The sequence below is a fragment of the Haliotis asinina genome, chromosome 7 (assembly GCF_037392515.1).
Source record: "Haliotis asinina isolate JCU_RB_2024 chromosome 7, JCU_Hal_asi_v2, whole genome shotgun sequence".
Classification (NCBI taxonomy): Eukaryota; Metazoa; Mollusca; class Gastropoda; order Lepetellida; family Haliotidae; genus Haliotis; species Haliotis asinina.
This window is the reverse complement of record NC_090286.1, coordinates 44567759-44624370: the sequence shown is the minus strand read 5'-3', so window position 1 is coordinate 44624370 and position 56612 is coordinate 44567759. Positions and strand designations below refer to the sequence as shown.

The window sequence follows — 56612 nt, the reverse complement described above, 5'->3', positions numbered from 1 at the left end:
ACTAATGGAATCGGATGGTCAAGTTCGGTTACTTGTTTGATCGAATCTCATTTGCGTAGGGCGATGCTCATTATTTCTATCACTAGGAGACAGATTATTACAGACCGTCGTCATTTAGACGTGTAGATGGAAAAAAACGCTGAATGTCGCACTCTGCATCGTATGAAGTAACCAACAAAAACGTATGGGAGAACCAGAGAGAACTTTTAGTGCATCTCACCGACCTCCGATTCACGGCTACAGGGGTGTTGAAAGCAACTAACTAGAACTAAACTGATCTGGACACGAACTAAACTGACCTTGCCACAACACCAATTCAACCCTTGTTCAGATGATATAAAACAGTGTGAGCATTGTTTGCTTCTTTTGCAATCTTATTGCTTTATTTAAACATTTTGTACAGGCAGAATCAGGTTGAATGTCATCCCTTAGTATCCATCCTACGAAACCTCTATTTTCCTGTAAATAAAAAAAACCAAATATTAAACTCTGTATGACAGTGATCACATCATGGGTCAAAATAGAAAGAAATTTGATATCGATATATTATTCTTGCTATGCCAAATGTAATGTTTCCTCACTTGTGGATGAAGAGATATTTGGCGAGTCAAGTATTCAGGCACCTACTATTGTCAAAAGGCGTTCTAGATTTCAGTACCTCTTTCGACCAGCAGTGAAATACGTGGTAATTACAGTGACGACTTGTATCACAAATTAACCTAAGTAAAGACAACTCAGTAGATGAATTTCAGAATGGTGGCATTTACCTGGTTCGTAAGCTTCCTCTCCCCTCCAGTTACCCCTGGAACATGAAGTGAAGAGCATTATGTCTTAGACGGGATGGTTTTGATGGAAAGCATCATTGAAGGGTGCATGAAGTGAGATACACCAAAGGCATGCAATTGAAGAACTAAAGATATGAATATTGCTTTTGTTGAGTGGTGCATTATCAAAGCCATGGCCTTCAGTCTGAATACAACATTTAATATTCTACATCACATAACACAGTGCGTATGACAGATATGGAGATTGAATGTGAATTCGGTGTACTTCAACCATCGAAATCATAAAAATATGATAAGATATAATAAGAACATGATTTCGAATCAGATGCTTCCATCACTTTCTGTAAGCTGTGGCATTAAATTGACTGTTTTGTAATGTCAAGGTAACCTATTGAGAGTATGCTTGCAAAACACAAACACCGCAATTTGTGAACCGTGAGTGAGCACACACGGACAGGCAGATTAAACTACTCACCTGGACTGGTAGTAACACACCATGTACCGTATGTCATTGTATCCTTGGAACTGAGACATGTAGGGACAGTTATTCATTGCACAGCCAAATTCCCTGTACTCCTCCCAGTTCATCTGGATGATAAATAAAGAGATTGTAAGTACAAAACTGAAATAAACATCAAATCTGCTTAATTTCAGTGATCTGTGTATTTCTATAAATGGAAACGAACAAGAAACTAAGGTCTTTGGTTTCTTGTCTGTTTCCATAACTGGAATTTGCAGTTGAAGATTTCAGTAAAAGGAAACCAACATCAAACCAGAACCAGTACTGTTTTGAACTAAGTACGAGTTAAAAGTTAAAATTTGCATTTATTTGGCACATAGCTGATCATCCTGATATTCAGGTGGTATCCATTCAGTGAAACTGGGTGACCTAATTTCCAAACAGAATCCGTAATGGATACTTCAAACGTATAGTACCGGAAGCGGAAACCAACATAAAACTATGGTCATATGCTGTTGGTTTCCCTTCCTGAAACTTAGTCTCGAAGATTTACTGTAGAATGATTAGGTCAGGACATGGTTAGTGTGTGCCTCTGGCATTGCACATCCGCTGACTTCATGAGAGGGGACACATGATTCCGGGTTGTCCGCCTGGAAAAATAAATTAAGGTAAATTATCGACCGCGTGTTAGCTGATTTTGTAGGTAGCTGCTAGTCACAACAGTGTCTGGTCCAGACTGTATTATTTACGGAGTTGTTGAACAAAAGCAGAATATATTTGCTGAAAAGTATATATCGACAAGAGGAAAATTATCAATAATTTTCACTTCTAATCAAATTTGTAATTCGTATTTTTCCACTAATGTGCATGTATTTATGAATGCATTAATTCCCCTTATCAGTGTATCATTCCGATCTTCAATAACGACGATTCTTGTCCATGATTTCAGTTGCTGCTACGGCTTTGTGCGCATCAGTTACGTAGAGGTAGATGCTGCAGTAATATTGATGAAGAAACTGAGTCCGTACTGTTCAGGGACCGTCAGTCACTCACTCTCACAGCAGTAAATGATAGTCACTCTCAGGTATAGCATGGGGAGTCAGATTACTCCTGTAAACTACTTGCACTCTCAGGACATTTGTATTCCCGACTAAAGTAAACACAAACAGGACAGGTTAACTGATCTAATAATGAACGTATGTATATCACTGGGATTCATGGGTGTAGCTACTGTATACAATATATAAAGTCTTTTCGAGGTTTTAATTTGATTGGACTGTTCTTGTAAACTATTACTCGTGTCACGTGTTCAGAGAATGCTGCATTCTTCATTCAGAGTTCATCTTAGTCTGTTTAGTGCTTGCCATATTATTTGACATGTTCAAATCTATAAAGCCATTGACGATATTTCAGTCACCATGTCATTGGTGAAAGACATTGCTGTATGGCAATCGGCATCCGGTCATACAATGTGCTCTACAGTTCAGTCAAAACGGTATAACGTTATTTCAAATTTAAATCCTCATATGTACTTCTACACATTTTAAATTTACATTATCGAAGGTTAGATACGATGTTTTTGAGAACCTATGTATGCCGGAACTACACAGGTATCTAATTCTCTAAAGATCTCTTTGTATCCCTTAGCCTGCTGGTTCGATTCTGCAAACCTATAACCATAGGCTGACACATTTCTTGTTAAATTAGCATCTTAGACCTGGATCTTTCAGTAATTCTCTCCATCCGTGAAGGTCCGGGTTAGAATTGACCTTGATTCTTGTCAGGTTTGAACTGGCCTTAATTCTTCCCGTAAAAAGCGACTAATGGGAACACATGGTCGAGACTGCTTACTTGGTTGATGCAGACCATCGAATCTCATCTGCGTAGTTCAGAGGTTATTACTTATTACTTCTATCACTAGATAGTCTCGAGGAGACAGATTATTTACAGACCGTCGTCATGTAGATGGACAACTGACGAATGAGGCATTCTGAATTGTACAAACTAACCAACAGAAAACGTGTGAGAGATCCAAAGAGTTCTTGCAGTGGTTCATCAGCTACCTCCGATTAACGGTAAGAGTAGTTGTAAGCAACTAACTAAAAATATGCTGACCTGGGCACGAACTAAACTGACCTTTGGACAAACCCAATTCAACCGTGGTGCAGATAACGTAAAATAAAACAGACTCGGCATTCTTTGTGTTTGCTACTTTTGCAATCACTTTGCTTTATTTAAACAGTTCAAACAAGAAACATCCGGTCGAAAGTCGTCCATTAGTATCCATCGTACTAAGCCTCTATTTGCCTGTCAATAAAAGAAACCTATATTAAGCCATGTATGACTTCAATCACATCAAGGGTTGGGGGTTAAAATAGAAATAGAAAGAAGCATGATGCCGGTACATTATTCCTTTTGCTATGCCTATGTTTCCTCACATGAGGATGGAGAGATATTTGACGAAGAAAGTCTTCAAGGAGCTGGTACAGTCAAGACGCGTTCTAGATTTCAACACGCCTTACGACCAGCAGTGAAATACCTGATAATTACAGTGACAACTTGTATCACAAATTGGCCTAAGTAAAGACAACCCAGTTCATGAATTTCAGAATGGTGACATTTACCTGGTTCGTAAGCATCCTCACCCATCCAATTACCCCTGGAACATGAAGTAAAGTACGTTATGTCTTAGACGGGCATTTTTTTTGATTTGATGGAATGTATCATTGAAGGGTCCCTGAAGTGAAATAGATCAAAGGCATGAAACATAAAAAAGAACTAATGATATGAGTATCGCTTTTATTGAGTTGTATATGAAAAATGCCATGACATTCAATCTGAATGCAACATCTAATATTTTACATTGCATAACACAGTGCGTATTACAGATATACAGATAGAATCTGAAGTCTCTGTACTTCCAGCATCGAAATCATTTGATCAGTTCCCTTCTGATGCACCCTGAAAACATGACCTCTATTACATGAGCCAATCACTTTCTGTAGACTGTGGCGTTAAACTCACTATGTAGACAAATTATGGTAACCCAGTGAGTCGATGCATGCAAAAAAGAAACACTGAAACCGTGAGTGAGCACACACGGACACGCAGATAAAAGTACAATTACTTACCTGGGCTGGTAGTAACACACCATGTACCATATGTCATTGTATCCTTGGAATTGAGACATGTAAGGGCAGTTATTCATTGCACAGCCAAATTCCCTGTACTCCTCCCAGTTCATCTATATGAAAAATACAGAAAGGGATTGCAAGAACAAAAATTAAAACAATCTGAAATCTGTTTAATTTGATTGTGTTTATGAATGAACAAGGGCTGGGACGGGTTGAAATTTTGTACCCGGGTACCCAACCCTCCATTACTCTACTCTACCCTACCCGGATACCCGTAATGTTAATTCATGACATCATATTTGTAAGAAACGTCAACATAATCTTCAGCTCAGAGGCTAAACCATTTTCAACATCCTAACCATATATTTCGAAAATTACCTGTGAGTAATAGCAGCCCTCGTAAGGAGAGCATTCCCTGTCATTGAAGCGGTAGGAGTCGACTCCGTTCCTCCAAGCTTGAAAGCCTCTTCTCATGATCTCTTCCTCCGATCGGGACGACTGCTCAATGTAGAAGTTCCAACCGTACCCAGGTCTTGATGAGTATCTGTACTGACATCCGTTTGCATATCTCTGGGCTTCTCTTGCTAAATCTTCGTTCCATCTCTGCAAAAGAGAGCATTTATGCTTCAGAAGCAACTTGAAGTATCTGAGAGACTAGCACCAATATGTCTAAATGTTCACTAGACTGTACTTGGGTTACAGCTTCGTACAACGATATACATTTGAGTTTGACTTGAAATATAACAAATGTGAAGCCAATGCACTGGAATTAATATGTTTTTGTATTGACAAACTTAAAAAGAAACAGCCATTTTGTTTGACAACCACAAATGTTTCGGTTGTGTGTATAGGGCAAAATGCAAAAAGGCATCAACACCAATCCATCCGTGCACGCACAAAAATACGCACGCAGTAGTACATCCATACAGTCATGCATACATGCACGCACACACGCACGCACGCACGCACGCACGCACGCACGCACGCACACACACAGTGCAGTGACATGAAAAGGAACATGTTTTCAACTACTCACGAAAAAGGGATAGTTTCCATCTCCGTACTCATTGGAAAAATCTCCCTCGTACATCATCTGGCGTCCCTCGTTGTGTAGTCGAAGCATGAAGTTCTGATATTCTGGCCTCATTTCAAACGCCATGGAGACGCCCAAGACGGCCAGAAACACTACGGTCCACATCATTGTGATACTGGAGGATCTGTCAACGTCATGAAACCAAATCATTTCTTAACTTTTACTGTTCCTGATTGACAGCCTTAATACATTAGTTGTCAGTATTTTAGCTCGGAAATTGAATCAGTCGATGCTGACCTAGAACAACTGGTTGAAACTGCACACATTATATTTGAGAAAACATGGGTTTCTCTGAGATGTCAGTTTTACAATATGGGACCTCCGAAATGACTACCAAACTGAACGACAATGTACATTTGTGGTACACTGTCCATAGGTAGGTGCATCAACCAGTTTGATCTAAAAGCGAATTATATATATTCAAAATAAATAAATTCACTTTTGTAGACAGTTCAGTTGTTATATTAAATAATGCGAATAAAGTTAATATTTCGTAAAAGCTCCAATTTGTGTCCAGTCCAAATAAGCAATGTCAAAATGAAAGTCGGACATCACACATGCTCTTACCTCAAGGGAGCTGATTTCACTGTTCAGATTTCAGTGGGTCTGCCTATTGAAGCCCCTCTAATATATTTGAATAATTAATTAAACAGTACAGATATTACTGATAAACACTTGATCATATTATGACATGCTTTAGTGCTTAGATTGCAGATTCCAATAGCATCACCTATTACGTGCAGAAGTATGATGTCTGAGAACATTACGGGCAATCACTGTCAGTGTTTAAATAATTAGAGCGATGTCCAGTTAGAACATTTTGTGACAGAACTGTAAACATAATTGTATAATGGATTAAGTTCATTGTATCTAGAAAAAAAGTACAAAATGCACCAAAGAGCCCTTGTTAGGAACGATCTTTGCACAATGTGTACTGGCTTCTATTAGTCCCTCATATGCATGGAAGAAAGTATAATATTCATTGCACAATGTTTGATTATAATAAAAATGTGATTTACATCCTAGAAAAGGTGGGTAGTATTTCAGAATGGAGCACCATATCATACCCGAGATAGAAACTCAAGAAATATCGCTCAGATTGAATTAAAATTAACTAAAAGAAGGTGACACCACCCCTCTTGTCGTTTGGGCCATATTATGTCTCTGTGAATCCGCATGTAAAGATGTAAATTTTGAAACAGACGAGGCTGCTTCAATTGCTTATCCGACTGGCCAAATCATTGGACATTGTGCGATTTCACCTACGACTTAAGAGCATAACCGAGAAGATTCATACCAGGCATGATAAAGTAATTGCCAAGAGAGCATCTAAATGCATTAATGTGATGCAGTTATGATAAAATAATTTGAAAAATATTTCTTCTCTTAAATCCTACCAGTTGGAAAGTTGGAAGGCAAAACGCACATCTCATCCTTGCGCAAGGGTTCGGTGCTGTTGGTAAGTCAGTATATGTTATAGATGAGGATGATGATGAACTATTGTGAGCATGTCTTGACAGTTCCAACTGTTGCCGTTTAACAGTATTCATGTTCATGGTTCTCTCAAACACATATATATGATCGATTTGATGAATCAATCACATGACGCTTATTTCATACCCGGGGAACTGTGGTCAGACGGTTTTAGGGACTACAAACTGCATTGCAAAATTTCCAAGGATCAACTAATCGTGGGTTCAAACTCCAGTTTTCGATTTGTCCACAAGCTCCATGCTTCTGCTCATGTATGGACCGAGGCGTATTTTATAATTTCGCTGAAGTGACGTAATTAATCACTTTTAAAGTGACGTGGTGTTAAACCTAACGTGCCGAATACATGCACCTTTTCTAATTGACGCTATTATTTGTCAGATAATGGTGCGCGCACTCACTGGATGGCAGTTCAGTGATGTATTAGATTACAAGAAGCACAGACTAGAGTAGAGATAAAGAATATTATAAGTTAAGACAAGCACCGTCATCATTATACAAATACCGCTACTTAAATTCAACATTGGTTCGAGGGAGTTACAAATATTCACTATGACGATGTTTATTTAACTGATTAAACTTAACTTTAGGAAACCTCAAATAATGTGTTTGATAGTTTTGATAGATTTGTGTTCGTATGACTGCATTCTCAATGTATTCACTGTAAGTCATCTTTCTCGGTGGTGTCAACCTTTCTCAACGCTTGAGGTACTTACTGGGCATGATCTTTCTTCAGAGATTTCAAACAGCCATTTACAACATTCAAGGCTTCAGTACAGCTTCTAAACACGTTAAGGTAAAACATTACAAGAACCTTTGCAAATTAACAAAATGACAGGTTCCGATTCCAGTTCCATGTTTGATATTCACCACGCATATTCAATGTTTTAGAATTGAACAAGTGACGTGTGGGAAAAGTGAGTGAGTGAGTACGGGTTTATGCTTTTAGGAATATTCCAGCAATATCGTGGCGGGGCACACAAGAAATGGGCTTCTCACATTGTACCCATATATGGAATGGAACCTAGGGTTTCGGCGCGATGAACGGGCGCTTTAACACCTCTAGGCTACCCCAACGGTGCCATGTCTATTGTGAACGGATGCGTCGGCTCGATGTGGTTCTTCGTCCTGATGTCAGTTGTTGTTGCTGCTGCTGCTTGACGACGCCCTAATATTGATGGAGAAACTGTGTCTGTGTCTTCACTCACTCACCCACACACTTACTCACTCACACACTCACTTTTACAGTAATGTTAACTCTCATGTGTAGCATATCGTGTCAGAGTACTCTTCTCTTTACGGCATTTACATTGTCAGGACATTTGTGTTCCCGTGTAGAGCAAACACAACAGGACAGGCTACCTGACCTATCAGTGAACGTAAATATGTCACTGGGATTCATTAGTACAGGTACTGTGTACAATATATACGTTAATCTTGAGGTTGTTTCGACTGTTATTGTAACCAATTAATTGCCTCAAGTCGTCGGGGAATACGTCTAGCTTCACTCACAGTCATCAGCTCGGTCTCTTTTGGAAGTTCTTCCATTGGAGATGTTCACAGCTTCAAAATACTCACACCCATGAAGGTCCCGGGGTAGAATAGGCCTTCAGCAACCCATGCTTGCCATGAAAGGCGACTATGCTTGCCGTAAGAGGCGACTAACGGGATTGTGTGGTCAGACAAGCTGACTTGGTTGACACATGGCATCGGTTCCCAAACAAGTGCGGCTTAAAAACAAAACTCACTCACTCACTCAAAATACTCACGCTATTTCAGTCATCACGAGGTGATGATATCATTACATATTCCCACTAATACAGGGCTTGAATTTGACCAGTGTATGATGGAATGTGCTCTACTATTCCGTTACTATTTACGTTATTGCAAGGTATATACATTGCTTATGACTACCTGTGTACATCGGAACTAAACTGTTCGTGAACAAGGCTCCTTTTGTATCCCTCAGATGGCTGGTTTGATTCTGCAAACCCGTAACTGCTGGGTTAATATATTTCGTGTGAAATGTGCAACTTTGACATGTAATTTGTCAACCCGTAGATCCGAGCAACAATAGGCCTTCATGTTTGGGAAACTAATGGAATCGGATGGTCAAGTTCGGTTACTTGTTTGATCGAATCTCATTTGCGTAGGGCGATGCTCATTATTTCTATCACTAGGAGACAGATTATTACAGACCGTCGTCATTTAGACGTGTAGATGGAAAAAAACGCTGAATGTCGCACTCTGCATCGTATGAAGTAACCAACAAAAACGTATGAGAGAACCAGAGAGAACTTTTAGTGCATCTCACCGACCTCCGATTCACGGCTACAGGGGTGTTGAAAGCAACTAACTAGAACTAAACTGATCTGGACACGAACTAAACTGACCTTGCCACAACACCAATTCAACCCTTGTTCAGATGATATAAAACAGTGTGAGCATTGTTTGCTTCTTTTGCAATCTCATTGCTTTATTTAAACATTTTGTACAGGCAGAATCAGGTTGAATGTCATCCCTTAGTATCCATCCTACGAAACCTCTATTTTCCTGTAAATAAAAAAAAAACAAATATTAAACTCTGTATGACAGTGATCACATCATGGGTCAAAATAGAAAGAAATTTGATATCGATATATTATTCTTGCTATGCCAAATGTAATGTTTCCTCACTTGTAAATGAAGAGATATTTGGCGAGTCAAGTATTCAGGCACCTACTATTGTCAAAAGGCGTTCTAGATTTCAGTACCTCTTTCGACCAGCAGTGAAATACGTGGTAATTACAGTGACGACTTGTATCACAAATTAACCTAAGTAAAGACAACTCAGTAGATGAATTTCAGAATGGTGGCATTTACCTGGTTCGTAAGCTTCCTCTCCCCTCCAGTTACCCCTGGAACATGAAGTGAAGAGCATTATGTCTTAGACGGGATGGTTTTGATGGAAAGCATCATTGAAGGGTGCATGAAGTGAGATACACCAAAGGCATGCAATTGAAGAACTAAAGATATGAATATTGCTTTTGTTGAGTGGTGCACTAACAATGCCATGGCCTTCAGTCTGAATACAACATTTAATATTCTATATCACATAACACAGTGCGTATTACAGATATGGAGATTGAATGTGAATTCGGTGTACTTTCACCATCGAAGTCATAAAAATATGATAAGATATAATAAGAACATGATTTCGAATCAGATGATTCCATCACTTTCTGTAAGCTGTGGCATTAAATTGACTGTTTTGTAATGTCAAGGTAACCTATTGAGAGTATGCTTGCAAAACACAAACACCGCAATTTGTGAACCGTGAGTGAGCACACACGGACAGGCAGATTAAACTACTCACCTGGACTGGTAGTAACACACCATGTACCGTATGTCATTGTATCCTTGGAACTGAGACATGTAGGGACAGTTATTCATTGCACAGCCAAATTCCCTGTACTCATCCCAGTTCATCTGGATGATAAATAAAGAGATTGTAAGTACAAAACTGAAATAAACATCAAATCTGCTTAATTTGATATTGTTTATGAATCAGTTTGGGACGGTTCCAAATTGTGTACCCGAGTACCCAACCCTCTATTACCCTACCCTACCAGGATACCCCTTATGTTAAATCGTGACTTCAAATTTGTAAAAAGTGGCAAATGAATGTATTCGTCAGCTGGGAGGCTACAATTTCGATTTTTTTCAATATGTAAACAGTATGCTATACTCAAAATAGGTGATTGTAATTATGTTTAAATCTTCACGAACATTAAAATCTTGTAATATCGAGAGAAGAATACATAATACTGTTTAGTATATTAGTCACATGACCACAACTGGTACGGGAATTGAGAAGGGTATCCGGGTACAACTCATTACCTGTTCGACCCGGGTATCCGTGTTACCTGCCCCAGCCCTAGAATCAGCATCAGACAGTGTTAACAAAAGTTCGCCAAACACTTAAAATCAGTCCTGCCCCACGTTTCACGTAAGACCATTTTGCATTATATGTGTCTACAGTTTCTGAAAAAGTATGAAACGTTAGAAGGGATATTGGATTCCCAACATTACCTGTGAGTAATAGCAGCCCTCGTAAGGAGAGCATTCCCTGTCATTGAAGCGGTAGGAGTCGACTCCGTTCCTCCAAGCTTGAAAGCCTCTTCTCATGAACTCTTCCTCCGATCGGGACGACTGCTCAATGTAGAAGTTCCAACCGTACCCAGGTCTTGATGAGTATCTGTACTGACATCCGTTTGCATATCTCTGGGCTTCTCTTGCTAATTCTTCGTTCCAACTCTGCAACAAAGAGTATTTACATGCTTAAGATACTGTTATACTAGGAACTACGATGTTCTCGTATTGACTAAAGTCAAAAAGTGCTATTTTCTTCTCCACATGTTTCCAGCGCGTGTTTTATGCATAAAATATGAATAAGCAATTCTTTCAATCCAATATACACCTAGGAAAAGGTTTGTGGAATACATTTTATGAATTTCCTTTCAGGAATTTCGTATAAATTCAATCTCATTGTTTAATGCAAACACTCGGTATGTATCTTCTCAATAACATAACGTGAACGTTATAACCTCTTATCTACCCGTCCAGCACTCTGTACGTTCAAGCAGCGTCTAGATCAATCCATCTACGCACAGACATACACATACATATACAAACACGCATACCTACACGCATACCAACATGCTTACATACATCTTGAAAGCGACCTTAGTCTCCATTACTCTTCACATCAAACATTTTAATGATTCAAGGCGGCAGATTGTCGACAGATTTGTAAAGCTGAGAATGACAATAGTTAAAGGGAATGAACATCTACGTAATCCAGTCAGCATTATTTTGATATGCAATGTGCAATGCCATGAAAAGGAACATGTTTTCAACTACTCACGAAAAAGGGATAGTTTCCATCTCCGTACTCATTGGGGAAATCTCCCTCGTACATCATTTGGCGTCCCTCGTTGTGTAGTCGAAGCATGTAGTTCTGATATTCTGGCCTCATTACAAACGCCGTGGAGACGCCCAAGACGCCCAGAAACACTACGGTCCACATCATTGTGATACTGGAAGATCTGTCAACGTCATGAAACCAGATCATTTCTTCACTTTTACTGTTCCTGAATTACAGTCGAATAAATGAACTACTCTACCAATTAGCAATATTTTAGCTCGGATAGAACGAAACCGAACGGATAATCCTGGCTCAGTAAAATACCTTGTTGAAACTGAACACATTAAACCTGAGAAAATAAGTGTGTCTCTGTGAAGTTCCATTTACAATATGAGAGCCTCGAACTCAACTGAATGAAAATGTACACAGGTACGTGTATCAATCAAATTCATCTAGAAAAGATTTAAAGATATTTAAAGCAAATACATTCTGAAATGCTTTGTTTGTACACAGTTCAGTTGGTATGTAATGATAATATTACTATTTTGTAAATGTGACCAAATTTATGCTCAGTCCTAATAAACATCGTGGAAATGAATGTCGGCCATCACATGTGTTCTTACCTCAAGGGAACTTATTCCACTGCTGGGAGACTTGGGTGGGCCTGCCTGTTGAAGCCCTTCTTATATAATGGTACCGTTAATTAAAGTGTATGCATGTCCTTTAGTTATACAGATATTACTTATAAACACTTGATCGTATCACACCATGCTTTGATGTTTGGGGTGTTGATTATTATAATGTTACGAATTATGAGCATATGAATCGTATTAGTCTATATTACTTGCAATCACTTTCAGTATTTAAAATCATTATTGTCATGTTCACTGAGTACACTGATCATTTGACATAAGTACATACGTAATTGTAGAATGGGTTACTTTAATACATCTAGAAAAAAATATAAAAAAATACAAAATTCACCAAAGGGCATTTGTTTGGAACGACCCTTGCTCTTGCTATCATTAGCCTATGTTTCTTTGTCTTTTCCTCGAAGAAATTATTAGCACTATTGTTATTATTAAATGCATAATAAATTACAACAACGATGGGAGTTACCTGCTAGAGAGAGTGAGTTGATTGACAACATGAAGGCTTCTAACATTGTCAAAGCGACCCAGCCTTTTAACTTTATCCGTTTAGCTATTGCACATGTTATGGAGTCGACAGGGGATATTCCCACATACTACATACGGTCACTACATATCTTTGAATCCATCAAAATGAGGATAAAGATCGTTTAAGGCTTCTAACATTGTCAAAGTCACCCAGCCTTTTAACTTTATTCGTTTAGCTATTGCACATGTTATCGGTTCTAAGATGGGTATGGGACACGGGATATGCCCACATACGATCACTACATATCTTTGAATCCATTAAAATGGAGATAAAGATCGTTTAAGACATACGAATGGCCTTCTGGAGCACAAATATACGCCGTAAACCCCAATTTATGTGTCAACTCTTTGCTATATGTTGGGGAATAAAGACTATTGAATACACACCGATATGCATTAAACAACAATCATAATCAAAATTGTAGCCCAAAAGATTCCAAATAGTTGCACGAAACACTCCGTCACTTTTATACTGAATTTAAATATTCATTAAAAATCACTATTACAATCAGAATGGGACGGTCTGGTAGCCTTGTGGTTACAGCATCCCCTCGTAACGTCAAAAACCTGGGATCGAGTCTGCACATGGATAGAATGTGTGAAGTGCTAAGTTATCCTGATATTGCTGTTACATTTCTACAGGCTACATAAAAATAACTCCTTTATTCACGAAAAAGAGAACCCATTCTATGATTCAGATTATTGTGTTTGCGAACCACGATCAAACAGGGATTATGCCAGATGTTTGTGTAAAATGTCTATACAGTGCTCCTTCTAACAACACATGGAAAGTCAAGGGAATATTTTATTTTAAAAAATAACAAGAAGACAAAGTCATCAATATCCCCCGCAACGGCAAACTATTCTTCATGAATATGTTTACTAATTATGATTACAGGATGTCAGTGTTTTGGTGTGCATATAGCGGAGTGGAAGGAGAGGATTGTAAGGTTCTGCTCCAAGCACCCATGTTGTGTTCCCTGTAATAACATATGAACATTCAAGGAAATATTTTAGATCAAAAAATGGCAAGTAGAAAAAGTCAACAATATCTCCCAAAAAATATTCTTCATGAATATACTGTAAACATGTTGTCAAAGAAACCACAAAAAAAAACAAATTCCACACACTGTTGTAACCCCCAAAAGGCACATCTAGGCATCATGGTGAACGGATCCTCGTCCATGATTTCAGTTGTTGCTGCTGCTTTGTCAGCATCAGTGATGTTGACGCTGCCCTAATATTGTTGGAGAAACTGTGTCCGTAGCCATCAACAACCTTCACTCACTCACAAAAAAACCTCACTCACCCACTCTTACAGCATAAGGTGTCAGAGTTCTCTTCTCTGTACGCTATTTACATTGTCAGGACATTTGTGTTCCCGTGTAGAGCAAACACAATAGGACAGGTTACATGATCTGATAATGAACGTAAATATGTCACTGGGATTCATTAGTACAGTTACTGTGTACAATATATGCGTTAATCTTGAGGTTTTCATTTGTTCGGACTGTTATTGTAACCAATTAATTGCCTCAAGTCGTCGGGGAATACGTCTAGCATCACTCACAGTCATCTGCCCTGTGTCTTTTGGGAGTTCTTCTACTGGTATTTGACATGTTCATAGATTCAAAACGCTCACTAATACGGGGTTTGAATTTGAACAGCTGCGTGTATGATGGAATGTGCTCTACAATTCCGCCGTCAAAGTATAAAATTGTTTCAAATTATAATCCCCATATGTATTTTAAATTTACATTATTGCAAGGTATTTACATTGCTTATGACGACCTGTGTACATCGGAACTAAACTGTTCGTGAACAAGGAATATAATTCTCCAAAGCTCCTTTTGTATCCCTCAGATGACTGGTTCGATTCTGCTAGCCTGTAACCACTGGGTTAACATATTTCCTGTGAAATATGCACCTAACAAGAACTAAACTGACCTGGCCACAAACCCAATTCAACACTTGTTCAGATAACATAAAACAGTGTGAGCATTGTTTGCTTCTTTTGCAATCTCATTGCTTTATTTAAACACTTTGTACAGGCAGAATCAGGTTGAATGTCATCCCTTAGTATCCATCCTACGAAACCTCTATTTACCTGAAAAATAAAAGAAACAAACTCTGAATTAAACTCTGCATGACAATGATCACATCATGGGTTGGATCTCAAAATAGAAAGAAATTTGATATCCATATATTATTCTTGCTATGCCAAATGTAATGTTTCCTCACTTGTGGATGAAGAGATATTTGGCGAGTCAAGTATTCAGGCACCTAGTATCGTCAAAAGGCGTTCTAGATTTCAGTACCTCTTTCGACCAGCAGTGAAATACGTGATAATTACAGTGACGACTTGTATCACAAATTAACCTTAGTAAAGACAACTCAGTAGATGAATTTCAGAATGGTGGCATTTACCTGGTTCGTAAGCTTCCTCTCCCCTCCAGTTACCCCTGGAACATGAAGTGAAGAGCATTATGTCTTAGACGGGATGGTTTTGATGGAATGCATCATTGAAGGGTGCATGAAGTGAGATACACTAAAGGCATGCAATTAAAGAAGTAAAGATATGAATATTGCTTTTGTTGAGCAGTGCACTAACAATGCCATGGCCTTCAGTCTGAATACAACATTTAATATTCTACATCACATAACACAGTGCGTATTACAGATATGGAGATTGAATGTGAATTCGGTGTACTTTCACCATCGAAATAAAAAAAATATGATAAGATATAATAAGAACATGATTTCGAATCAGATGATTCCATCACTTTCTGTAAGCTGTGGCATTAAACTGACTGTTTTGTCATGTCAAAGTAACTTATTGAGAGTATGCTTGCAAAACACAAACACCGCAATTTGTGAACCGTGAGTGAGCACACACGGACAGGCAGATTAAACTACTCACCTGGACTGGTAGTAACACACCATGTACCGTATGTCATTGTATCCTTGGAACTGAGACATGTAGGGACAGTTATTCATTGCACAGCCAAATTCCCTGTACTCATCCCAGTTCATCTGGATGATAAATAAAGAGATTGTAAGTACAAAACTGAAATAAACATCAAATCTGCTTAATTTGATATTGTTTATGAATCAGTTTGGGACGGTTCCAAATTGTGTACCCGAGTACCCAACCCTCTATTACCCTACCCTACCAGGATACCCCTTATGTTAAATCGTGACTTCAAATTTGTAAAAAGTGGCAAATGAATGTATTCGTCAGCTGGGAGGCTACAATTTCGATTTTTTTCAATATGTAAACAGTATGCTATACTCAAAATAGGTGATTGTAATTATGTTTAAATCTTCACAAACAATAGAACCTTGTAACATCGAGAGAAGAATACATAATACTGTTTAGTATATTAGTCACATGACCACAACTGGTACGGGAATTGAGAAGGGTATCCGGGTACAACTCATTACCTGTTCGACCCGAGTATCCGTGTTACCTGCCCCAGCCCTAGAATCAGCATCAGACAGTGTTAACAAAAGTTCGCCAAACACTTAAAATCAGTCCTGCCCCACGTTTCACGTAAGACCATTTTGCATTTTATGTGTCTACAGTTTCTGAAAAAGTATGAAACGTTAGAAGGGATATTGGATTCCCAACATTACCTGTGAGTAATAGCAGCCCTCGTAAGGAGAGCATTCCCTGTCATTGAAGCGGTAGGAGTCGACTCCGTTCCTCCAAGCTTGAAAGCCTCTTCTCATGAACTCTTCCTCCGATCGGGACGACTGCTCAATGTAGAAGTTCCAACCGTACCCAGGTCTTGATGAGTATCTGTACTGACATCCGTTTGCATATCTCTGGGCTTCTCTTGCTAATTCTTCGTTCCAACTCTGCAACAAAGAGTATTTACATGCTTAAGATACTGTTATACTAGGAACTACGATGTTCTCGTATTGACTAAAGTCAAAAAGTGCTATTTTCTTCTCCAAATGTTTCCAGCGCGTGTTTTATGCATAAAATATGAATAAGCAATTCTTTCAATCCAATATACACCTAGGAAAAGGTTTGTGGAATACATTTTATGAATTTCCTTTCAGGAATTTCGCATAAATTCAATCTCATTGTTTAATGCAAACATTCGGTATGTATCTTCTCAATAACATAACGTGAACGTTATAACCTCTTATCTACCCGTCCAGCACTCTGTACGTTCAAGCAGCGTCTGGATCAATCCATCTACGCACAGACATGCGGACGCACACATACACATACAAACACGCATACCTACACGCATACCAACATGCTTACATACATCTTGAAATCGACCTTAGTCTCCATTACTCTTCACATCAAACATTTTAATGAGTCAAGGCGGCAGATTGTCGACAGATTTGTAAAGCTGAGAATGACAATAGTTAAAGGGAATGAACATCTACGTAATCCAGTCAGCATTATTTTGATATGCTTTGTGCAATGCCATGAAAAGGAACATGTTTTCAACTACTCACGAAAAAGGGATAGTTTCCATCTCCGTACTCATTGGGGAAATCTCCCTCGTACATCATTTGGCGTCCCTCGTTGTGTAGTCGAAGCATGAAGTTCTGATATTCTGGCCTCATTACAAACGCCGTGGAGACGCCCAAGACGCCCAGAAACACTACGGTCCACATCATTGTGATACTGGAAGATCTGTCAACGTCATGAAACCAGATCATTTCTTCACTTTTACTGTTCCTGAATTACAGTCGAATAAATGAACTACTCTATCAATTATCAATATTTTAGCTCGGATAGAACGAAACCGAACGGATAATCCTGGCTTAGTAGAATACCTTGTTGAAACTGAACACATTAAACCTGAGAAAACAAGTGTGTCTCTGAGAAGTTCCATTTACAATATGAGAGCCTTGAACTCAACTGAATGAAAATGTACACAGGTACGTGTATCAATCAAATTGATCTAGAAAAGATTTTAAAGATATCTAAAGTAAATACATTCTGAAATGCCTTGTTTGTACACAGTTCAGTTGGTATGTAATGATAATATTACCATTTTGTAAATGTGGCCAACTTTATGCTCAGTCCTAATAAACATTGTGGAAATAAAAGTCGGACATCACATGTGTTCTTACCTCAAGGGAACTTATTCCACTGCTGGGAGACTTGGTTGGGCCTGCCTGTTGAAGCCCTTCTTATATAATGGTACCGTTAATTAAAGTGTATGCATGTCCTTTAGTTATACAGATATTACTTATAAACACTTGATCGTATCACACCATGCTTTGATGTTTGGGGTGTTGATTATTATAATGTTACGAATTATGAGCATATGAATCGTATTAGTGGATATTACTTGCAATCACTTTCAGTATTTAAAATTATTATAGTCATGTTCACTGAGTACACTGATCATTTGACATAAGTACATACGTAATTGTAGAATGGGTTACTTTAATACATCTAGAAAAAAATATAAAAAAATACAAAATTCACCAAAGGGCATTTGTTTGGAACGACCCTTGCTCTTGCTATCATTAGCCTATGTTTCTTTGTCTTTTCCTCGAAGGAATTATTATCACTATTAGTATTATTAAATGCATAATAAATTATAACAACAATGGGAGTTACCTGCCAGAGAGAGTGAGTTGATTGACAACATGAAGGCTTCTAACATAGTCAATGTCACCCAGCCTTTTAACTTTATCCGTTTAGCTGTTGCACATGTTATCGGTTCTAAGATGGGTATGGGACACGGGATATGCCCACATACGTTCACTACATATCTTTGAATCCATTAAAATGAAGATAAAGATCGTTTAAGACATACAAATGGCATTCAGGGGCAGAAATATACGCCGTAAACCCCAATTTATGTGTCAACTCTTTGCTATATGTTAGGGAATAAAGACGATTGAATACACACCGATATGCATTAAACAACAATAATCATAATAACAATTGTAGCCAAAAACACTGCGTCACTTTTATATTGCATTTAGATATTCATTAAAAATCACTATTACAAACAGAATGGGGCGGTGGGGTAGCCTTGTGGTTACAACATCCCCTCGTAACGTCGAAAACCTGGGATCGAGTCTGCACATGGATAGAATGTGTGAAGTGCAAAGTTATCCTGATATTGCTGTTACATTTCTACAGGCTGCATAAAAAAACTCCATAACTAACTGAAAAAAGAACCCATTCTATGATTCAGATTATTGTGTTTGTGAACCACGATCAAACAGGGATTATGCCAGATGTTTGTGTAAAATGTCTATACAGTGCTCCTTCTAACAACACATGGAAAGTCAAGGGAATATTTTATTTTAAAAAATAACAAGAAGACAAAGTCATCAATATCACCCGCAACGTCAAAATATTCTTCATGAATATGTTTACTAATTATGATTACAGGATGTCAGTGTTTTGGTGTGCATATAGCGGAGTGAAAGGAGAGGATTGTACGGTTCTGCTCCAAGCGCCCATGTTGTGTTCCCTGTAATAACATATGAACATTCAAGGAAATATATGTGATAAAAAAATAGCAAGTAGAAAAAGTCAACAATATCCCCCACAACGGCAAAATATTCTTCATGAATATACTGTAAACATGTTGTCATAGAAACCACAAAAAATAAATTCCACACACTGGTGTAACCCCAAAAAAGGCACATCTAGGCATCATGGTGAACGGATCCTCGTCCATGATTTCAGTTGTTGTTGGTGCTTAGTCAGCATCAGTGATGTTGACGCTGCCCTAATATTGATGGAGAAACTGTGTCCGTAGCCATCAACAACCTTCACTCACTCACCCACACACTCACCCACTCCTACAGTAATACATAATGTTCACTCTCATGTATAGCATAAGGTGTCAGAGTTCTCTTCTCTGTACGCTATTTACATTGTCAGGACATTTGTGTTCCCGTGTAGAGCAAACACAACAGGACAGGTTACATGATCTGATAATGAACGTAAATATGTCACTGGGATTCATTAGTACAGTCACTGTGTACAATATATGCGTTAATCTTGAGGTTTTCATTTGTTCGGACTGTTATTGTAACCAATTAATTGCCTCAAGTCGTCGGGGAATACGTCTAGCATCACTCACAGTCATCTGCCCTGTGTCTTTTGGGAGTTCTTCTACTGGTATTTGACATGTTCATAGATTCAAAACGCTCACTAATACGGGGTTTGAATTTGAACAGCTGCGTGTATGATGGAATGTGCTCTACAATTCCGCCGTCAAAGTATAAAATTGTTTCAAATTGTAATCCCCATATGTATTTTAAATTTACATTATTGCAAGGTATTTACATTGCTTATGACGACCTGTGTACATCGGAACTAAACTGTTCGTGAACAAGGAATATAATTCTCCAAAGCTCCTTTTGTATCCCTCAGATGACTGGTTCGATTCTGCTAGCCTGTAACCACTGGGTTAACATATTTCCTGTGAAATATGCACCTAACAAGAACTAAACTGACCTGGCCACAAACCCAATTCAACACTTGTTCAGATAACATAAAACAGTGTGAGCATTGTTTGCTTCTTTTGCAATCTCATTGCTTTATTTAAACACTTTGTACAGGCAGAATCAGGTTGAATGTCATCCCTTAGTATCCATCCTACGAAACCTCTATTTACCTGAAAAATAAAAGAAACAAACTCTGAATTAAACTCTGCATGACAATGATCACATCATGGGTTGGATCTCAAAATAGAAAGAAATTTGATATCCATATATTATTCTTGCTATGCCAAATGTAATGTTTCCTCACTTGGGGATGAAGAGATATTTGGCGAGTCAAGTATTCAGGCACCTAGTATCGTCAAAAGGCGTTCTAGATTTCAGTACCTCTTTCGACCAGCAGTGAAATACGTGATAATTACAGTGACGACTTGTATCACAAATTAACCTAAGTAAAGACAACTCAGTAGATGCATTTCAGAATGGTGGCATTTACCTGGTTCGTAAGCTTCCTCTCCCCTCCAGTTACCCCTGGAACATGAAGTGAAGAGCATTATGTCTTAGACGGGATTGTTTTGATGGAATGCATCATTGAAGGGTGCATGAAGTGAGATACACTAAAGGCATGCAATTAAAGAAGTAAAGATATGAATATTGCTTTTGTTGAGCAGTGCACTAACAATGCCATGGCCTTCAGTCTGAATACAACATTTAATATTCTACATCACATAACACAGTGCGTATTACAGATATGGAGATTGAATGTGAATTCGGTGTACTTTCACCATCGAAATCATAAAAATATGATAAGATATAATAAGAACGTGATTTCGAATCAGATGATTCCATCACTTTCTGTAAGCTGTGGCATTAAACTGACTGTTTTGTCATGTCAAAGTAACCTATTGAGAGTATGCTTGCAAAACAGAAACGCCGCAATTTGTGAACCGTGAGTGAGCACACACGGACAGGCAGATTAAACTACTCACCTGGACTGGTAGTAACACACCATGTACCGTATGTCATTGTATCCTTGGAACTGAGACATGTAGGGACAGTTATTCATTGCACAGCCAAATTCCCTGTACTCATCCCAGTTCATCTGGATGATAAATAAAGAGGTTGTAAGTGCAAAACTGAAATAAACATCAAATCTGCTTAATTTGATATTGTTTATGAATCAGTTTGGGACGGTTCCAAATTTTGTACCCGAGTACCCAACCCTCTATTACCCTACCCTACCAGGATACCCCTTATGTTAAATCGTGACTTCAAATTTGTAAAAAGTGGCAAATGAATGTATTCGTCAGCTGGGAGGCTACAATTTCGATTTTTTTCAATATGTAAACAGTATGCTATACTCAAAATAGGTGATTGTAATTATGTTTAAATCTTCACGAACAATAGAACCTTGTAACATCGAGAGAAGAATACATAATACTGTTTAGTATATTAGTCACATGACCACAACGGGTCCGTGAATTGAGAAGGGTATCCGGATACAACTCATTACCTGTTCGTCCCGGGTATCCGTGTTACCTGCCCCAGCCCTAGAATCAGCATCAGACAGTGTTAACAAAAGTTCGCCAAACACTTAAAATCAGTCCTGCCCCACGTTTCACGTAAGACCATTTTGCATTATATGTGTCTACAGTTTCTGAAAAAGTATGAAACGTTAGAAGGGATATTGGATTCCCAACATTACCTGTGAGTAATAGCAGCCCTCGTAAGGAGAGCATTCCCTGTCATTGAAGCGGTAGGAGTCGACTCCGTTCCTCCAAGCTTGAAAGCCTCTTCTCATGAACTCTTCCTCCGATCGGGACGACTGCTCAATGTAGAAGTTCCAACCGTACCCAGGTCTTGATGGGTATCTGTACTGACATCCGTTTGCATATCTCTGGGCTTCTCTTGCTAATTCTTCGTTCCAACTCTGCAACAAAGAGTATTTACATGCTTAAGATACTGTTATACTAGGAACTACGATGTTCTCGTATTGACTAAAATCAAAAAGTGCTATTTTCTTCTCCACATGTTTCCAGCGTGTGTTTTATGCATAAAATATGAATAAGCAATTCTTTCACTCCAATGTACACCTAGGAAAAGGTTTGTGGAATACATTTTATGAATTTCCTTTCAGGAATTTCGTATAAATTCAATCTCATTGTTTAATGCAAACATTCGGTATGTATTTTCTCAATAACATAACGTGAACGTTATAACCTCTTATCTACCCGTCCAGCACTCTGTACGTTCAAGCAGCGTCTAGATCAATCCATCTACGCACAGACATGCGGACGCACACATACACATACAAACACGCATACCTACACGCATACCAACATGCTTACATACATCTTGAAATCGACCTTAGTCTCCATTACTCTTCACATCAAACATTTTAATGAGTCAAGGCGGCAGATTGTCGACAGATTTGTAAAGCTGAGAATGACAATAGTTAAAGGGAATGAACATCTACGTAATCCAGTCAGCATTATTTTGATATGCTTTGTGCAATGCCATGAAAAGGAACATGTTTTCAACTACTCACGAAAAAGGGATAGTTTCCATCTCCGTACTCATTGGGGAAATCTCCCTCGTACATCATTTGGCGTCCCTCGTTGTGTAGTCGAAGCATGAAGTTCTGATATTCTGGCCTCATTACAAACGCCGTGGAGACGCCCAAGACGCCCAGAAACACTACGGTCCACATCATTGTGATACTGGAAGATCTGTCAACGTCATGAAACCAGATCATTTCTTCACTTTTACTGTTCCTGAATTACAGTCGAATAAATGAACTACTCTATCAATTATCAATATTTTAGCTCGGATAGAACGAAACCGAACGGATAATCCTGGCTTAGTAGAATACCTTGTTGAAACTGAACACATTAAACCTGAGAAAACAAGTGTGTCTCTGTGAAGTTCCATTTACAATATGAGAGCCTCGAACTCAACTGAATGAAAATGTACACAGGTACGTGTATCAATCAAATTGATCTAGAAAAGATTTAAAGATATTTAAAGCAAATACATTCTGAAATGCCTTGTTTGTACACAGTTCAGTTGGTATGTAATGATAATATTACTATTTTGTAAATGTGGCCAACTTTATGCTCAGTCCTAATAAACATTGTGGAAATGAAAGTCGGCCATCACATGTGTTCTTACCTCAAGACAACTTATTCCACAGCTAGGAGACTTGGTTGGGCCTGCCTGTTGAAGCCCTTCTTATATAATAGTACCGTTAATTAAAGTGTATGCATGTCCTTTAGTTATACAGATATTACTTATAAACACTTGATCGTATCACACCATGCTTTGATGTTTGGGGTGTTGATTATTATAATGTTACGAATTATGAGCATATGAATCGTATTAGTGGATATTACTTGCAATCACTTTCAGTATTTAAAATCATTATAGTCATGTTCACTGAGTACACTGATCATCTGACATAAATACGTACATGCGTAATTGTAGAATGGAATACTTTAATACATGTAGAAGAAAAATGCACGAAAGGGCATTTGTTTGGAACGACCCTTGCTCTTGCTATCATTAGCCTATGTTTCTTTGTCTTTTCCTCGAAGAAATTATTAGCACTATTGTTATTATTAAATGCATAATAAATTACAACAACGATGGGAGTTACCTGCTAGAGAGAGTGAGTTGATTCACATCATGAAGGCTTCTAACATTGTCAAAGCGACCCAGCCTTTTAACTTTATCCGTTTAGCTATTGCACATGTTATGGAGTCGACAGGGGATATTCCCACATACTACATACGGTCACTACATATCTTTGAATCCATCAAAATGAGGATAAAGATCGTTTAAGGCTTCTAACATTGTCAAAGTCACCCAGCCTTTTAACTTTATCCGTTTAGCTATTGCACATGTTATCGGTTCTAAGATGGGTATGGGACACGGGATATGCCCACATTCGATCACTACATATCTTTGAATCCATTAAAATGAAGATAAAGATCGTTTAAGACATGCAAATGGCATTCAGGGGCACAGATATACGCCGTAAACCCCAGTTTATGTGTCAACTCTTTGCTATATGTTAGGGAATAAAGACGATTGAATACACACCGATATGCATTAAACAACAATAATCATAATAACAATTGTAGCTAAAAACACTCCGTCACTTTTCTATTGCATTTAGATATTCATTAAAAATCACTATTACAAACAGAATGGGGCGGTGGGGTAGCCTTGTGGTTACAGCGTCTCCTCGTAACGTCGAAAACCTGGGATCGAGCCTGCACATGGATAGAATGTGTGAAGTGCTAAGTTATCCTGATATTGCTATTATATTTCTACAGACTGCATAAAAATAGGTCCTTTATTCACGAAAAAGAGAACCCATTCTACGATTCAGATTATTGTGTTTGCGAACCACGATCAAACAGGGATTATGCCAGATGTTTGTGTAAAATGTCTATACAGTGCTCCCTCTAACAACACATGGAAAGTCAAGGGAATATTTTATTTTAAAAAAGTAACAAGAAAACAGAGTCCTCAATATCCCCTGCAACGTCAAAATGTTCTTCATGAATATGTTTACTAATTATGATTACAGGATGTCAGTGTTTTGGTGTGCATATAGCGGAGTGGAAGGAGAGGATTGTCAGGTTCTGCTCCTGAAAAAAAAAACACTACCACCAAATTCAGTGGTGGTCGAATTTGTTGTCATGGAAATGCAAAGATATTTGATTCAGAAGTTCAAACATACCAAGACGCACCAATATACGACCAGAACCATCTACATGCCAAGTTTGCTGAAGGCATAGTGTACGGTTTTAAAGTACTGCTCCGGAAAATGACACAACCACCAATTTCAAAGTCAAGTTTGTTGTCATGGAAACCACAAAATAAAATTCACACACTGGTGTAACCCCCAAAAGACATGTAGACATCTAGGGATCATGGTGAACATGGCGCACATGTGTACCAATTTTGATTTGGGATATCTGCTCCGGACACGATAAGACCTTCAAAGTCACAGGCTAAGCCATTGTTCCATGGAAAACGCAAAAAATAAAATTCATATCTTGGTCTTATCCCCGAAAGGCAGATCCAGGGACCAGGCTTAATTTATGTACCAAGCTGTTTGAAGCTAGCATGTATAGTTCGGGACATCTGCTCCTGACAACGTTTCTGCGTGTACGTGTGACACGTGTGACAACTTTAAAACCAAAAACAAATCCTATTACGACAGTGATTTGAAACAGCTTACCACTGGTCAAGCTATACGTGTCCAGTCGTGGCAGTGGAAGGTGAAAACTAGGAACATGTATACAAGACTCAATGAGATCCTGCATCGTCAACATTGCTGGGAAGCAGTACTGTCGTAATCTCAAATGCCTAAAGGGAATAGAACGACAGTTAAACATTCCAAAGACTCCAAAAACTTCCGAAAATGCAATCGGACTATTCTACACTTGGTCCAGAGATGCCCTGTGTTAACAACACCACAGATGGTTGTTAAAATATAGCCACGCAGAGCTTGGTATCTGAGGTATGAAGTCACCATACATATTTACATAAGATCATGTTCTAGAATAACTTTTAATAGCGCTTTGATTAAACTAAAGTTCCAGATTTAAATGTAATCAAATTTTATCATTGAAGATTACAAGCTACTAGCAAAGTGCTAAAATCATCATTTTGCAGTTTCATTGAACTGAGGAGTCTAAATTAAAATTGAATTTTTCAAAACCTCTTTGGGTGAATTCTGTAATAACATTTTCATTTTTAAGTACATATTCAAAGATGCTCTATCACAGCAAAATGTTTCATTAGCAGTTATAATCATGCAAGTTCTGAAGTTGATAGTTCCAATTTTTTTAATGTTATGTTGTTATAGAACTATGTTGTATGAAAAAGGGGATATTACGGGATCAATCCTATTCCGCGGTAGATAACGATCCGATCTTTCTATATGTCTGGATGACAGGATGTATGTTTAGTTGTATGTATGTATAAATGGGTCCTGCACATGCGGCCATTATGAATAACCGTCTTGGACAGAACAATGGTCAGAGTGTTGTCTCGCCCTGTCCTTTATTTACGGAGTTTTTCAAGAAAGGTACATTATGTTTTTCGGAAAGTAACGTAGATACAAGCGATGTAAAGGCAACGGGAAAATGATCAAATAAAACTCTTTGCCTTGGCATTTCTGTTCACAAAAAATGATCGTTATGTTCCTACTAATGTCTATAACGTAGATGTATTTATGGATAAATATTATATATATTGCACGTATTCTGATTTTCGTTAAAAAGTATAATCTATGACAGAATGTATTTCCTTAAAATCCGTTCTACCACGAACTAACTCCTGGCTCAGCATATATTATGCCAACAGGGAACCTTAGTGGAACACGTGTGCCCAATGTGTCATGTCCATTATGAACACCAAATAAAGGATGCGTCGTCTCGATGACATCATGCTCTGACGTTGTCCATGAGTTCAGTTGCTGCAGTTGCTTTGCCTGCATGAGATGCCGGAGACGCATTGGTGGAGAAAGTGTGCCCGAAGCGTTAAAAACCGTAACTCACTCACTATCACAGTGGTATTTGCCGCAGTATACCATAGTGTGTCAGATCCGATTAAGCTTCGCTGTACGCTGTTTGTACCTTCAGGGCATTTGTATTCCCCTGTAGAGCAAACACTAACAGGGGAGGTTAGTCAATCTCTTTATGAACGTAAATATGCCATTGGGATTATCGATTGTCGTGACTTTGTACAGAGTATATATTATTTTCGAGATTATCGTTTGTTTGTATTGTAACTTTAAACAATTAATCTGCTCACTTCGTCAGAGAACATTGTCTGACAGTCGTCTGCTCAGCCTCTTTCAAGCGTACTTGCAATACTGCAGTTCAACGCTTCGAAATACTGACTCAGAGTCTATTTTAGTAAACATGCGGCGGTAATATCAGTAAATAGATCGCTAATGTATTTGTGCAGCAAAGTGTATAACAATCGGCATTCGATACTGGAAAGTGCTCGACAGTTCTTCCATCATGATACGACATTGTTACAAATTCAAATGATCTTATGAACTTATATACATTATTGCAAGTTGTGGACGGTGCTTATGACTACTTATGTTTGTCAGAACTAACCTGCGTCGTGAACAAGGAATCAAATTCTCTAAAATTCTCTTTGTATCCCTTAGACTGCATTAATCTCGAGTTCCGTTCTGCATATTCCTAGACATTTGAGTAATATTATTCTTGTGGAATACCGATCTTTGACATGCATCCGTTAGTAAGTCTCTCGAAACGTGAAGATTCGGGTTAGACACAGTGCGGTCTTAACGGTTGTCGTAAGAAGCATCAAACTGGTGGTCAGACTCGCTCACTTGGTTTACGCAAATCCCATCTGTGTCTATCGATGTTTATTATGTCTGTCACTGGGTGGCTTGACCCAGACTGGATCTACATATAGTAGATGGAAAACCGAGTGCGGCGGTAAACAAACTAACAAACGAAAAGTAAAACCCCGACATTTGGGAAATGGTAACAACGATGTTAAAGCAGTCACAGGCTTTACAGGTGAAATACACCAAATTTTATTTAATTTTTTCTAACAATGACTTCACTGGAGATAACCACGTTCAATGCCAGGTTTCACGGTTGCCTTTACTTAACACTACTTGAAAGAATATACATACTCAAATATTCCATTCCAAATCAGTCAATGTTGGTTCGCTTTCGCACACCAGATAAAAGCAATAACACAGTCCCAAAATGTGATTAGGTAACAAAGAAGGTTTCTTTAATGGCAGGGGAATGAGATGTGTACATAGTTTGCAAAGACCATTCGCTCTGTATCAGTAGATATTCGTGATTGATGTGGTGTGGATGACCAATGATGAAGCTCAGCCCTTCACGTCCAGTATGGGAGGTTTCATGCTGCAACAAAAGAACAAACATTAAGTTGGCCACACGTGCATCCGACGATAGACTAACGACTAGTCTCTGAAATGAACATATTTTACTGAAAAGTGTTCATAGTAAAAGCAAAGTAATATAGTGAAATGGAGCCCTGAGACTTCCTTCATTTTTAGAAGCTTAGGAAAGCTTGGGCAATCTAGACTTGCCACATTTTCTATACTTGCATGGGCTTTCCTGCATGCATTTGCTTCAGGCCGAGGGTCTGTATGACAGACCGATCCGACGGTGGGGAAGCCTGGTGAGTGTGTGTGTGTGCGCGCGCACGTCCGTGTGTGTGTGCGCGCGCGTGCGTGCGTGCGTGAGTGAGTGTGTGTGAGTGAATGAGTGTGTGTGTGAGTGAATGAGTGAGTGTGTGTGTGTCGGGGAGGGGGAGGAGAAAGGGGAAATTGAATACTCTTATGTCTGTGACCTTGAAATACACACATTGTTTATTCCTCATTTGACTTTATTTAGCTATGAATGTATATATCCCCTATATCATCTTTGTAGAATATGAGAAATGAAATGACAATAAAATACCACATATGATCAAAACAAATATCTAAGAAAGGGAAACAGTGTTGTATCTGGCCTGCTTCGTATGGATTCTCCCCCATCCAGTTGCCCCTGTAAATCAACAGAGATCGTTATGACATATTTAGACATCACAGAACGTTTGTCATCAACGATTTTAGTGAACCTGTCACCACTCTAACGTTTGCCATCAATTATTTTGGTGAACCTTTCACCACCATAACGTTTGTCATCAACGATTTTAGTGAACCTGTCACCACTCTAACGTTTGCCATCAATTATTTTGGTGAACCTTTCACCACCATAACGTTTGTCATCAACGATTTTAGTGAACCTGTCACCACTCTAACGTTTGTCATCAATTATTTTAGTGAACCTTTCACCGCTCTAACGTTTTTCACCAATTATTTAGGTAACCTTTCACCCCGATAACGTATGTCATCAATTACTTACTGAACCTTTCACCTTATAATCTGGAGTGATCAATGAACATGTCATATTCAACCCGTCCCAGAATGGATTCTGACATAAATGAGCTTGCAACGTTTCTAGTGCACTGGAAAACTATATTGTCATCCCCAGTCTGTATGATCACTTTCAGGAATACCGGAAGGGTCTTTGTTTCAGATCTCAGAGGCCTGCAGAATAATGACCAGACGACTCATGTCCATCCACATTACAAGAGTAACATTCAAATATCTGATCTTCCTTAAACCCCAAAAAGATGATATATGGCAAACATGCGAATGGTAGTACTAGTTCTGATTTGTTGCTTCGTAGCCACGTCAGGCCTTAATTACTCCCTAACTAAACTGTTCTGAAACTAACAAACAAACAAATTAATTGCTCTTCAGTGGGATATTCAGATGTAAACATGAAATATTCAGAAAATTGTTGTTTACACATTCTCATTTATAAATATGTAACAGGCATGGTAGAACATGTAACACTGTGCCACGTTTCCATAGCTAATGCTGTCAAATGCAAGAAATTTACTCATGGTATTTGAGTGATTTAACTCCCATAATGTACATGCTTCATGGTTCTATGTGCAGTTGATAATTTAGGAAAATTGAATACAGATTTGTGGTTCGCATTGCGGTTATTACAGAAATCATTGTACTCACTTGGGATCGTAAAAACATACGAGGTAGTGAATGTTCTTTGCCCCAGGCATCTGGGGGATTGTACGGCACTTCCTTAGAGCACAGCCAACCTTCCTTGTTTCGGCCCAGACCACCTGAAATGTGTCAGAAACATAAACCAGATAAACGGTATGTTCATTCGGTCCATTTCATGTAACTAATGACGTGGGTATTGATGTAAAACACATCAAGTAGCAATCTGTGTTGATGTTTAACGCCTTCGAGCTAAGATAAATGGTTGACTTGATAACAGTGATGAATATTGAGCCGGTGTCACGATTATGGTTAGTGACAGAAAGGAAGGGCAAATGTTTGAATGGCATTCTTGATGAAATATCCAGCTGAAAATTGAAGTAACACGGCAATTAGATAAATTATCATTTGCAAACTATTGCATAAATGTTTCAGCTCTCAAACGTAAAAAATTCAGCGTATTCACTAATAAGGTAAATATTGGTACCAAAATTAGGTACTAAGATTAGGTACTAAGATTAGGTACAAATTATTGGTACTAAGATGTTGGTTACAGAACAGGAAAGGCAATCCCTGCTGATATGGAAGTCCAGTCACCTGGGGCCTCGTAAGTTAGACCAGGATGGGTATCATGCCATCATCACCCAACCAAAGTATATATATTTAGTCTCCTCAACGTCCATACAAGGCTGTTTGACTGTATGCATACTGAACACCAAAAGAAGCACAACTCTTTTTTTAAGTTTGTACATTGTTATATTATAGATGACATACACACGAACGCTTGTTTCTATGAGATTTCAGTTTTCTGAAACCTTTCTTTTGTTGTTCGGTATAGAATGCTGTTGCATGTTGTGAAATGGCGTCTTTGCAATTAATTGACAGGGACTGTCAAACACCTTGTCCGTGGATGTCATTCCTTGGCACAAACGGGATGTCGTAAACGACATGATGGCATGAGTCGTTGCGTTTACTACATGACATGTTCAGGGCAACATGGAAAATGGTGCTTTTAAACTTCTATAGAAAGGGCCAATACCAGTCTGAAAAGAGTTCCAGCCAACAAACCGCATCATATTCTTTTCGATAAGGCTAATGAATTTATTTATATCTTTGAATTTTCTGTCCCTTTTGACAGCAACGGAATTGGCAAGATTCAGGAAAAGCATGAAAAATATGCGGACCATGTCGTTGAATTTTTTTGTTTGCATTCGAAGTCGTCAGACTCCTCATTGCCCATGATTTGGTACCTCCTGATCTCTTGGCTCAAAATCAGGAGAGTGTCCAGGCTCTCCACCTGGGGCACAGCCCTTCTGACAATCTGAGTAATACAGAATGCTGCAGTGTTGGGAGTCTCCATACTCTTCCATATGTTCTTGGTGGGTTCGACTAGGCAGCGTTTCCTGGGAGAAGTTTCATTCGCTGTCTGGGCTGCGTATAGAGGAGGCAAGGGCCCAATGATAAGTCTTACCAGCCTCACTGTGCCAGGATCACTGGAACCCTCTCTGCTGCACATCTATCTTAATTTGTAAAACATAATTATAATAATTATAATAAAAACAGTTTAGGAAAACCAACCTGGGAGTAGTGGCAGCTGCCAGTGCTCATGCAGGAACCACTCCCGTAGTTAAACAGATCCACTTCATCCCACCATCCTTGAAAGCCATTCACCACGATCTCCTCCTCCGATTTCTGAGACATCTCTATGTACAGGTTTTCGCCAAACTCGGCAGTGGTGGTGTGTTTGAACTGACAGCGATCGGCCCATGCCTTCGCCTTCCTGGCAAGACGCTCGTCCCAAGTCTGTAGGCAGAAGGAATGAACAGTGAGAGAATAGTTTTTGCTTAATTTAGCAATATTCCAGCAGGGACACCAGATATGGTCTTCACACATTGTACCCATGTGGAGAATCCAACCTGTGTCTTCGGCGTGGCGAGCGATGGTTTCAGCCATGAGACTATTCTACCGAAGGTATGACGAAATGGTACCACCATTTATTGTGTGTTTATGTTAGCTACGTGACACACGAAATAAGGACACCAGTGACATGTGTAGGAGCATTATGCATTGTCAAGAATTAAGAATATTTCCCATGGATGCATGTCATCGACATAACTCAGAAAACAGGCCTAACTGAACATTGAACTTGGAAAACATTAAAACAGTAGATGCATATGTGTCTTGACATGAGCATGTGAGCGAGTGTTGCTTTTAGCAACACGAGAAATGGAGTTGATACATGTAAGGAATCAAGCCGGGAAATGAAGCGTGATCAGCTGGTGTTCTCAGCTCCAGGCTTCCTCAGTGCATGTTCGTGAAACAGTGAGTTGGTGAGCTTAGTGTATAGCTGCTGAAAACAGTAATTCCGTTATATGGCGACCTCTGAGGTTAATGAGGTAGGAACTCAAGAAATGGGGAAAACACCAAGGTACCTTCCCTCGCCCCTGGAGGATTGGTCTTCAGAAAAATGAAAGGTATATTGAAACCTGACTTGATAAAGTATCAAAACTTTCCCATCATTACCAACTTTTAGATCATGTTTGAAGAGTGGCCCCTATACATGTCATTTATACACTGGAATGGCAAATATGTTATACCAAGTTTGGAATTCCGTCAGCTCTTGGTTGCCCGGGGACACGACCATCGTTGAGTAGATGTCGCCCTTGGTTGTGTATCCTCACTATGAGGTTCTGTAGATTTGGTTTCATGACCCCACCTTGACATGCCACCGTCAAAACCGTGAGAACAGCCACTCCCAGGAAGCTCATCTGAGAGAGTATGTTAATACCATATAATAAATCAAGTGGCACACAGGCCCTACTAACCGTTTGATCACAGTTCAACATTCGATGCATTTTTTGTACTTTCAAAACGTTGTTTGACGAACATTACAAATTAGCAAATTTACCAATGACCTATTTTGACTTGCACAATGTCTGCCTGTGTTTTCCTTTAGTGAATGATTGACTTGCCTTTGCAAGTGTTTGGGACAGGTTCCACGCTCAGGACACGCTCACCTATTCGCGAACAGTTGTAACATTACATCACTACATGTTGTGATGAACACTTGAATAGACTGTGAGGTACATTTTAACGACAAAGGTAGTTGTCAAGCAACACAAGATTGTGTTTGTCAACAGACCAACACAATCGTCAAGCAACTTAAATAATCCTCAAGCAGCAAACACAACCCTTCAAACAACATATACAATCATCATTCAACAAACAAACACTCATGCGCCAAAATCGTTTCAATTTTTACCAATCAATGGAGTGTATATGAAGACTTATATTTCGCGTCTCGTCTCGTGGTAGCGTCAGTATTTCCCCGTCTTTAACAGGTAATATCACTTCCCGCCATCCGGTTTCGTGTACCGAATCCCGGAAGTTGATCGTTCATCTGTTTCGCCGTGAGACATAAACAACAACAGCCATGTCTAGACACGGAAATGAGATGGGGAATGACACAAAACAGGTCATTATCAAAATGATCAATGATGGTTATAGATCAGCCCATGGCAAAAGTATTATGCATCTATTCTTCTATTATTTGCAATTTTTTAAGAGATAATATATGAAACAGATGTCATTCTGGTAGACCTGTAAAGGTCACAGCAGAGGGCAGTAATCAAATTTCTAGGATCGTTAAATTTAATCGCCGGAAATCTTTGGAGGATACAACACATTTTAATTAGTCTGTGCCACAACATGTTTCCAAAAGAACTGTACATATTCACAGAAATGTTCATTCATTCGGATTTGTTCGACGGATCGTTTGCAAAAGGCTCGGAATACGTGAAGCCAACTGGAAAAAATGTGTGGCATGGTGTAGAGGAAAAATTCGTTGGACTGTTGAAAGGGAATGGAAAAGGTTCTACTTTACTGATGAAATGACTATTGCTGTTAAACCAGATGGAAGAGTTAAAGTGTGGCCAAAGCGATCAGAAAGATGGAGTGTCCTCCCTAGTCAGGGAATAGGGCGGTCTATGAAGTTGATGATGTGGGCTGTTTGGTGTTCGACGATGGAAATATGAACAGTGATAAGAATATCGATACACTTGACAATGTTTTGTGGCCTGTTGTGGTAAAGCATTTCCTTGACAAACCATGGTTGTTTCAAGATGATAATGCACCGATGCGTCGGTTCTGTGAGACTGAAACATATAAACGCAGGAATGACATTCATCAGCTACCGTGGTCAGCAAAGAGCCCAGATTTGAATCCAGTCGAAAATATTAACAATTTTCTACGAGGGAACTGGGAAACTTGAAGGAGTGTCCCCAGTCCGCGTGGGACGATCTGCCTCTTTTTTCACATTCAGAGACTAAAACACATGCAATCGTCACGCAATGAACACAATCATCAAGCAAACACAACCGTCTAGCCACAAACACATTGATCAAACGAAGTAGACACAATCGTGAAGCGACAAACACAAAATTCAGGCAACAGACGTAAACGTCAAGCAACAAACATGTTCAACACAAACACACACATCGTCAAGCAACAAAAACAATCGCCAAGCATCAAACACAATTGTCAAGCAACACACAATCTTCAAGCAGCAAACAATCACCAAGCAATACACACAATCGTCAAGCAACAAACACAATCATGTGAGTTGCGAATGATTCCTCTTGTCATAATTTTAAGTGTTTCTTGCATAAGCGTTTATCACTACAGTGGAATCTGTCAAGTACGGACTCTGTGTTATCCGGTTTTCTCCATAATCAGGTCCTGGCAGAACTGTTCTTAGTTTATCATTAAAGGTTGCTTTACAATCCCTGATCCTGTCCCAGGCCTCTCCGTAAAAGACTGATTGTACTTGATATTATATTTGTCCGCCCAGTCGGATCGGTTTCGGAAAATAATCACGATTTTTCTGCTTGCGTCTGTTTTTATTTATGCCAATAGCTTTCGTCAAACGCTTCAGAAGCTTTTGTACTGGTTTCCATATTCGCTATTTAGAAAACGTTATTTTGTTAAGATTGCATTCACAATACATGAAATCAGTTCCAATGCGGATTCTCCAACTGCAATGTTTACAGGGTCACGTTTCTCTATGAGCAACCATTCTGAGCTACAAAGAAACGGAAAAGGAGTAATACTTTCTTTTGATCTGTCTATCAAATGAATACATCCGAGAATTAGTAACTTTGTTTCATGTAAGTTCTTAATATGTACGGCTCAATGTAAAGAGCCGTTATCTTCGACAAATAAATATACGTGTACTCCGAAACAATAAGCGTTGCTTGATCATCATCCCATATTAGAACGACAACTTCGAAATTCTGTTCTGATATTCAGGTTCCTGATCGTCAATAGCCAGTTTCTTACTGGTATTAAATGCAATTAGAGAAACAAGGATTCGTTTTCTTAATGGAGAGAAACGTATTTTTAACGTATGTTAAGAAATACTTTGCGATATATTTTATTTTCAGAAGTGTTAAATTTGCTGTTGTCCCAGTATGGCAAGGTCATACCAATGACATTTTTCATTTTCGGACCAGAGTTTTAGAAGTAACGAGCGAATACCGTAACCACCGTACCAATCAAAAGAAAATACACGTACTTTCTTACCTTGATGACAGTCGTTTCTACGTCACCAACACAGACAGTAACGTGGAGATAAATGAAGTCGCTATTTAAACACACTGCTTAATTGAATAATTAGAAAAAATGTCTTCTAAACATCCAACGATTATCCAGATAACAGCTGTTATAATGTGGGCAATTACAAACGGCTATCGCAATTCTACGTGTTTGATATTAACGTATACGAATTCGCTCCAATTTTAAGTGACTCTGCGGACACCATTGCCCACAAGTTGTGACAGCGCGTTGTCCCTAATGAGTATATGGAATGTGTGCGAGGGGGATATATGAATATCTGCATAATAATAACGACTTCAGCTTTAGGAAGGTAACACTGGCTCAGGAAACAGTCACGTTACAGTTAACTGTTACAATGTAGGTGTGTGAAATGAAGCTTTATCACAACTGTGAATACCGTAGATGTTTGTAGTTTAGGGGCGCGCTCTTCTTTAGTACCAGGCGGTGGAGTAACTTTTTCATTAAAGTGTTCGCTCGTCCTACGTTCGGTTACATAGGTACAATGTGTGAATCACATTTCTCCTCTTCACCTTCGTGATTTTTGTGGATTATTTCAAAATGCGGAATAAAACTAAACTCATTTTCTCGTCCATGTTCCAGCTTCACCACTTCAGTCTGCAAATAATCGTATCTGGACCAGACGATGAAGTGATTCACATAATCCATCTATGAAAATACTAATTTGGAAAGGGTGGAGGTTATATATAGTACTATAGGTTTTTACATCATAAAGTCGACATGGCGATTTTGGGGTTACGACTGCAGAGTCAATCGTTGTTAACATGTATGACTCACCTCATGAACAAGTCAACCCTTTGTAAGTCAAGGCCAAAGACGTTGACATGAACATTGACAACAACGAATGGAAAATTGCTCCCAACTTATATATTATTCAAAACGGGAACACCTGTTTAGCAGCTCAGTCAATGTCGGATTAACCACAGGATTAAACAACAGCTCTCCACAGAGAAATACCTGCATAGTCACACATACAACCTGAGCAGCTTGTCGAGATTTTGGGGGGAGTTCCTATACACATGCATGCATGCATACATGCATACATACATACATACATACATACATACATACATACATACATACATACATACATACATACATACATACATGTGTACTGACTGAAAGAGTTATGCCATTACTTACAGAAGGACTCAGTGAATGGTGTGTGTTGTTTCTTCTTTTTTGTTGTTTTGTATCTGTGTAGTGTAATGATTTCCTTCCATGTTTCAATGTTTAAGTGTCTGCAGAATCGTAGACAATGATTTTGTGTCGCCGCCGTGATATTGCTCAAAGAGCGGCGTGGAACCATCCTCACTCATTTGCGAGAATGAGTCCCTTCAGCAGTATGTCGGATATACACCTGTTACTTCACTCCATAATCGCAGGCTGAATTAATCCGATAATGTACAGATTTCATGTAAACACTTCATTTGTTGAGATCGGGAGTGCTGAGTGAGTGAGTGTGGTTCAACGCCGCTTTGAACGCTATATTCCTGTTACGTCAGCATACCTAGTGTAAGAGAAAAGTGATGTAGGTCTTGATCATTCACGTGCATGATGTAACCCAAGATCACAGTTTCTGTGATGACAAAACTGGAACATAACTGGCGCGAACTGGGACCCGAACCAACCATTGGACAGTCATGGGCTGACCAAGGGAAGCAACCCTGTACATGTGTCAAACGTGTCCCTGAGTGGACACATGAGTTGGGTTTGATTAACATAACAGTCAGCATTGTTTGTGTTTGCTACTTTTGCAATCACTTTGCTTTATTTAAACACTTCGAACAGGCAACATCCGGTTGAAAGTCGTTCATTAGTATCCATCCTACGAAGCCGTTATTTCGCTGTAAATAAAAAAACACACAACCATTACCCGATGCCAATACACACACATATAAAATTAGAATTAAACATGATGTGGATGCAGTATTTTCTTTGTGCGTTACCTCACTTTTGGGCGAACGATAACCAAAGGTATTTAACTGGGCATGCATTCAACCACTTTGTATAGTCAGCTTTTCCAGAATTCAACACGACTTTCGCCAAGCCGAGAAATGTGTCGTTTATCACAAATAACTTTTGTGAAGGTATCACAGTTGTCGAATTTCAAAATGTTGGCATTTACCTGGTTCGTAAGCTTCCTCGCCGATCCAGTTACCCCTGGAGCATGAAGTAAAATACAGCATTACCGTGCGTGACTACAATGCAGGGGCCCTTTTAAGGTGCAACATGTCAAACTCTGTTTTGGATTGACCGATTTTCATAAAATAGTAGGTTTAGAATGCTTTGATCACGATTTAAAATTTGTGACCAATAATATTACGTATATGCTCATCACAAAAAATATTTTGGGAAGGTCAAAGGTCAGATTTTAAGAGAATGGGCATTTGATGAGAAATTTACCAAAATTATGTTTTTGTCTGATTCAGCTTTGTCATATATATGTTGAAGATCACATACATATATATATATATATAATTTGTCGATCGCTCAGAAGTGTGAAGAATGCTTTGAAGATTAGCGGAACGTGTATTAACAACACAGTGGATTGTGGTTAATATCATTCTCAGGTTAAAAAGTTCGCTAAATCGGTACGCTCGTTATACCGGCATATTTTACCGATCACAACTCATGCCGGTTTAATGCGCTTCCACTGTATACCTTTGGTTGGTGCTATGTGCATGAAACTCATTATAAGGAAACAAAAATTTTTACTTTGTATTTTGATCAGCAAAAGTAAAGTTCCATGCTGTACACAGAGTCAACGATACCAAATCTGTCGAAATTACAGTGGGACTATCGTTAAATCACTCCACATAACAGAAACGTACTAAACGTTAAAGTTTATTCCAGATATCTTTTGTTGCTTATCACACAAGTAAGCAAAAATGATCACCTGATCACATGCAGTGGAGGCTGTCTAAACCCGCACTCATCGGGACTGAAGATATAATCCGGTCTAGACAACATATCGGATTGTAGAGCTGGTGATAAATGTACATGCCACGGGCGGGACTGATATTTTATGCTGGTGTTGACAATGTGCCGGATTGCACAAATGCCGGTTTTGACAGCTTCCACTGTACATATGATCCCTAATAAGACCGCACTGGTTCCTGAAGATCAATTTTGATCTGACATTTGTCAACCTGTTGGAATGATTAATGAATAAATGCATAGTCAGTCTCATGATATGGATTGTTGCAGGGCTGGGACGGGTAACCAGGACACCCAAGACGGGTGGATAATAAGTAGCAACCGAGTACCTGTCTAAAACCCTGACCCGTTATGCTAATGTGGCTAATAGATTAAATAATGTAATATGTTAAATTTCCTTTCATGAATAAAATGTTGCATTATGATTGAAGATGTACGCCCTTTTGACCAATGTGTCATATCTTTTACAATGTACTAATGATTGCCAATGTAAAATATATCGGGAAAACAAAGTCGTAATATTTTACATTAAAAACAGAAAGAATCGCGCCAGATAATAATAGAAATAAGTAGGTTTCTGTTATGTAGTGTGATTTTCATGACAATCCAACTGTATCTTCTTTATTTGGTATCGTTGACACTATGTAAAGCATGGAGCACTTGCTGTTGAACAGACATTATATTATGTTGCTGCCTTAAATACAAAATACAAACTTCTGTTGTCATTTCATGGGTTTTCATGAATACAATGCCATCTAAGGGAATGTATGATCTTCAAGTGATATAGCTAAATCAGAAAAAAACACAATTTGGGAAAAGTTACCAGGTCCTTTCATTTGTAAAGCATAACTCACATTTTCTCATCAAATGTCCTTCCTATAAAAAAATTGACCTTACAAAATATTTTGCGATGAGCAAAACACATTCATTCATTCATATATAATTTTATTCTCCACAAAATTAAATATGATCTGAGCACTCCAACACTGCTATTTTGATGGAAATCAGTCAGTCCAAACCAGACTTATCAAATTAAACCATCTAGCTATCGATTAAAATGTTGCGTTACTGACATGACATGTGCACCATAGCAGGGCCCTTGCATGGTAGTCACGCAAACTAGCTGAGAACAAACGGCATGAAAGTAAAGCTAAATCACTCCTGATTGTGAAAACTCACATCCCATTCGGCCTCCAAAACAGCACCACATTCTCACCATTTCTTGGCTTCTGGCCACTAGACAATATGGCCGATGTTGAAGCGAGTGGTAGTCCACGGCAACAGGTCTTGAGCACAATCGGTATGGAGGCGGTTGTGTCATGATGAGATGGGTGTCATTCATAACCGGCCAACAGATTGATTATACTAAATAGACTTCTGATTGGCCAGCGATATTTTGCGTAGTTCCATTCAGTGGAATTATTTCAGAAATTTTAAACAGCATGATGGCAATGCCAGACCACGTCGTGACAAGGTCCGTACAGTACACTGGCCCGACATATTCTAGCATCTGTGAGATGTCCTCGGGCGGAGACCATAAATCAAGCAAGAAGCACTTGACAGGACTCAGCTTGGGATTGCTGTTCAGGCGGAATGGTGGTCTTCAGCATACTAGGCTATCATCCGAGAACTCAACCATGTGCCATCAGGAGACTTGTTCAGACACTATTCGCCATTCCAACTATTTCATCCGTTCCTTTCTGGGAGTAGTATAAACATTATCGGACATGCACCATTACTAATGCTAAAATAATTAGAATTGCGTGAAGCAGTCACTTTCTGTAGGCTGTGTTATAATGACTGTTTTCATGTAATGGCTACCCAGTGGGTCACTGTTTGCACAAAGGAAAACACTGAAATGTCTGGGTCCTGAAACACCACAGACAGGCAGGCAATTTAATGGACAAGTACTTACTTGGGATCGTAGTAACACACCAAAAACCAGACGTCGTTGAAACCTCGGAACTGTGGGATGTAGGGGCAGTTTTTCAGAGCACAGCCAAGTTCTTGAGTCTCCTCCCAAACAACCTGGATGATAAATCCAGTATTTTGAAGTTACACCGATAAGAGTATCATAAGTAATACCGTTAAAACCATTTTCAGGTCACAGGAATCTTGAACATTTTGTTACTAAATGACCATCAATTGCAAGTAGTGATGATGCGAGGTATTAGCAAAAATGTGTTTATCTTGCCATTCCTTTTTTGGTATCCGGAATGACATAGTAATTATTCACCTGAAAAAAAACAAAAACACAAAAAAACAAACCCAAAACAACAACAACAACAGAAACCACAACAAAACAGCAAAACCAAAACAACAAAATAAACCCCACAAAAAACAAAACAAAAAATACGCTAAAAGCGCAGAGACAATAGATCTCGGAGTTTTACCTTGATGACTGGGTCTGATTAGGCAATATTTTCCATATTTCTATAACTTTTCAAATATTCGCCAAACAGCATGTTAGTGACACCCGTATGGCGCTCTTTGAACTCATCATACAGAGAGCATGCACTCTTGTACATCAAGAGCTGTGCCATCAAAGACTGGAGCTGAGATGCTGACAATTGAAATTTTGAACTCATCTCTGTTGTTACAGTCTAGTGGAAACTTTTTGTCATCCTAAATATAAATTGGAATGCGCAATTGTTTCAAAACCAGTGTCTTTCACAAATTTAGTATGGTGGTATTCGCCTATGAACTGACTAGATGAGATGAGCGTCCTGGTAAGAAGAAACGGAATGGTGTTGTTGCACACGTCGCACTGAGCTACATCCGCGACTGCCAAGTATGTATTGGAACACTTGCCAGGAGGATAATGAATTCATATGGATTACCCACGTGGTCACGATTACAGGTAATCATCTAGACAACACATTGTATCCATTTGTGACTCATTAGCCGGCGCTCAACACAAGTTCGGCATACTGGGGTACTTGAAGAATACAGAAGAAGAGGGAAACGAACTGTGAAGGCACTTGACTTTGCAAATAGGAAAGCAACTTCCACTTTGAAGGCAGTTGATCTCGAAACTTAGTTGTAATAAGCTATCTAGCACGCATTTTGTTGCAGTATGTAATTCATATTTGCAGTAGAAAGCCGCTGTGGGAAGTAGATAACAGAACACTTGCTTTCTATCAAAACGAGATAAATGTTACCTTTGAGGAGTTATTGTATGAAACCAATATTTCCTGTACTCTGCCAGACACTTTGTTTCACATTGTTCTTTTAACCAACGTGCAGGTATTCGTCATGTTGCAAATGAAACTGTTCACGTAAATATACTGACATCTGTCAACTGATGACTACGACAACGTAGACCGACTTTGTACTCAGTCCGCCACCCGCTTGATGCTGTTTCGTTCGTATTAATGTCAACATCTGAATGCCTTTTATTCGATGAACAAAACAACCTGTGCGCCATAACTTGTATAAACCACAAATGCCCTGAGGAAATGCCACTTCATATCAAGAGGTATCCTTGAAAAACCTGTGCGATGAACAGGTACAGTTTCAACCATCAAATATATTAGTACATCAAATAAAAGAATTTGAAATCTGAGCATGAATGTGTTTATGAATCGACATCAGACATGTGTTCCCAAAATGTTGAAGTTGGCTCGCATCTGTAATATAGGATGAGTTTGTGTTATATGTGTACATGGTTTCCACATAAATAGGACACGTAAGAAAGATATCGCGGATTCCCAGCAATACCTGTGAGTAATGACAACTCTGGGTGGGATTGCATTCCCTGTCTCTGAAGCGGAATGTGTCAACCTCGTTCCACCAGGCATGGAAACCTCTACTGATGACCTCTGCCTCAGATCGGGATGACTTCTCAATGTACAGGTTCTCGCCGTACTTTGGCCTTGATGAGTGCTTGAACTGACATGTGTTTGCATGTCTCTGGGCTGCTTTTGCTAACTTCTCGTTCCATCTCTGCAACAAATATTATTTGTGGAACAATCTGATTTATCAACGACACCAGTGATGGTATGCCCAAATACGTACAGGAATGTACTTAGGCATCATTTCGTACATCAAATATACATGTGATTTTGACATGTCTTCAGTTATAAATGATTCAATGTTCCTGAGCTGTAAATTACTGACGATTTCGTAAAGTGATAGTGGTTAAAGAAAATACATACACTTAATCTAATCAGAATGATTTTGAAAAGCTTTGTGAAATGTCGTATGAGGTGACAGTAGTTTCAGCTACTCACGAGAAAGGGAATGTGTTCCGCTTCAGGTTCGTCAGGGACGACACCCTCGTTCAGCATCTGGCGTCCCTCATTGTGAAGTTGAAGGATGATGTTTTGATTTTGTGGTTTCATTACACTCGCCATGGAGACGCCAAAGACGCCCAGAAAAACCACGCTCCACATGACTGTGATATTGGAAGATCTGAGAACGTCATGAAAACAGATATCTTAAATTTGACGGTTGTGATATTACAGTTAATTTTAGTCTGTCATACAAACGCTGAAACATATACACTCAATGCAGCGGGGCAATTCTTGGGTGTGGGACAAGTCTATTATATGTTATTTCAATTTTATAACGTTTTCCTGTAAAATATGTCCATGCCTGAGATTAGGCATTAGTCTGCATATAATTACATTAGTCTTTCAGTTGTCAATATTACAGCTCGGAAACACCGAAATCGAAAGTATCTGTTATGGAACCAGACTTTTCATATTATTGACACAATTTTCAAGCATTGTTACCACAAGGTTCTCATTAACCGGTTTCTCGGAATGCCTGAGGTTGCTTGTATGAATCGACGCGTCACTATATCGTTCAAATTTCTATAGAGGGACGTGAATTTTTTCTATTTTGGCCATGTGAATAATTTCAGTCAACCGTCTTGCGCCATTAGTTTGATCAACTGTAGTCACCTTGGAATTTGTAAGAACTCTTGTTACACCATACGGGTATATATGGCGGTTTTCTCGTAAAACTCGTTTCTCGTAAGCGAATCTGGACCAGAAAATATATAGTTTGACATCATGACATTAGCACAATTAATCTGCACTTTGGATAAAGTGGACAATACGTTCAAGCAAGGCTACGAATATAGTTACATTTGTTCTATATTTTTATTTATTGACAGGTTACGTTGTATCAGATGATTACTCCACAAAATGGAAATGCTATGATATTGATTATTCAGTACCAGTCCACACTGTACGCGGTAAAGTGAGAAACTACTCAATTAATTTTGTGGCGAAAAGCAACTTTGAGATGAAAGGTAAAATATATGTCTTAGAATAACACTCTACAATTCACCAGTCAGCCATAGCACTCAGATTCTCCAGTTGACATTAAGCTTTCATGACACCAGGTGTCTGCCTTTATGATTATCAATCTCCTTCACATAGCCTCATACCACTAGCAGAATTTTAAAATAGGTGCTACATGAAGTAGAAAGGTGCCCAGAATGAGACGCAACTCTCGAAGGCTTACGGACAAACTTTGCTACATCAAGAGTTATCTCGCCTGGTGTAGCAGATGGCTTCCTTTGTTGAAATATATGAAATGTTGGCATATCTGACAGGATAAGAGAAAAGAAAGCCGGTTCTAGATGATTTTGAAATGGATGTGTGTCTAATGCAAAAGAGTAGACGTGACATTCCTCTGTCCATAGTTCATATATCTTTGAAGAATATTCAGGAGTTGGGATAGAACACAACACATGACCAGGGGGCCAAAGAAAAGCCTTGAGAATATCAGAAATATGATGGTTAATAGAGGAAGTCCCCAGTATGTAATGAAATCCTTAGGCAGCAATTACAAAGACTTAACTGGGTGAAACAGGCGAAAATCCATCAACGTTAAGGTAAGTTGCACAAAAAGAAGTTTCAACTGGTATAGGGTTCACAATAATCAAGATTGGGGTAATATTATCTGTCCTGATGAAAGTTCTAGCGGGCTTTTCGTCCAAATTGAGCAACGGTTACCGTCAAACCTATCTAACAACGCCCAAAACATAGTCCATATTGGGTAGGGGATATCATCACTTGGAGTATTTTTTCCCTGGAAATATGACGAAGGAACGCTGTTCACATCATAAATGGCCACCTCTTCCAACGTCCCCGAACAGTGTATAATGATAACTGGATTTTCCAACAATTTTCCAACGATTTTCCGACGACACAAAATACACCGCGAGCTAAATAAACAGTGGTTGTTGGACGAAACTGGTATGTAGAGGATATTTGCCGAAAGAACCTTCTCAATAATTTCCGGGAATACTATAGTAATGCGAACGTCTGTTACTTTTGTATGTTTCTTCTGAAATGAAATGGTAAGAATAATGTTGAATTTGAAGTCAGCCACGTAAACATGGGGATAAATTGATAGCACTATGTACCATGTACTATGTTTTAGACTGCATGAAAATGAAAGGAACGTTTATAGAATGAACTGCGATTCCAGATTCCAACTTCATCTTCAATTAGAACAGAACAGTGTAAACAGAAGGAAAGTTTTATATTTTAGGGACCCATTCAAACGATATTTGATTGCTCATGTAAGCAAATGTACATACTTGATTAAAAGTATATTTGCTACGCGGTTATACGAGGTTATGGTGACAAAAGCAAACAGAAAAAAACATTGAAGAACATCCATTTCTAACGTATCAGTGGACATGGTAAAGCTGCAAATATACCGCATAAAAACACAGTTACCTTTACCTCAGTGTTGGTTTGGTTCTTGGTTGACAGGAGCATGAGAAGGAAAAAAACCAAATCTACAAAGTGGTATGATAGCATCATTTTAACGAAACAGATTTTTTTATACATCAAAATGAGACAGGAAATGATAATGGTAATGATCATGAAGTTATATACAGCATCTGCCTCGAAAACGTATTTTATCAACGACGCTTACGAAGTGAGTAGGAAACGCCTCTGAGAGGGATATTGTGAAAAGATGAGTTTTGGGGGCTTTTGGACAGCTCTTTTTGTTTTTACAACAGTTACTGATTTCTCTGATAATGATAGGGAGGCGTTTCCTCAGTAATGGGGCCGTGCAATCTGATATGCAGTACCCTGAAAGATCAAATGTGTCCCTTTGCTAAATACCGCAGATGAACCACTTGACGTCCAAAAGTTGCGATTGTAACCTATTGGATGATATCATCGGCTGAGAACAGGACAGGACATCCTGATCACGTTTACTTCTGCCATGTAGCAAATTTGCACCTAGTCCTGGCTAGGTGTAAATTTACGTATGTGTTTAAAATTTGCATATTAGCAAATGCGTTCATACAACCGAAATTACTCACATAAGTATATTCACATGTGTGTAAAGTATACTCATACGAGCAAATGTGTTTGTATGAGACGAAGTCATTCAGTTATCATGGTTGAGGCTATTAGTGTTGATTGACTGGTTATGTAGACTTATTCAAGCCACCAAAGGAAACTGTACATCAAAATATATATTGGAACTGTATGTCTTTAGATAGAAATATAAACAGTAATTAGCGAATAAAATAGAACAGTGAACATGCTGCTCTGTCGCCTTCTTTTGAACTCATTTTCTCTCTGTTAAGGGTAAACCTTTCGTTGTTATATTTTCAGATTTATGGAGATTTTTAACAATTATCTTTGACTTATGTGGCTAACATTTTCCTCTGAATATAGACATCCAATGTTTTCTTCATAAATTCCAGTTTGACATTCAAAGATATGTCTACTAGTTATGGTATAAAACTCCTTAAAAATTCCAATGTGTATTTAAAGAAATGTTCAGTCTTCGATAATTTCTTTTCAGTAATAACGTAAATGGTCAAACAAAATATTTTACTGTATGAAAATCGTAATATCAAATTTGTGTTGGAAGTAACAGTCATCTAGTCACTTTTCCCGTTGTCATACCTAAATTGTACATTGGTAAACACAGAAACCACTTGACTGGCATTTTGGGCCATGGTTTTCTGTCTGTCATGAATTGAGCTCTTGAAATGATCATCAGTTAATCATCATTTATGACCCTGTAATCAATATAGTGCATAGGAAAATCTAATAATCAATAACATATTAAACTTTTAAAACAGTGTGATATTTTATTCATTTTTGCTGTTCAAATAAAATTCTGAAATGATTTTTCTCTGTAAATCAAGGAATCCTGCGCACTAAGCTCGTATCTTTTACTTTTACTGTGATTGAAAAAAAAGTTAGGTCTATTACTTACAAAATTACACAAATTTAAATAATTTATTATTTAGATTGTTTTAAAAGACAGAACTGTCTCTGTTTTTCACCGGGTTAAACCGTTTATCACTACGCAAACGAATGTCCATTATATCAAAGTTCAAAAATGAAATTTGTGAGAAACAGGGTTGTTCCTGATGAGTCAGAAATTGTAACGTGGAAGCTCTTAACTCAACTAAACGAAAAAATTGTAAAAATTGCAGTTGTGTCACACTGTCCATAGGTGAGTCAACGAGACTGATCTAAAACGGTTTACATATATTGGAAATACATTAATTCCCAAAAGCTCCCGTTCACAGTTGAGTTGTTATGTGAAATAATGCTAATGGTGTTAAGAATTTTTGAGACGTCCAGAAAAATCTACGGTCCACATCATTGTGATATTGGAGGACCTGTTAACGCCATGAAATTGGATTTCTAAACTTTCACTGTTCTTGAATTACGGTCGAACAAGTGAATTAATACTTCAGTTATCAATATATCAATATTCTAACTCGGACACGCCGAAATTGAAACTATCAATCCTGTCCTAGAAGAATAACTGCACAAATCAAATCTGAGAAAACAACGGTGAAGTCATTCAACTGAACAAAGATGTACAGTTGTGTCACTCTGTCCATAGGTAGATGTATCAACAAGATGATCTGAAAACGATTTAAATAATCTAATGTCAATAAATTCTCAAATGTTCCTTCTGTGCACAGTTCAGTTGTTAAGTTAAACAGTGCTAATAGTGTTAACAGTTTGCAACAGTTGCCAAATTTGTGCCTTGTCGAAAGAGACAATGTTCTTACCTCGAGGGATCTGAATCCACTACTAAAAGACTTGGGTGGGCCTGTCTGTTGAAGTCTTCCTTATATCAGTATATCATTAATGAAAATGTATTCATGTTCATTAACTATACAGATGTTTATTGATAAATACTTGATCATATTATGACATGCTTTGATGAGTGAGTTATTATTTAACGTCACATCGACACACGCTTTGATATTTAGGGTGCTGATTATTATAATGTTACGTATTAGGTGTATATGTGTCTTATCAAAGAATATTACGAGCAATCAAGGTCTGTGTTTATTTACTGCTTGGGAGTAGTTAGGCCAAACGCCTGGACTAGGCTGGATGTGAATAACTATTCTATTTCCTATCTGATGTTCGCATTTGAACTCTTTGAACTTTGAACATCTGAATTTTTGCACACCTACACTGTCCCAATCACACCCAACGTACCGTACCATACCTTTCATCTAAAACATGGTGAATTCAGAAAAAAAATATTTTAAAAAATTGCTTAGGCTTTACGATGACAATAAATGCCAGTCGTGGTTTACGATGAATTCGTCAAGTTCTTTTTGGAATGACATTGGAAAATACTTGATATAATCTCTCAGCGTTGCAGATAAAAGCGGCCAACCATCAATATCATAAAGAAGTGGCCTCGTAACGTGTTTTCCAAAGGAAAACAAACCGAATTAGTTTTCTAAAAAATTGGCATCTATTTCTCTTTCAGTCATATATAAAATTGCCTTCATTGTCACTTCCCACAGAATTATACACGAAGACCGGAAAGGATGTATGCCTGGCCGATACATTGTAGAAACAACCAGTATGATATGATTCAACACACGGGTGATCATCAGATTCCTGGCCTATTCCCCACGGTAGACTTTGAAAAAGCATTCGATACACTTAAATGGAATTATATTAAAAAAAAAACAACCCAAAGGAATTGCTGTCCTTTTTCGGGTTTGTAGATTCAATATAATGAGGGATGAATACTTTCTATACTGGAATAGACGCATGCATTGTAGTTAGCGGTTTTGGATCAAAATTGTATAATTAACCAGAGGGTGTCGTCGGGGAGACCACTTTTCTCCTTACATGTTTCTCCTTTGTGTAGAAATCTTAGCAATGCATACAAATGTATCCTAATTGGAAAATCATGAATAACTCCTTCCTCAGGGACGAGTGATCTCGTCACTGTATGGCTGGTATAATGCCAGTGTTATGTAAAGTTCATCTCAAATCAAAACAAATAACTCTGATACCATGTCTCGATCAGTTTGGCTTAATGATAACCTACTAGTGGGAAAGAAACGAATCTTACAATCTTAAACTTTACTAAACATAGAAGATATGTGTCAGTGTTATTGACCAGACCATCCGGATGCCCCTCCAAGTGGCTTACTCCATGCTCTAAATCGATGCGTTGCGACTGATCGTCAATGGCTGTAAGACGAGAATGATGTAGACACTGTAGGAATCGTCTTTGGCCATGTTTACGGATGAGTCTAGAATGACTTTGAACTTCCTTGAGAGTTGTGGTCGCGAAGAAATGAACGCTACGCCAACATCAACGTGATACCATACGATTGATTTGGAGGTTGGTCACTTATGGTGAATGAACTTGGCGGTGCGCTTCAGGAAGAATGGAACAGACAAACCCCACCCACCCACCCCCACCCCCACCCAAAGGATCATTTGGAGACTCATACGCACTATGACTCGTCGTCTGAATAAATGTCTGATCCTTCGTGGTGGAATAGCACACTGCCGGACAAAAATCTATTGAATCTATGTAAAGTTTGAAACAGGTGATGTTGTTTCACTGGTTTATGAGGTGGGTCAATCAGTGGATGCCTCCAAAAATCATTGGAAATCACACCTTACAACTTAGGACCTTACAGGTTCTCTGACTTGGTTGTCACGTGTCATCGTATCCCCGTTACGTAGATTGATTCCTGTTATTAATCTGGACCAGACCAGATTTTTTTGCAGACAGACGCCATATAGCTGGAATATTGATGGGTGCAGCATGACCTAAACTCACTCATACATTCAAGTTCAATACCAAACATGATAATGTAATTCAGATATGAGCTGTTAATTACATTAATGACATACAATATATAATGACAGAATAATTGCCAATGGGATAAAAATATTAACTAAAAATCCTGTCATGTGCCAAGAAGAACGTACATGACATACTTGTCTAACGGACTGGTGATGTTGGATGCTGCATGGTGCATAATTGTGAAGCTAATATATGATTATGCATTAGAAAGATGACCACTTAGCATTCCAATCCCGGCTACTGCCTAGTAACACAATACATGTCATGTCTTCAAAAAAGCTGTATAAGATCTATTTGAGCTCACATTACCAATAATCCGACTTCCATTTCATACCTAGGGAAACTGTTGACCGAAAACCGCTCACATACTAAGGATCCACTAAACGTGGTTGCGTTGTAGCCGAGAGGTAAAAGCGTTCGCTTGTCACTTTGAAAACCCGAGTTCATTTGCTGAAATGAGTATACTGTGTGAATCTAATTTCTGGTGTTCCTCCCTCGTAATATTGCTGGTATGTTACTACCAGTGTTATTCACCCACTTTACTTCACTGATTGTGGGTTCAAAAACCCGATAATGTTCACAGGCACCACGCCACAGTTAATATAACAACCAGAGTTGTTTTAGACAATATGCCGTAGTTTAGCAGGACCCTTCACATCTAATTGAGGAAACTGGACTTCACAAAACGTCCACTAATGTGTTTCATAATTTTAATGGATCTGTGTTCATATGATTGCATTCTTCAATGCAATTAACTTGTTACACTTTATCCTTTCGTGTCTTACAAAGGGGCAAGCTCTTTCTACCAAGAGTCTTGCTCAAAGCTTTCTGAGTCACGCCTGCAAACCGTATTTGTGTTTTTAGATAGTACGCATCAATAGCCATTTATCGAAAACATGGCATTCATGAAGTTGCCAATGATAATGTTGTAGATACTTTTTACTGCTGGGCGATATGGAAATGCGTTGACCTAGCGATGTACAATATATAATATAGACTCGTAGAGGGAAGACTCTCTGGACAACAAGGTCAGCCTCTGGGTCTTTTCCTGCTCGGGACAGGTCAGTGTGCAAACTGCATCAAAACGTAACCATGCGATATAAGTTATGCATGTATTTTACATCTTGGCAGTGACTGCTCAGCTATAGCACAAACACTGTATTTTAAAAAATTCTTTTACTATATCTCCGGATTACGTGTTTCTGGCATTTATGTCCATCCGTCAGTAACCCATGCTTTTTGTAAGAGTCGACAAACGGGATGTTGTGACCAGGTTCGCTGACTTGGTTGACACGAGTCATGGGTTCCCCATTACACAGATCGATGCTCATGCTGTTGATCAGTGGATTGTCAAGACTCGATTGTTTACGGATCGCTGCATATAGCTGGAATATTACTGTGTGTGGTGTAAAACGTAACTCACTCACTTTGGAATAGCCCCATATACAGTCTTAGACGTTTTCTATTTCAGGTTCTTAGTGGGTTCGACTAATCAGCACGAAACACTTGTCCTCATTGGAAGGAGGTGTTAGAGAGTCATGAGAAGAAATTGTATGATTTTTTATCTAACGAAGAAACATGGGCGCTTACTTGACGACGGGATGGTTGATGAACTCCCCGAAAACCCGAGTTCGATTCCCCTCCACTTACAAATCCAATGTTCGGTTCCAATCAGTTGAGCTTGTGAATTATGTAAATACAAGGTAATAATGATGCAAAATGTTCTCTGTCGTAGATCGATGCTCATGCTGTTAATCACCTATCTTGTCTGGTCCAGACTCGTTTATTTAAAGACTGTCGCCATATAGGTGGGTTATGGTTAAGTGCAGTGTGAAACCAACCAACCAAATCAACCATCAGTCGGAACGTATAAGTAATTAACGGTAATATGTTTGTCAGCTAGATTGATTGACGCCTGCCACATTTCATGAAACAGCTTCTTTTTGGTTAATATTTCATATAATTATGTACACACAATATGTCGAGAAGTAATACATTAAACATTAGGATACGTGATTATATCTCTTTGTCGTCCTGCATAATAACATGGTATAGCATTGGCATTGGAATACATGCATAACTGAACCTCTGAGCATAACTGAGTTGAGATAACATAGTGTGGATAACATAGCTGAGATAACATAGTGGAGATAATTGCAATGACATTACAGCTGTCTCAGATCAATAAGTAAATTTGGGTTTTGAATATCAGAACTTACAGAAGCTGGAGATACGCTGCCTCATTCCTCTCACACGAAAACAGAAACGACCAAACATTATACTTGTACAATAGTGCCTATATCAAGAAAGCACATAAAAGGAACATAGGACATAGAAAACGAAACATCGTTTGATAGGTGGTGTGAGTCTAAAGAAGTCACAAATTTTGATGGTTTGAAACAGTTAGACTGAACGTAACGCGGCGAGCGATGTTAAGTGTAGGTGAGTCTTGACGACGAGACAGACAGGTGTAGATAACTCCAGTATATCCGTGTGTGTCCTTGAATGTGAGCAGGAGTGGCATGACGCCCTTTAAAATCTTGTTAAAGGGAGCATCCTCGCTTCCTCAAAGGGGTGGTGGGGATAGCCTAGCGGTTAAAGCGTTCGCTCGTGACGCCGAAGACGCGGGTTCGATTCCCCACATGGGTACAATGTGTGAAGCCCATTTTCTGCTGTCCCCCGCCGTGATGTTGCTGGAATATTGCTAAAAGCGGCGTAAAACTAAACTCACTTTCTCCCTTGTATCTCAAAAGTAAACATTCAAATCCGGAAATGTTGGAAAATTGCTCGACGTGATTACTGGGAAATTCAAATCATCCATTTTGTCATATAGGTTAGTTGTTGTTTTAGCACGAACACTTGTACTGTTACTGAGGTAATCATGGTGACTGCGTCGTTAGATGGTCTATAATACTTTATACGTTTATCTCGTTGTACCCATGGCTCGTTATACGCAAATGGCCGGGCCAAACATATATTTACATCTGGAAACATGAATCTTATTTTACTCCGTACTCAGAATAATGTCAGCCATATGATGGCGGTATATATGTTCGAATTAGGATATAGTGACATGAATCACACGTCAACGAGTCTGATCCGGTGAAAATTCGGGTTAGACCTGTTCTTCAATAACTCATGCTTATCGTAAGATGCAACTAACGGGAACGGGTGGTCAGGCTTGCTGACTTGGTTGACACATGTCATCGTATCCCAGTTGCGTAGATCGATGCTCATGCTTTTGATCACTGGGTTGTCTAATACAGACAGCCACGTATATGCACGCATGCACGTCGTCATATGAGCGAAATACTATTTAGTGTGACGTTAAACCCCAATTTATCTCACCTCTTTAAGTGGCATTCAAAAACTGATATGATGAATAGCAACATGGACTGATATCACTTGCTTGATAACGGAACCGAAACGTCGATTCTATGAAACAAGCAGTTCAATCCATAACATTTGTCTCGACTAACTACTTGTTCTTAAGAGCGTACAGTCAGCATTTCCTGGATAATTATCCAGAGATAAAGTGAGTTCGTCACTAGTCTCTTCCAGTTCAATTATGCACATGGTAAGTGATCAGAATATTGTCAGATCCATAATTACTAATAATTCCTGTACTTAGGAAACAATTTAGATGCCATGAATACGTACGTTACATTTCGTACCAAAACCAGTGCACACACTCTGGTCGAATAGTACAATTATTAAGCTATAGTATGTTTGAACTGAAATGGTACCGACAAATTTCACTTTGAGCGAAAAAGTAAATTGAATAAAATTAATTTAAGAATGTGAATCTTCATAATTCTACCTTGACAATTGCACATTTAAACCTCAGAGTTATAATCTAGTTTGGATGAAAGTTGTTTTACAACGATCAAAGTTTCAAATCGCTTAAGTTGCTTGTATAACAAGGGATTATGCACATTAAATGCAGCACCGAGAACAAGCTAAGTTAACGCTGCGCTTCCCTCCTTGTAATACCGATTTGAAACTAGGATCGTCTCCTAAACACCTTTTAACCTAAATTGAATAAAATTCTGAGATTTAAATGTTCAGTTGGCAAACTAGAATGATAAGGGTTGACAACGTTAATTTCATTATATTTGTTTTACTTTTTTGTTTAAAGTGAAATTCATCGGTAAGTTTCCATTGCAAACAGACTGTGAGTGTTTCTGAAGGATAACGCAGATAGTAAACATCTTTATTGAAATGTGTGCGACGTTTCGATGTAGTGCTTGAAACTATTCCTACCATTATAACTTCTAGAAATGCCTCTCAAACAATAATTTCTGGACCAAATATCTAAATGAATGTCAAAATCCAATATTGGAATCAGTTTCAAACGGCAATGAAATAGACGTGTCTGTGTCATGTCTGAGGCACCGGGAACCTTGAACTTGATGAAACAAAGGTGTCATTACACTTACATTACTGCAGTACCTATGTTTTACCACTGTAGGACAGGAATAATAATAATTATCAAATAGGATTACATTGAATTACACGTATTAATCTGAACTGGTCTTATAGTAACAAGCTTATGTGCATTCGCATATAGATTGTTCGTCCTTAGTGGATCGGATGGTGATGTTTGCTGACCTTGTTGATTGTATGCCTCGAGATGTTTCTCATGATAATGTTAATCATATTCGCTAAACTCCATTCACCTACGTGGATGCTCGTAGAGCTAACAGTTAGATCATTATTACCCCTGATAACACGAATGATTGGTTATCCGACTTGGGTATGTTCAGTTTGGATGTTAGTAGCAGCAGGATTCCACCAACATGGTGGCGATCGTTTAATCAACGAGTGGAGTTAACGGCAACTGGAATACGATGACGTGACAACTACGTCTGACCACCCGATCCCGATACTCGCCCCTCACTATAAGCATGGTTGCTTAAGAACAAATTAATCCGGATCTTCGTGGGGGTTATCTACAAACTGCCATTATGTAATTTAACGCTGCTGGCTGTGTTGTAATTCACAACAGAATAATCTGATGTTATTTTAGTTGTGCGTGACGTTTCTGTGTAATTATCATCATATATTAATTTGTAGACAATGTATCTAAATCATGCTCTAGAAGATGCCACTTGTAACAGTGCTAGTGGTCTTCGAGTTGTTACAAAGGCATTCACAAAACAGCGAGCTGGCATTTGAGAAGCGCCCCGAGAACGTTTCTTGATTTGTCGGCGCTGTCGTGACTAGTCACTTAGTTCCTGAATGTATATAATTTAGATAGTAACAAACAGGTCCATTTAAATCGAAAAGGAACCACGGTGAGTCGGGCGATTTCTGGAAACATAAACTTCTTTTCTTTTAGGGCTTTAGCATTGCATCGGGACGGGGTGATGGAGATGGAGTGGCTAGGCAGTAGAGAAAATAATGTGGTTCGGGAACTGTGAGGCTACGCCATAATGGTTCGATTTAAATATGGTTTGGGGATTGTGAGACAGACAACGCCAACATGGTCCCCGTTTATTTCAACATCTGAGACTTCCACACTTCCAGGTTTCCTTCAGCTGGCGTTCTGCGATATGCCAGTGCCACAGTACTGTCAAACTCCCTTCAACTAATGTGCCAACCACCAACCACAGAACACAGAAACAAAACCTTCCACGAAAACTACCCACAATTCTAAGAGAGCAATGCAAACACCAAACTATCATGAAAAGGCATTTAGAAGTTGGATGAGTGAATGAGTGAGTGTAGTTTTACGCAGCAGTCATCAGTATTCTAGCTTTATGGTAGCGATCTGCAAATAATCGAATCTGGACCAGACCATCCAGTGATCAACAGCATGAGCATCGGATCTGCACATTTGATTGGATGAACATGAATACACATTATGATGGACCGCTTTTGCTCGGAAGTAGTTCGATCAAAGTTTCAGCATTTAAGGCCCCAGTAAAGAACTGCCCTTTTATCTCTTAACACGACTTTTCCGAGCTAAATCTTGCCCCTTCATCCGGTGAAAGTAAACGTCGCGTAAGAATATAAAGAAGTTGTTATCCATAATAATGTGTCATATATTTAAACAATAATGTGGTATGTTTAAATAGTAGCAGTATAATTGTATAAATTATCATGTAAAATATGAACATTTAATGCTATTCACTTACTCAACCTAAAGCACCTACCCACTGACCCAGTCAGACACCTATCTATTATGTCTCAAATAACCCGCATTATCATAATAATGGATTAACATAGCGCCTGGGTTCCTCCATTGAAATCACAATCTGATTATTATTACCTCGAATAGCTTAAGTCATTGGGGCACAAGAAGGTTATTAGTCAAAGGACTAATCACACTGGGTACCCTTTTTCTGGTGGGTGACCAGAGCCAATTTGGAACAAGCTCACTGAGAGCACATGTATCGTTGTGTGACTGAATTGAAGTCCTCGAAACTCTCAGGAGTCGAGCTGCCAAACATGGTTACCCATCCAAGAACTCGGTGATCATTGCTTAACTTCTGATTCGTGATCTGAGCTATGTGCACAGGACCGCACGCCACCACCTTGGTGAGATAGTTTTCATTAAATCCTTATGTTGGCATCTTTGTTTGAAGAGATGACAGTTAGTTTCATTGAAATGTTTAGTAAAGTCTTCCTGAACTAAGCTCTAATCAAGATATCACTTTACCGCACTTCATCGCACTGTTTTATGAGATGTTACCATAATCATAAAGGACACAGAACCATTACGAAGGCGCATGTACTTCCACATCTTCAACAAGCGCCATTATGTACATAGCAATCAGCGGGTAATCACTAGATATGCATAACTAATATTTTATCAAAATCACACTTGACTGCCAGTTCATGT

The 56612-nt window shown here is 38.8% G+C and overlaps 6 protein-coding genes across 8 annotated transcripts; all 6 read right to left on the bottom strand.

Annotated features, from left to right (window-relative positions):
- Positions 1 to 365: 365 nt before the first annotated feature.
- Positions 366 to 5527, bottom strand: LOC137291663 (peptidase inhibitor 15-A-like). Of its 2 annotated transcripts, none has more exons than XM_067823088.1 (5): positions 5416 to 5527; positions 4758 to 4982; positions 1261 to 1373; positions 768 to 802; positions 366 to 459 (listed from the first exon to the last, which is right to left on the bottom strand). In XM_067823088.1, the coding sequence occupies exons 1-5, from the start codon at positions 5524 to 5526 to the stop codon at positions 452 to 454; spliced, it is 492 nt and encodes a 163-aa protein (XP_067679189.1). In that variant the 5' UTR covers position 5527; the 3' UTR covers positions 366 to 451. The 2 variants fall into 2 exon arrangements, with proteins under 2 accessions (XP_067679189.1, XP_067679190.1); XM_067823089.1 differs by lacking the exons at positions 366 to 459; positions 768 to 802; positions 1261 to 1373 and adding exons at positions 3465 to 3552; positions 3870 to 3904; positions 4377 to 4489.
- A 3891-nt stretch (positions 5528 to 9418) lies between these two features.
- On the bottom strand, positions 9419 to 12566 carry LOC137291543 (cysteine-rich secretory protein LCCL domain-containing 2-like). Its single transcript, XM_067822921.1, has 6 exons — positions 12493 to 12566; positions 11870 to 12050; positions 11035 to 11259; positions 10319 to 10431; positions 9826 to 9860; positions 9419 to 9516 (listed from the first exon to the last, which is right to left on the bottom strand). The coding sequence occupies exons 2-6, from the start codon at positions 12032 to 12034 to the stop codon at positions 9509 to 9511; spliced, it is 546 nt and encodes a 181-aa protein (XP_067679022.1). The 5' UTR covers positions 12035 to 12050; positions 12493 to 12566; the 3' UTR covers positions 9419 to 9508.
- Positions 12567 to 15042: 2476 nt separating this feature from the next.
- Positions 15043 to 18214, bottom strand: LOC137291496 (cysteine-rich secretory protein LCCL domain-containing 2-like). Its single transcript, XM_067822857.1, has 6 exons — positions 18151 to 18214; positions 17527 to 17707; positions 16684 to 16908; positions 15968 to 16080; positions 15475 to 15509; positions 15043 to 15154 (listed from the first exon to the last, which is right to left on the bottom strand). The coding sequence occupies exons 2-6, from the start codon at positions 17689 to 17691 to the stop codon at positions 15147 to 15149; spliced, it is 546 nt and encodes a 181-aa protein (XP_067678958.1). The 5' UTR covers positions 17692 to 17707; positions 18151 to 18214; the 3' UTR covers positions 15043 to 15146.
- A 2343-nt stretch (positions 18215 to 20557) lies between these two features.
- LOC137291477 (peptidase inhibitor R3HDML-like) lies at positions 20558 to 23722 on the bottom strand. Its single transcript, XM_067822831.1, has 6 exons — positions 23665 to 23722; positions 23042 to 23222; positions 22199 to 22423; positions 21483 to 21595; positions 20990 to 21024; positions 20558 to 20669 (listed from the first exon to the last, which is right to left on the bottom strand). The coding sequence occupies exons 2-6, from the start codon at positions 23204 to 23206 to the stop codon at positions 20662 to 20664; spliced, it is 546 nt and encodes a 181-aa protein (XP_067678932.1). The 5' UTR covers positions 23207 to 23222; positions 23665 to 23722; the 3' UTR covers positions 20558 to 20661.
- A 4544-nt stretch (positions 23723 to 28266) lies between these two features.
- On the bottom strand, positions 28267 to 35725 carry LOC137291719 (GLIPR1-like protein 1). 2 transcript variants are annotated; one of them, XM_067823181.1, is made up of 6 exons: positions 35676 to 35725; positions 32701 to 32871; positions 31682 to 31906; positions 30113 to 30225; positions 29044 to 29078; positions 28267 to 28430 (listed from the first exon to the last, which is right to left on the bottom strand). In XM_067823181.1, the coding sequence occupies exons 2-6, from the start codon at positions 32869 to 32871 to the stop codon at positions 28426 to 28428; spliced, it is 549 nt and encodes a 182-aa protein (XP_067679282.1). In that variant the 5' UTR covers positions 35676 to 35725; the 3' UTR covers positions 28267 to 28425. The 2 variants fall into 2 exon arrangements, with proteins under 2 accessions (XP_067679282.1, XP_067679281.1); XM_067823180.1 differs by having other exon boundaries at positions 35684 to 35718.
- A 1742-nt stretch (positions 35726 to 37467) lies between these two features.
- LOC137291700 (uncharacterized) lies at positions 37468 to 47712 on the bottom strand. The gene is made up of 6 exons (XM_067823139.1): positions 47700 to 47712; positions 42907 to 43087; positions 42395 to 42619; positions 40590 to 40702; positions 37863 to 37897; positions 37468 to 37581 (listed from the first exon to the last, which is right to left on the bottom strand). Exons 2-6 carry the CDS (start codon positions 43066 to 43068, stop codon positions 37574 to 37576), a joined length of 543 nt encoding a protein of 180 aa, XP_067679240.1. The 5' UTR covers positions 43069 to 43087; positions 47700 to 47712; the 3' UTR covers positions 37468 to 37573.
- Positions 47713 to 56612: the final 8900 nt, after the last annotated feature.

Excerpts from the sequence above, each read along its gene's own strand:
- LOC137291477 (XM_067822831.1), bottom strand. The coding sequence starts at position 23,206 with ATGATGTGGACCGTAGTGTTTCTGGGCGTCTTGGGCGTCTCCACGGCG. Across the intron at positions 21,596-22,198 it reads AGGGCTGCTATTACTCACAG|ATGAACTGGGATGAGTACAG; the intron begins GTAATGTTGGGA and ends TTTATCATCCAG. Across the intron at positions 21,025-21,482 it reads GTGTGTTACTACCAGTCCAG|GGGTAACTGGAGGGGAGAGG; the intron begins GTGAGTAGTTTA and ends TTCATGTTCCAG.
- LOC137291543 (XM_067822921.1), bottom strand. The coding sequence starts at position 12,034 with ATGATGTGGACCGTAGTGTTTCTGGGCGTCTTGGGCGTCTCCACGGCG. Across the intron at positions 11,260-11,869 it reads ATGGAAACTATCCCTTTTTC|AGTTGGAACGAAGAATTAGC; the intron begins GTGAGTAGTTGA and ends TCTTTGTTGCAG. Across the intron at positions 9,861-10,318 it reads GTGTGTTACTACCAGTCCAG|GGGTAACTGGAGGGGAGAGG; the intron begins GTGAGTAGTTTA and ends TTCATGTTCCAG.
- LOC137291700 (XM_067823139.1), bottom strand. The coding sequence starts at position 43,068 with ATGTGGAGCGTGGTTTTTCTGGGCGTCTTTGGCGTCTCCATGGCGAGT. Across the intron at positions 40,703-42,394 it reads AGAGTTGTCATTACTCACAG|GTTGTTTGGGAGGAGACTCA; the intron begins GTATTGCTGGGA and ends TTTATCATCCAG. Across the intron at positions 37,898-40,589 it reads GTGTGTTACTACGATCCCAA|GGGTAACTGGATCGGCGAGG; the intron begins GTAAGTACTTGT and ends TTCATGCTCCAG.
- LOC137291496 (XM_067822857.1), bottom strand. The coding sequence starts at position 17,691 with ATGATGTGGACCGTAGTGTTTCTGGGCGTCTTGGGCGTCTCCACGGCG. Across the intron at positions 16,909-17,526 it reads ATGGAAACTATCCCTTTTTC|AGTTGGAACGAAGAATTAGC; the intron begins GTGAGTAGTTGA and ends TCTTTGTTGCAG. Across the intron at positions 15,510-15,967 it reads GTGTGTTACTACCAGTCCAG|GGGTAACTGGAGGGGAGAGG; the intron begins GTGAGTAGTTTA and ends TTCATGTTCCAG.
- LOC137291663 (XM_067823088.1), bottom strand. The coding sequence starts at position 5,526 with ATGAGGCCAGAATATCAGAACTTCATGCTTCGACTACACAACGAGGGA. Across the intron at positions 4,983-5,415 it reads ATGGAAACTATCCCTTTTTC|AGATGGAACGAAGATTTAGC; the intron begins GTGAGTAGTTGA and ends TCTCTTTTGCAG. Across the intron at positions 1,374-4,757 it reads AGGGCTGCTATTACTCACAG|ATGAACTGGGAGGAGTACAG; the intron begins GTAATTTTCGAA and ends TTTATCATCCAG.
- LOC137291719 (XM_067823181.1), bottom strand. The coding sequence starts at position 32,871 with ATGAGCTTCCTGGGAGTGGCTGTTCTCACGGTTTTGACGGTGGCATGT. Across the intron at positions 31,907-32,700 it reads CTGACGGAATTCCAAACTTG|ACTTGGGACGAGCGTCTTGC; the intron begins GTATAACATATT and ends TTCTGCCTACAG. Across the intron at positions 29,079-30,112 it reads GTATGTTTTTACGATCCCAA|GGGCAACTGGATGGGGGAGA; the intron begins GTGAGTACAATG and ends GTTGATTTACAG.